The sequence below is a fragment of the Gastrolobium bilobum genome, unplaced genomic scaffold, assembly GCF_033153095.1.
Source record: "Gastrolobium bilobum isolate Gb01-03AN ecotype WA unplaced genomic scaffold, APGP_CSIRO_Gbil_v1 utg16926, whole genome shotgun sequence".
Classification (NCBI taxonomy): Eukaryota; Viridiplantae; Streptophyta; class Magnoliopsida; order Fabales; family Fabaceae; genus Gastrolobium; species Gastrolobium bilobum.
In genome coordinates, this window is record NW_026896421.1 from 1 (window position 1) to 68156 (window position 68156).

At 36.4% G+C, this 68156-nt stretch overlaps 3 protein-coding genes and 1 pseudogene across 3 annotated transcripts; 2 read left to right on the top strand and 2 right to left on the bottom strand.

The window, feature by feature from the left end:
* Positions 1-7527: 7527 nt before the first annotated feature.
* LOC133299660 (cyclic dof factor 2-like) lies at positions 7528-10879 on the bottom strand. Its single transcript, XM_061499142.1, has 2 exons — positions 10679-10879; positions 7528-9224 (listed from the first exon to the last, which is right to left on the bottom strand). The coding sequence occupies exons 1-2, from the start codon at positions 10877-10879 to the stop codon at positions 7905-7907; spliced, it is 1521 nt and encodes a 506-aa protein (XP_061355126.1). The 3' UTR covers positions 7528-7904.
* Positions 10880-12502: 1623 nt separating this feature from the next.
* LOC133299654 (uncharacterized) lies at positions 12503-14789 on the top strand. Its single transcript, XM_061499136.1, has 3 exons — positions 12503-12599; positions 13226-13897; positions 13984-14789. Exons 1-3 carry the CDS (start codon positions 12503-12505, stop codon positions 14787-14789), a joined length of 1575 nt encoding a protein of 524 aa, XP_061355120.1.
* Positions 14790-31712: 16923 nt separating this feature from the next.
* On the bottom strand, positions 31713-41329 carry LOC133299655 (serine/threonine-protein kinase PBL34-like; annotated as a pseudogene).
* Positions 41330-51600: 10271 nt separating this feature from the next.
* Positions 51601-55648, top strand: LOC133299662 (protein mago nashi homolog). The gene is made up of 3 exons (XM_061499144.1): positions 51601-51914; positions 54490-54666; positions 55412-55648. The coding sequence occupies exons 1-3, from the start codon at positions 51696-51698 to the stop codon at positions 55469-55471; spliced, it is 456 nt and encodes a 151-aa protein (XP_061355128.1). The 5' UTR covers positions 51601-51695; the 3' UTR covers positions 55472-55648.
* Positions 55649-68156: the final 12508 nt, after the last annotated feature.

Here is a 68156-nt window from a genome sequence, read left to right on the forward strand (position 1 = left end):
GAGGGAGGGGATACTTGTTATTGATGGTAACCTTATTCAACTGACGGTAATCAGTGCACAATCTCATGCTACCGTCCTTCTTCTTAAAAAATATGACTGGTGCTCCCTACGGGGACACACTTGGCCGGATAAACTGCTTAGCCGAAAGCTCTTCAATATGCTTCTTTAACTCGGCTAATTCCGGTGGTGACATCCTATACGGAGCCAGAGAGATAGGCCCCACACCAGGCAATAGATCAATCGTGAACTCAATCTCTCTATGAGGCGGAAGTTGTGGAATTTCATCTGGAAACACATCCACAAACTCCCTCACCACGGAAATAGTGCCAATCTCCTCATGACTTCCTCCTACTAATCCCCCCACAAAGACATATCCCAATGCCCCGGCCCTCAAAGCCTTTCTAACCTGCAACACAGATAGATATGGGGAAGAACTAGTAGCAGAATCATCAGCATCAAGCACAACCCTTTTACCACAGCAGTTTATCATAGCACAGTTCTTTGACAACCAGTACATACCCAAGATAACTTGAAGGCTGATCATAGGTAAACAAATAAAATCCAGCACGTAATCTCGGCCTTCATATTTGAACTCAACATCTTTACACAACACGGATGTATAACACTCCTCTCCAGTAGCAGTAACCACTTTCATTAGAGGGCGAATGTCGTACATTTGCAGATTTAGCCCAACGGCCATAAAATCAAACATACAGGAGGGTGTAGCTCCTGAATCAAACAACACTTCAACATCCATACCATCAATATAAATTGTACCTTTCACTAGATTCGGAGCCTTCTCCGATTATTGACGGTCCATGGTATATACTCTACCAACCGTCTGAGACTCTAGCATAGGTGGAACAACAGAGACAGGAACAGCAGTAGCTTGAACTGCCATAGTCCTCGCTTCGTTCTGAGGACACTGCCTGGAATAGTGACCGGATCTTCCACATTTAAAACAGATCAATTCACCGGTAGCACATGGACCTCTATGCTCCTTGCCACATCCCTTGCACTTGGGAGGAGGTCCCCTATCAACAAAATTCTTCTGAGTCCCGGGTTTTTTGAACAAGTCAAAGGGCTTATTCGCATTCAGCTTCTTGCCTTGCACATTCTTGTTCTTCCAATAACCTGAGCCCGTTGCTTTATTGGAACTAGGTGTCTGGGCCTCAGAAGGCTTCTTGGTTTGGGATACACTTCTTCCACCTTCCTACACTGGTTTACAAACCGACTGAACTCTCGGATGTCACAATTTGACATCTTCCGAGACATCTTCTCATTAAGACCCCATTGGAACTTGGAGGTCATTTCAGCCGGAGTGGGTAAGGCACGCCCATAGTTGGCGTATTTCACCAACTCATTGAATTTTGAGAAGTATTGGTCAATAGACATCGACCCTTGCTTGAGATCGTTGTACTCATTCTGCTTTTGTTCCCTAGCCTCTCTAGGGAAGTAGTTATCCAAGAACAATGTCTCGAACAACCGCCATGTGATCTCCCGACCTTCAGCTTCTAGGGGCTGTACAGTATTAGTCCACCAATCCTCCGCTTCTTCTTCCAGCATGTACACGGAGTAGGCAACTTCATTGCATCCGGGCATCTCATCACCCTGAATATTTTCTCCATCGCTTGGAGCCATTTTGCAGTCGTCATTGGCTCATAACCTCCCTTAAAAGAAGGAGGTTTGTGTTTTCGGAAAGCCATCAATCTCCTTTCTTCCATTTCATGATCACCGACATTTTCAACTCGAGGTTGACGAACCTCAGTGTGATGACTCCGACTTCCGGAGTGGTGACTACCCTCACCCTCATTGTTACCCACTCCACCCTCTTCCTGTGAAGGAGGTGGAGAAGGCATCGCTGTGTGAGGAGGAGGAGTGGGTTGCCGGTTCACGGGCCTAGGACCCCTCAACGTCCTCAACTCGGTCATCATTGCGGCCATAGCAGTCCGCGAGTCTTCATTTGTTTTCATCAGATTCTCATTGGCTTGCCTGCTAGCAGCCAACTCCCTCTGAACAGCTGCAAGAGCTTCAGCCACGGGATCAGGCTGTACGCCCGTTGCCCCACGGCCACTTCTAGGCCTCACAAGAGCAGCCAAAACAGGTTCTGGCTGAGCATTGGTGTTTGATGGTCTGGGGTTGTTTCGGTGCCTCGTCATGTCACTACACATGTTACACAAAGAAGTGAGTTGATCAGGCCCACACTTAGTGATCACAAATGCAATAATCATACAGAGTACTAAAACAACTATAAAGCATCAAACACTAAGCATACTCAACAATAGCTAACAGTTCTTCCCGACGAAACTGCTCTGATACCATAAAATGTAACACCCCGTTCTAGAACCGGATTGTTATCATTGCGTACGGCATTAAGCGCAGTTACAATCACATTGGATCAATTAGAAAACCGGATAAATTTTTCCTTTTTATACAAGCCGGATTCAAATAACCAAGTGCGTGATCATAACTATATATACTTCGCGGAATAGTGGGACAAAACTAAAGGTTATATTCCCATTATACTTGACAATACGTCGTGAAATGTTTTCATCACTTTAATTATCAAATTAATTCTAAACTCCTTTTATGATTCCCATCTTCTACTATGTTATATTATTTTTCATTAGCTACGCATGGGTTCAAACCGCGCTCAAATCGGAGCACCGTAGCCAAAGTTATGCATTTTCTAAGAAAAGGGTGCGAAACCTCCAGAACCCCCGCGCCCGCAGCGTGAGATCCACGCTCAGAGCGTTGGAAAACAGAAAGTTGGCACCCCAAGCGTGGATCTGGCGCCCCAAGCGTGGATGCTACTGTCTGATCTCATAATTTGGCGCCCCAAGCGTGAATTTGGCGCCCCAGGCGCCATCCACAGGGCTGGGTGACCCAAAACAAGGTCATTTAACCTACCTATGGTTTTTCACTCATAATTTAGCTATACTCTCTCAAATTACACCATTTTAGTCTCTATGGAAAGCTAAGAGGAATGTCTACCACTTCCATAGAGACATCAAAGTCCAATTCCATCACATTGGGTGTGAAAATTGGTCAAACGGACATGATGTATTTGTTTTCTCAACATTTCCCGATTTAGCACTAGGTACCTAATTTATTCTCAGCCCAACCAATTCAATAACTCAATACATAACAAGCATGCATATATTGAATTTCAAGTAGGCATCATTTACATTACATAGCCATTACAAATCATGGAACTTAGCTTACAAAACACTATGATCATTTCCTTGGCTCCCATTAACAAAAGAGATGACCAAAGGCATGAGCATAGGCTAAGTCCATTCCAATATACAAATTATAAATCTAGCATTGCCTATTCATTTAATTCTATACATGTGAGCTACAAAACAACATGTACAATCTCAAAAGAAATGCCACATTTCATGCATAATCCAGATATGGCCACTTTCCACTAGAGGCTCCTGCAGCATCCTTACCTGAAAGGGGGTCCCCACAACACGGGGTGAGATATACGAATATATCCAGTAAACCAGGGGTCCTTGGAGCATCTCTCCACCCACAGTTCCATATCAGTGTAATAGCAATAACAATAATAATGCAGTAAATACATATCTATGCAAAGTGCAATACATCTCCAGGAGAAATCCCTCGAGCTCTCAAGCCGTCCTAAGCAAAACTCAGATGCAAATAGTCCTACTGGCCAGCTAACTACCAAGTATGATTTACGCATCGTCATGCAACATACCAACATAGGGAAACACCATCCTATGCCACACCAAATGCATACACATACGTATAACAAAGCATTACACTATTTTATTGCATTTATATACACAATCACAACCTCTACCCTTTCAGGGCTTGGTAGAACAGTCAAGGGAATTACACCCAAGGTCCGAAGGCTTACCTCAATGCTTCAGTCGACCTTTGTTCTTCACCAACAGTTTCAGCGATCAACTTTTACAAATATACACCTATACAAGGGTAATGAAATTAACATATTGCATTCAAGGATAACTCATCATCATCAATCCAAACTATCCTATTCATACCACAACACAAGGATGAACTTACCTATTTCAAGGACTAATCCATCTCCATTGCTTGCTCCAAAGGTTGGTCAATTAATGTTGATCCAATTGCCTCAATCCTAGACAACACAAGGATACAATCAATGACCAACCAAACAATGGTTCAACAATGCAAGAAAACTCATAACCAAGTGTCATATTCTTGCAATCTTCCAAATATAAGCATTTAGCTCTCTAAGCTCATTATCACCGATTAAATGTCGTTCCTAGCATTTTTCACAACATGCTCAAGCTCCATTCTTCCTAGAACATAGCTAATTTAACAACATTTCATCAAAATCCCTAAAACACTATTCATAAACCCTAACTCATGCAAATTTCAAGGAATCATGAGGTTCAAGGGTTAGAATCTTACCACCAATGGTCACTCAACCAAGGATTGATGGCTCCTCAAGCTTCAATGGAGGTATAAACTCTCAAAACCCCAATTTTCACCAAAGGGCCGAATTTTTGAGAGCCAATATCTCACCACACAAAGCTCCCCACTTAAAACTAAGCTTGGATTATGAAAGAGGGCGAGATTCTAAGCGATTTAGGCTTTTGAATCACCCAAAACCGTTGGGATTTGCTCCCTCCTCCTCTCTCTTCTTCTCTCTCCCTTTCTCCTCCTTCTCTTTCTTCTTCCTTTCTTCTCTGTTTCTGTCGACGGGAAAGTGGGGGGTTTGGGGCTCATTTTGGCTTTTAGTCACTTAACATAGGTTAAGTGGCTTTAAGCGGGTATTGGTTCGTCTATCTATTCAACTCCAATAATTACCAAACTTTACCCAAAAGTCGGGAATATTATTCTAGGAATATTACTATTTTTATTTTTAATTTTTGGTACTTTTGCCAGTACCCATTTATACCCCTTAATTTTCACTGAGTACACTTTTAACTCCAAAGTGACTCAGATTCTTTTAGTTAAGCATTATACTTAATTTTACCCAGTAAAACCTGCTTAATTAATTAATTACACTAGATTTACTAATTAATTAAGATGGGCTATTATAATGCATGAACCTGGATATTACTCCAATAGAATAAGAGATGTCAGGCGTAGTGTGAGTTAAATAAATAAGGTTACTGCCAAGCTTCTGTATTGTTTGTACGTTAGCTTCTTCAGTACCATCATTCATCGGCAATTTCTCATTTGTATTCATTGACGTTGAAGCGTGCTACCGGGCGAAAAATGTGTTCGAAGAGCGCGCTGCCAGTTTTCAGCACAAATATAGTTTAGTAAAATTGGCATAACTCGAGCTACAGAGCTCCAAATTGAGTGATGTTTGAACCAATGTGAAGCTAACAAATAGGGCTATAACATGTAAAATATAGAGCCATTGGATGAGTATATCAATTCCAGGTTAGGATTGAAGTTGATGCTACAATTCCGAAAGTTCGATTTCGTCAGCTACATTGCGAGTTTAATAACTCCGGCTATACTTAGCCAAATGATTATTGTAATATTTTTCGAGAAAGCCCTCGACGTCTAGTTTGTCCTAATGAAAAGGTTAAAGTTAATGGTTAAGTGTAGTGGTCTCAATTTAGATAATGTTACATGGTTACAATTAGGATTATGGTTATATTAAATACGGTTTTGTTTTAAAAAGTAAATGAACAATGTTTTGTGAAAAATTTATCCATATTCTTAATTGAACCAATGTGATTGTAACTGCGCTTAATATCATAAAGCAATGATAACAAACTGGTTTTAGAACGGGGTGTTACAGAATCCAAGCAAAAAAAGAATTAGAACAAGTTCAAATTACGAAATCTAACAATTCCCTGAGGCATCAGACCCTAAAAAACTAGTGATTTATGTAGGAGGGCTTTGATAAACATCGAGGCCCCATTTTGGTGCTAGCATCATTTGTAAGCCAGTCAGCGTACTCAATCCCTTTGTGATGGACATGATTGTAGCAATGGTTAATCTTTAGTGATCACATGACTACTTCATGGGCATCAAAGCTTTTCCTACCAAGTTTTAATAGTGTTGTTTCCATGAACTCGAAGTCAAGACACTGGTTAAGTTGAAATAGTCCCTTACCATTTGATCCACGTGCTTTGACAATCCTCCTATGATAAAGTTTCCTTATGTCAAGAGACCATCTAACCACTAGTATTGGGCAAGTGATTTCTTGTAAAGGAGGTTTAACGAACACTTCGAGAGGAAGGGGATTAATAGGTGTTCCAACTATTTTTCAAAACTTTGGGGAGAGAATCTTAAAGTTGGAACAACAATTCAGGTTCATGTATGATGTTATTATGCTTCCAAGTCCTGTGTCTTCAATTTGAGATAGTCTTCAAACTCTGACAATAATCAAAATATTGTACACACTTAATTCATAAGAGGTCCTTCATATAGTAGGAGTATACATGCATCCATTGGCCATGATCATTCCTGATGAGTCCTCCATATCTTGTGTCAGCTTGGTGCTCCCCTTTACATTGCCATCAAAGTTCAGTTTTGACCACTCATCCTCTGAAGTGTTATGTATAGTCGACGTCCCCATCTCAGGATTCCATGCAGCTCAGATTTCCAGCGTTAAATTAGCGATAATACTAAGATCCATAAACTTTTTATTTGTTCACTTTTGAAGCAATCTCAGTTTAAAGGAACCTTTTCTATATTTCTAATCTCAACCTCTATAAACTTAGTTTCAGAGATAAATACATTTTTTGTTTCAAGAAAGTTATCCTCATCTACCTAAAATGGTAAAACCTTGTCATTATCTGATTTGTCATAACTTTTTCTCATTGTTGCTTTTTCCTTGAGCTTATTAAGGATTTGTTATTGCTGCAATTATGAACAGTGTTTAACTCAGAAAAGAGAAGTGAGTGAAACTTGAATATATATTCCTTGACCAAATGAAAGCAACCAAGTGTATGCGTGAATGCAACCATTCTGAGTCTTATTTTAGGATTCTAACTACGCAAAATCTTTGTGGTTTCATCATGGACCACTTCCTTCTATTCTGAACTTTTTGATACCCTTGGATAAGGGAAGAAGAGTGGAGATTACAATGATTAAGGAATGAGTATGGTTATTTTTCATGTGTGTGTGTACCATCTACTTCTTCCACCCCTTGAATTGGCATAAGGTCGAGAATAGAGACGAACTAGACCGAGTAAATGTTCTCCTTTAGAGTTCATTTTTTATCAAAAGCAAATAGGACCAAGGTTATTAGATATTAAGTATAAGGGTAGTTTAGCATTTCAATGATATTCTAACAAAGGAGCCTAATTTTTGACAAACTAATTACTCTTATTAATGGAATCAATATTTTCCATTTTCTCTCTTATACCTTTTAATAAAGGTTTTGTGCTTATATGACGGATTGTATGTCACTAGATTCTTATATTCGGTAGTATGTCTCTAAATCTTTACAACCCTCACCCAATGCATTAAAAATGATTCAATAAGAAATATATAATGGCATTCAGAAAGAAATATAGCAGAACAAAAGTTCACTTTGAACTGTTATTCTTATTTACATAAAAGTGGGATCTTGCAAGACAAATACAGAGTGTCTCACTATGCACATAAACTTACCTATGTACATGAACTAAGAAAAGCATCTGAACGAAAGGAAAGAGTGTAAAATTGCCTAGCCGCCATCTAAGGAGGTATACTCTGCATATAGAAGGCTTGCTTCTCCTTAAAGCTAATGCAGGAAGAACCATCTTCATAATTTTTTTTGTTGGCCAACAAGAAGAACTAACTTTTACGTAAAAAAGGCTAGTGAACCTATGCGTCTTTACACTTTATAACTTCCTCAAGAACAGAGGAACACTGCCATGTCAGTCTGCTAATCTGCTGCATCCAAGAAACAATTACAAAATTTATAAGCTACAGGATTATGAGGTCTCATGAAAGTTAATTGACCTAGACAATGCTGCTGGATTGGCCTGCAAGACTGGTGAGTTTTGCATTATGTGATTTTTTTCATCACCCTTTGATGGAAATGCTTTAAAGAGTTCTCCCCCATGAATTGAGTCTGCCTTATTATTTGTGATTCCGAGAGTTGTCCATATAGAGCTTTTTGCTGCTTCTCCTAGGTCATCAATCCTCAATGTTTTCGGAACCCAAAGGCACTTTTCTTTACTATTTCCTTTGCTATGTTCACCCCTCCCTACTGTGTCATTTGATTTGAGCATATTTTCTTCCCTTGAATGTTTTCCCAAGGTAGGGGAGTTAGGACCGGAGTTAGGACCAGAGTTAGGGATTATACTATTTGGTGATGAAGGTTGTGCTAGCCATGGGATGTTCCATGCACCCGGCACAGTAAAACCCCAACAAGCTGCTGCAGGATAGAGTGGCATGGTAAATCCTTGAGGGAGAAAAGCAGGTGGTGGTACTGGAGAGCTCCAATGTGCTGGATTCCATGGGAAAGGCCAAGGGGCACCCGGAAAGTAGGGAACTTGAGGTGGGAAGCTTTGACAATTCGGTATAACTTGTTCTTGGGACCCATTGATGGTTGCACCTTCTATTGACTTTGTTGATGTGACAGAAGATTTATTGGAATGATCATTTCCTTTTTCTCCGCCATCACAGGGAACAGGAATTCTTAGTTCTTCTAGTCTATTAAGTTCATTCCTTGTGCAATCGTTCGCTGCTTTATCAGCGAGGTTCAAAACAGATGTCATTGATTCACACAACGGTGCATCAGATCCAAATGCAAGCACTGTGGTATTACAATTCAAGGAATGATGATGGACTCCATTTGGCAAGTCTGACTGAGAATTCTGGATTGCTGCTTCAGGGACAGTTATCTGATGATAGTGAGGAGCAGAGTTCTTATTCTTCCTGCGACCAGCACCAACAGGCACATTCCTCATTGCCCCACCAGCAGTCCAATATCTCTGACAATTCTTACAAAAATGACGTGGTTGGTTGACATTGTAATTATTGTAATAGCAGAACTTGGTGTCCATGCTATTACAGCGGGGGCAAGGCAGTATTTTGTCTGGTTTTTTCAGGGTCTTATCTTGTGAATTCTCACCATGTTCTTCTTCAGACTTTGAAGTTTTCAAAGTAATAGCTTCCTCCTTAGTGGAGGGGTTGATACATTCTTCCCCTGATCTTGAGGCTGTATCAATATTGGTGACCTCTTCAGACAATTGGATGGGGGATCCGTCTTCCTTCTTACTCTCAGCTGGTTCCTCTCCCATTGTGTCCTGAATTCATAAAAATTCATGCTGATTATGTTTCTCTAAACTAAAAAAATTGATATAAGCAATGTATTTATATTATGAAAAGGATGGCTCAAACAAAAATTCACTGTGTTGAATTTCTGCCTTCAACAATTACAAATATGTGCGAAGTCAAACAAAATAACTATAGAAGTAATACTTATGCCACAGGTTCTCTAATTGAAAATAAACTTTGAGGCATATAAAATTAAATAAGAAAGTTGAGAACGCCGCAAGGAAAGCCACTTCATTAGAAGAAAACAAATTCAGTACCACAGCATATAACTAAAAATAAAATAAAAATTCATCACTTATTTAACATCCACATTGCACTGCCAAGTGCCAACTGTCAAAATCCCAAATTTGATATGTTTCATCTGCAAACTTATTTATCCAATATTTCCTCAGAGGTTGAAAATTTTACCATCCAACTCTAGTACACAGGCAAGCTAAAACTCAGGAAAACGAGCATAAATGAAAGGCAATCAAAGAGAAATCTTGAGCAGAAAAATTGAATAGTATTGAATTTCTTGATGAACCATGAGTTGCATAGCTGTAGCTCATAAAACTTCTCTTACAAGATAGAACATCAATTATAAATCCAAAAGAAGGCAAGGCTAACTGTGGTTGTAGAAAAAGTTCAAGGAACAACCAAGGTTGAAAGTAAAGCAAATTGAGCTCAAAACTGTAAGATGAAAATTCTATGTTGTTATCTTTCCAGACTTTAAATAACTAATATAAAACTCAGAAGTCAAATAGAAAAAGCATTTTTCACAAGCATACTACCACAACCCAAGAAAATGAGCCAGAAGAATCTTGAACAATGAACAATTTGTCATTTGTTTTCGGGAAGAATAGAGAAAATTAGAAAAGAAAGGAAAAATTAGATTCATGTTTATAGTTGTCAATGTTAAACACACTAACAACGTTTTGAAAGCTGAACTGCAAGCATACAAAGAGATTTCAACAAAAGGAGCTAGTGTCCAAGAAACCAGCAAGTATAGAAACTACATAGACAAGCATGCTCAGAAACTAATTCCTCAAATAATGCTAAATCCATTCTCCAAATTCAGAACCTGACAGACTTACAAAGTAGCTGAAGAACTATTCCAAATGCTTATGCAATTAGATTGGTACAAATGTTTTAAATTAAGCCATCAGAAACTCCAGCAGCAGCAACTCAAAGATAGCATGAAAACACTTGAACAACTGAATAATAATTGTAAATTTGAAATAAACTCATCAATTAAAACCCCAGATTGAACAAAATCCCAACTGAACATTGAACCCCTTCAGATAAAAATAAAAATAACACAAGGTACCACAGCAAGTCAACACAGAATTTCCAATGCCTATAAACGACGAAACTAACATCGACCCATTAAATCATTTCACATTTCCAATAATGGGTCACTCTCAAAAACAATAATTTTGAATACCTGGTCAATCTCATGCTCTTCACCTTCCTTGGCATTGAAAGAGTTGCTGGAAGAAGCATGATCCTGATCAACACCATCATCAACAACATCACCAGAAGATGAAGCTGGAGCTCCGGTGGAGTCTTTGGATCCGTCCGGGATCTCCGGCACCGGTATCGTCTTCCCAAAGAGCTTGATCGCCGGGTCTTTCGCTTCAGTCATTTCTGTTTCTATGTCTGTGCCTTTTTTTTATTTTTTTTTATAAGAAGGATAAAACTTAAAAAGTCTTTTTTTAGATAGGATATTATCATTGGGTTTGATTAATCTCGTGTTAGTCATAGAGATAGATTTGTGGGCTCTACCATCTAAAAAATCAAAAGAAAAGAAAAAAAGTGGCACACTTATCGAAGGATGTACAGGAGAGAAAGTTATCACATGTAGCACAAGGGTAGTTTTTCTCATTATTATTATTGATAATATTATTATTAATGTCACTACCAGTTTATTTTAGCGTTAGATCGATTATATTTATGGGAAAAGTGTTTGTCATTTTAAATGACACAACTTTGTGTCATTTTTAATGAAACTACGTTGTTTTGGTGTGTTTTATCATTATTTTTAATTTATAAAATTAGAAATAAAAAGAAAATGGAGGAGAGAGAATGTAAAAACTTATCAAAACGACGTAACTCTGTGTCATTTAAAATGGCAAACATTTTTCCCTTTTATTTATCCAATAGTTATATTTATTTTCACCTCTGTGTGATTATGATTCTCCATATTTATTGTTTTAACAATAAATATAAAAAATCATAACTATATAAAAATGAATATAAAGTATTAAATATAGGAAGAATACAGAAGGTTTTTAGAAGATTAAATTAGAATCATTGAATCAACGTAATCGATCTAACAGTAAAATAACCTGCAGTAACATTAATAGTCACGTTACTTGCTAATAATAATATCTATCTTTTATTATTATTATTTTCTTCCTGAAAAGCTCTAGATAGAGAAAGAGGAGAGAGAAAAGGAGCGACACATTGTTGCGGGCAAAAAAATTAAAATAATGTATTTAAATTAAATAATTACGCAATTAATGCTGTTTCGTAAAAAATTACACATCTACTGCACAATGTGACGCCAGTTTTGGGCGTCACATGTGTGCTCTATATATTTCCTCACCCCCTCCATTCAATTCACACCTCTTCTCTCACTCTTCATATCTCTCTTCTCCACCAACATTCCTTTATCTTTAATTTAGTATTTGAATTTTAGTTGTAATTCTATTTAAAAATGAGCTTAAATCCTGATTCTGTTCGTGTTGTGTTATATTACAATGGTAGGAAGGTAGAAGGTCGACGAGGTGTCATATTCGAAGGTGAAAAAAGGCCGACACGTATCCAACGCAACACAACCATTGGCGAACTGCATCAGAGAATTCGGCAGAAGTTAGGTCTTCAAGACAACCAATGTATCACTGAGATCACGTCAAGGGTGTGGCAAGGTGATAAATACATTAGTTTGAAAGTGCTTGACGATGAAGACTTGGAGATGACAATGGAAGAATTTTGCAACCAGTCAAGGACAGATTTTCTAGAGTTGTATGTCGACATCGTCGCAACGGAGAATGCTCACATACCGGTGAGGTCAGTTTATTTAAATTCTCCCCGTCTTCCAGCTTCTCCTGCCGCTCATGCGTCTCCAGTTGGTAACTTTTCTGAGGGAGATGAAAATGATCCGACTTGGGAAATGCACGACGAAGATGACGATGAAAATATGGCAATTGAAGAACATCTTCTGGCGGAGGATGCTAGTGCTTCAGAAGGAGATGAGTCTCGTGAGATGGGTGCGTCTGAAATTCCAATATTCCATCAACCAGTCGTCGCGCAAATGCCGCAGTTGAATGACGTTGCGTCTGCTCCGTTAGGTATTCCACAAGGTAATTGTTCCCATTTGTATACTGCGTGAATAAATAACTGATTTAATACCTGAATTAGTAAGTTCGTATTAAAAAATTATAATCCGCAATTGCAGGTGACACAGATGTTATTCCTTTTTGGGAAGGAATTCCGCATTATTCTTACATTGATTGGAGTTATCAGAGCGAACAAGAATCATGTACTGATGGTTTGGTGTCTGGATCGGCTTCAATACAAGGTCCGTGGCAACTGGGTGACATGTTATTTGTCAATCAAGAATTTGCGACAAAAAAAGATGTCCAAATGGCACTTAAGCACAACCTTATTAGGGAGCATCAAGAAGCCATTGTAATTGAGAGCACGCTTGCAAAGTTGTCCATGAAATGTTGTGCGTACGATCAAGGTTGTCCGTGGCGCGTAAGGGCGATCAAACCGGTGTTTCGTGAAAATTGGAAAATAACGAGATGGGGTGGAAAACACGAATGTGTGAATGAGCACATTTCCCAGGGTCATAGACAGCTCGATGCGGACGTTATTGCAAATCTCGTGATAGGTACCTTTTTGTATTTTAGATGTGTGAATGAACACGAATGTGTAATTAAATTCGTTCGATGTTATCGAGGCACTGATATCCTCTTCAATGCAGGGATGATAAAGTCTGAACCATCTGTGTCAATCTCTTTGGTGCAAGAAAGGATAACTGCTAAATATGACTTTCAAGTTTTCTACAGAAAGGCGTGGTATGTGAAGCAGAAAACGATGGCAATTATATACGGTGATTGGGAGGAATCATATGCTTTTTTACCAAGGTGGTGCGAATACATGCTTCGCTTTTCTCCAGGTTCATTTTATCATATACAAACTAATGATCTTTATGCCGAGCAGAGCTTAGTTTTTGGAAAAAAGGTTTTTCATCGCATTTTTTGGACGTTTAGACAGTGTTGTGAGGCGTTCAAATTTGCCAAATCCGGCATCCAAATTGATGGAACTCATTTATATGGAAAGTACAAAGGGAAATTGTTGGTGGCCACAGCCCAAGATGGTAATAATGAATGTTTACCGATCGCATTTGCCATCGTAGAAGGCGAAACTTTGGAAGCATGGGATTATTTTCTCGTTAATATTCGTGCTCATGTGACTACGATGTCAAACATATGTTTGATATCCGATCGGCATCGAAGCATAATATCTGCTGTGGAAAATAACCCTACTTGGCAGCCGCCAAATGCGTATCACGTATTCTGTATTCGTCATATTGCAAGCAACTTCAATCAAAAGTTTCGAAATGAAGATTTGAAGCGGATGTTAAAGAATTTAGGTATACTCATTGACTGAATGCATAATTATTTCTTTCCATTATGACTGTCAATTTATGTTTAATTCGTTCATGTCCAATTTGTGCAGGTTATACTCCAGCAATGGTTGATTTTGAAAGGAATCTTGCGAGTTTCCGTGAAAGTAGTCCTCAAATTGCTGAGTGGAATGATGCGATTCCTAAGGAAAAGTGGTCGCGTGCCTACGATATTGAAGGACGGAGGTACGGTCATATGACAACAAATTTGGCTGAATCTGTCAATAGGGTTTTGAAGGGGGCCAGAAATATGCCTATAACAACATTGGTTAAGCATACATATAGCAGATTGGTTGCATATTTTGTTGAGAGAGGAACAAATGCTCTTGCACAACTTCAATCAGCTCATCGTCACTCCAAACATGTTGTTGAATTGGTCAAGAAGAACCAGGTAGATGCAACAGGCCACCACGTTCGTGCATACAATGTTGAACATACTGTATTCGAGGTTGACGCAGGTTGGGAGCGTTCATATTCTGTCAACCTCCCACAGAGATACTGTCAGTGTGGAAAGTTTAAGGCCTTTAAGTATCCGTGTAGTCACGCCGTTGCTGCTGCGTTAAGTGTTAGGCAGAGTGCGTTCACTTACGTTGACGACATCTTCTTGATAACTAACTTGGTCGAGGCTTATTCTTTTCCGTGGGAGCCAATTGGAAACGAGGAAGCAATACCTGAAATTAGTGGTGCAAAGATTATTCCTGATTCTACTATGTTGCGTGCAAAAGGTCTTCCAAAGTCAACTCGCATCCGCAACGAGATGGATGAAGTTGAGACAAGCCAGAGCCGTATCAGGTGTGGACTTTGCAAGGAACGCGGCCATAATCGTCGGCGATGTCCAAGTCGTGGGAGAAACGACTGATTTGCATATTATGTAATTATTTTGCTGTTGGTTATTTATTGCATGAATTGTAATGTCCGTTATGTTGGACTTTTTACTTTCCGTTTATGTATGTTTTTAATCTTGTATTATTAATTAGCTGATGCTGTTAGTTACCGTAATATAAATGCGCAAAGAACGATAACCAAAACATAAATAATAACGCATAGTGAATAGTCCAAATAATATAATAATATAGCGTCCACAAAATAACAACATGCTACACTCATATGACATATACAAAAGAACAAAATAATAACAATATGAAACAGTCCACAACATAGTGAATACTCAAAATGTCAATGAAACTAGGACCACGGTGGCCATGGCCTATGTCGTGCATCCCTATGTGGCAGTATACGTCTGTCCCAGACTGGGTCACCCTGATGCTCCTGTGGAGGTGGAGTGTGGAAGTCATCCATCGCCGCACGGATGAAATCATCTGATGGTCCTGCACTGCTGCCCGACACATCAAAAGGGGTGTGTCCCTGACTGTGAGAATCCGTGGCTAGAGTCTCCCCACTGTCATGGCTCTCTGCAATAAGGCCTACAAAGCGATACAACTCCATCGTGTCCTCTGCAGACCAAAAGGGGTCATCGGCATCAAGTCCCTGTGAATAGGGCTGGAAATCAGGCTGTGAGGATGTCGGATCCGCTCCTGCCATAGCCATCGGACTAGCCTGGAAAACTGGCTCCTGCCCGCTCATGTAAGGGTGCTCAGACGCCGCCTGACTAGGACCTGCCGCATACTGCGATCCGTGATGATAAATCGGCTGTGACCCGTAAGTAGGACCAAATGCTGGAGGTCTAAACCATCCCTGAGTCTCGACCACTGGTCTAGGTGCCATAATCGGGACAGGCTCAGCAGCAACTCTCTCACGTGTACGTCCTAATCCGCGTCCCTCCCGTCTATTACGAGGAACATCCACGATCAACTGAGGATCAGGCTGAGTCTGCACGGGGGGTGCCTCAGGTCCAGGCTCATCAACTCGTGAACTCTCACAAAACATCCCAATAATCCGGCCTATCTCCTCGTGGATATACTGTAGTCCAAATCGAGGAACCTCCTCCGCCGTTGTTGCATGATAAAGCATTTCAAGACCGTCAATCTGCATATTACGAAAAAATGTTAGAAATGTGAAACAAATGTAAAATAAGTACAAAACTCACCATGCGCCCTATCTTTGCTGCCCTTCGAGATATGTAGCGCTTTCCCCTCTCTCTGTACCACTCCATGTACGCATGATTAGGTGACATCAAACCATATAATGGAGGTGGCAGTACAATATGTTGAATCTTGGTATTCCATCGATCAATGTGAGCCCTGAGCTTACGTCTCCAGTTCTCTTCAACCTTCCCCCGTAGAGTATGATCATGTATTCCTCTCAATTTTCTAGATTTTTCCGGGATGGGTTGATTAAGACCGAACTGTCGCATGCACCTATCCAGTTGACATGCCTCAATTGTGTGGAAGTAGATAATAGGTGTGGGAGCAAGCCACAGATACTGCTGCTCTGGAGTCACGTCTAGCCACTCATATTCTATATATGGCTGCCACACCACCTACAAACAAAATGTGAAACAATATATAGAGTTACAAAAAAAAATAAACCCATAGACAAATAACATCACCGTAAGTATCTAACACCAAACCTCATCTCTACAGAGTGTGTCCAATGTTGCCCGATAATGGGTGACCTCATGAGGTTTAAACTTTTGTACAACATTAAACCTATCAATCAGAAACATTATCAACCATACATAATCGTCCAAAGTCAAGAAGTATACAGTTAGTATATACATTATTAACCATACATTATCGAAATCAAATGAAGTAAATAAATCATACTGGCATCCATAATGTGTGCCCGGCTCTGGATGAGGAGGAAGGGGTGGAGCAATGGGTGGGAATCGTATCTATGCCCAAATTTGAAGGAGAATATAGCAACCACCCATGTCGCTTTGACGGGCATCTGTCACTTCACACAAATTCTTGAACAAGTGTGTCAAAACTGCAGATCCCTAGCTGAATCGACCAATGTCCTCAAATCCTCCACCTAGCAACGGGACAAGCCGGCAACCAAAATTGCTACCTCCAGACTTGTCCGCCAGCAACCAAGTCCCCAACATCCGGGCAATGCGGGCTTTTGTGAAGTAGATCTCGGCAGCATGATTCCCCTCATGATCAGTCCACTGGGTATAATGCCGATCCAAGAATGAGATGCGGAGGTCGCCGGAATGATGGAACTCACCGGCCTCTGGAACATGTCCAAAAACAGCAGCACAAGCAGCGTGCCAATCCTCAGAGGTCGATCCGATGACAACAGTACCGTCGGTCGGCAAGCCCAAGATGCCTGCCACATCTTGTAAGGTGATCGTCATCTCACCTTGGGTCATGTGAAAGGTATGTGTCTCTGGTCTCCACCTCTCGACCAGAGCACTAATTAAAAATGTATCTATCTGTGATAAATTACGCAGTTATCACGTGTTAACGAATTTTATTAAATAATTACATAAATACAAAACGACATAAATAACATACCTGGATATGTTGCATCCTGGCAACATGTATGAAACCCGCCTGTCTGAGGTACTCTTGCACAACTTGTGGAATAGCACCGGTAGGTGGGCCCCCTTGTGGCTTCCCACGCCTAGTCTTAATCTTTCTTACATGCTCAGTATTCCACACTCGCTGTGAAATATGACCTTTTTGCGTCCTCTGACGAAGGACCTCCCACCTGTAGGGTCTAGGTATGATCCACATGCTGGGATCGGTGAGCTCTACATCCGAATCAGATCTCGAAGAAGATGATGACTCAGCCATTATCCTCAACTAACTACAAAGTTATGCACTCCCGCATTAATAACATCATACATACGAAATTTACAAAGTCTCTAACACTATTTATAAATCACTAATTAATATGCTAAACCCTAATACATAATTAAAAATCGGTAATAATAATAACTACGTAATAATAATATTACTATATAATTACAACATTCATAGCATGACACAAAATTTCTAAGTGACTATCCTAATGTTCCAAGTCTCTAATATACAATCAATCCTAACATGTATTACTAACTAGCACTGTAATTTAAATGTATACATATGAGGTATTATGACCTTACCTACGTTGGCAGAGCTTCGCTACGAACCGCGGTTAGAGAGAGGTTGGAGAGAGGTTAGAGAGGTAAATGAGTAAGGAGTGAAAAAAGAAAAGTGGGGTATATATAGGTTGCACATGAGACGCCCTCTTTGGGCGTCATGTGACGCCCAAAGATGGCGTCTCATTGTGCAACAGATATGTAATTTTTAACAAAACAACATTAAATGCGTAATTATTTTAATTAATTACATTATTTTAATTTTTTTGCCCATTGTTGCGTGGAAAGAGTTTATTGATTGTGCTTTTTTCGATACGCTTATGTAGATGGGGGCTGGGCTGCTACCTGCTACATCAGATGCAAGGATGAATTTGAGCCACAAGCTCTGTTTGTGGCATTGAAAAGTTTTTTTCCCCCTCTTTTTCCCGGTTCATTCTCTGTTGGGATCTTGCAAAATACATGTCCCATTTTTTTTTATTACAAATAGCAATTTCACGGTCTCTCTCAATCCAAGTCAGAACTTTTCCAACAGAGTATTAGTTGGAACAATACCAATCCTATTTCTTTTTACTAAGAGAAATTTGAACATGGACCAAAAATTATATATAAGGTTAGTTAAAAAAGTGTGTTATTTACGTTAATATTAAACGATTCATAAAAACATTTGTTATAAACTTGAACTTTTCAAAAGGATGACGGAGAGGATATATCCCTTGTAGAGTCAAGTATATTAACGTAACAATGACAAAAGAAATAGAAATATGAACGGGAGCTCTAGGTGGTCACCGTTGAAGTCTCAAACAAGCTAAGAATAAGGGGAGATGTGATTGGACTCGTTATGGCTGGTGAATGGAGATTTCTGCTGAGTTTCATCAAGGTGAGTAATTGAGAAGAGAATGAGTATAGTGTAGATAAAATTCCCCTAACATGGGAAGAGCAAGGAACTAGATCTCTCATGTGAAAAAATGGTCATGTAGTCATGTTATTTGATCACAATTACTCATTTAAAAATTATACACTTTCCTTTCTCTTAACTCATCATCAATGAGTAATTGTGATTAAATAACATGACTACTTTTTCACATGAGAAGATCCATTCTCCCGAAAAGTGATGTTATAACTTTTATAGCTTTGTCCATATGAGTTTGTGTGACTCCTCACGTGTAAGGGTCAAATATATATGAAAGTGAGGGATAAGGAAGAGTAGAAATGACCATTTGTCCTTAGGTGAATGGATGACCCATTTTTATTGGTCTGTTAAAATTCCTACATAATTGTTGGAATAGAAGATTCTATATGTTGTTATGATTTGCTGTGATATGTATAACTGAGTCCTAAAGATAAATAACTACACCTAATTACAATAGGACTCAGTTATACATATCCTAACAAACTACAGGTTACAACATATCACAGCAAATCATAACAACATATAGAATCTATCAATATATTGAGTCCGTAGAGTGTTGTTAGGATATGTATAACTGAGTCCTAAAGATAAATAACTACACCTAATTACAATAGGACTCAGTTATACATATCCTAACAAACTACAGGTTACAACATATCACAGCAAATCATAACAACATATAGAATCTTCTATTCCAACAATAATATTTTAGGAAAAGGATTCTATCATGTGAGATTTCACATGACTTGGTTACTTGAAATAAATGAGAAGATCCACTCTCAACATTTTATAAATTTGTGGAGCCCACTGAGGTGTGGGTTTAAATGGTTTGATTTATTGTGAAAAGAGTTCGTTGGAAATTTGACGGTTTCTTTAACTTCTGCGTCGGTTTTTGTTATCAGGATTATGCGTCTCATATAGAAATTTAGCTGAGTTAATTAATTGTTATTTATACTGACCAAAATATGATTTTTTTTTTTTTTTTTTGATAGACGATTTTGTTTGCTTTATTATGATAGGTTGGAGTGTGCATTTTTTTTATTTAGTAGTCAATGTTTATTTAGCTATAATTTTTTTTTGAATGGAAAGAAAAACTGTAGAGGGAGATGCTTCAAGGAATAGTTCTATAGGTCCAATATTTTATAAGATAGTAAAGATCCTATGAATTGTTAAAACATTTGTTATATCGAGTAATAAAGAATTTAAAATCTTTGTAATTTTAGAGGAAAAAAATATTTACTATAAAACCTTAAATCCCCATATATGTGTTAACGGAAAAAGATAAGGGAAGATCAATGGTTATGAAAATTTATTGATGTTCATTTACTTTAAGAAAGCTGAAAACCTCGACAATTTAGCATTTAGTTTTAAAAATAATTAGATCAACAAGTGTAAATCCTATGTATAATCAATAGGGCTGAGGTATTTCTTTAAGCCATTTAGAAATTCTCTTTCAACATAGAAAAACATGACGATGCTATGAGTATTTGAGCAATTATTGTGTATTTTGAATTGTTTCTGTTTGTGATTGATATGTGAGAAAAATTGTATATATATTGATAGCCATATTTTATAGTTAGTTTCCCGTAGCTTCCTTTTGGTCTCCTAAGAATTAAAACTAACACTCTACGGAGTGTTTGATAGAGAAGAAATTTTTTAAAATCCGGGAAATAATTATTACCGGAATGCAGTGAGAAATATATGTTTTCGGGAATGTTAGTAAAATGTGTTTGGCATGGTAAAATTTTCTTGGGAATTTATGGTTAATTTTACTGAATGTGTGTTTGGTTGGTTGTGAGATATTAGTGGAAAAGTGAAGTTATTTTACGAAAATAACCTTAGCTTTACGTTTTGTTTGAAATATTATATTGTGGTGAAGAAAACGAAAAGGGTTTGCTGTGAGATACATTCATTAAGAAAGACATAGATTTGAAATAAGCTGGTCAACATCTCTGGTTTGATTGTGAACCTGTGGTTTCCCGAAGGCCGTATTTGTTGAGTCATTGTTGTGGTCTTCGTCGACGGACAAGCCAAACTTGTAAAGCAACTCATTAGGTATAGTCATCTGTTCCAGTTGTGTGCAAGCTGTGCTTCTTTCATGTTTTTGTTCGAATAATGTATGCTTCTTGTGGAATTAATTAGGGTGATATGAAGGAACCAAATTTTATTTTGATTTTACATCCTTCGAGCTTGATGGGTCAAGGTAGGTTGTGAGATTTGCATTTACTTTCCTCATCTCTGAGTCGACGAAATAATAGTATTTAAAAATCATAGGTCGAAGTTGAAATAATGAAAAAGAGGGTTAGGTTTGTTCACGGATGATATGTTATTCTACTGCTTATTGGAATTTAAATTAGGGTCAAATGTTACGCATTTATCGTTCCCTTCACACAAAAAAAAACGATTGAAGACTAAAATGTCTACTTGGGGTGGGGTAAAAATCACATGCAGCATAGGAACATTGTGTATGTCCTTACAATTTTATGCATGATTGTTATTGTAGGGTTGATTCCACTCTTTGTCTGTCTGTGATATCAACTGAAGCTTGAAGGTAGAATGGGTGGAGACGGTATTGGTAAAATGCGGGTACAAAAGTGTTTTTTCTGGGGATTCATCATGTTCATCCTCATCGAAGCTGACAATGTGTGGGTGTGGAATGAGGGCAGTTTTGCGGAAGTCTCGCACACCAAGAAATCTAGGAAGGAAGTTCCTTGGGTGCCCGAACTTCTCAACAAATGAGAAGTGTGATTTTTTTCAGTGGGTTGATGAACCCACTTGTGCTAATTGCATTAAGAAGGACACGTTGCTGAAGCTATTGGTTGTTTTTCTAATTACTCAGAGTGTAGAACTTAGGCTTGTGTTATATAACAAGTAGTTAAGTAGTTGACTTGTAATTATGTATTTACTTTGTTAACTTTTTTGTATGTCGTAATGATGTTAACAAACAAAGCTGTAACGGCATGAATAGTAGTAATCTTGTAGAACCTTAACATGATGTAGTGGGTTTTAGTGTTAGATATTTGTCTTTGTCGGCTGTGAAGTATGTTATATAATTGTCCCCTTAGTAGTCTTTGCTGTCAAGTTTCAACTGCAAATACTTATGTATATGACTTTTATTTTGTATTGACCTTGTTTCTCACCATTGTAATTGTTAGAAATATAATGTAATTAGGGTTTCCTTATTTTGTATTAGGTTTGGGTTTAGCCCATTAGTTTGTCTATATATATTGTACATCCTTCATCAGTTTAATACACACAGTATTATTTCAAATGTTCCTATCTTCTCTCTCGTTATTTAACATGGTATCAAGAGCCTAAGGAACTTTGAAATTTTTTTTCCGGTGAACCCACTGTTCATCGTCGTTTAATTTTTTTTTCCGGAACTGTCTCATTGTCAGTTTTCGGAGGCTTTTCTCTCCGTATATAGCCTCCAGAACTTCTGTCTCGTCCAGCACCACCGTCCGGTGACCTTTTCCGGCGATCCACATACCGCTGTGCTCGTCTCAGCAGCGCGGTTCCAACGGCACCGGTCGCGTCCCCAAACAAGGTCACACGCACCCTCACGCGTGCGTGACATTTCGGCCACTCTCTTCACACCGGCGGCGCGTGGAGGCTCCTCTCCGCTCGTGGCTGGTTGCGATCTTCTCGTCTCCTTGAGTAGGTTCCGGATCTGGTCTTGTTTTGGTGTTTGGACCTCTTTTTGCGTTGATGCACAGATCCCTCTTCTACCGGTTAGTTGTGTGATCTGACTTTCTGATTTTTTTTTTCTGATCTTGATTATGGACTCTCCTGTCTCCACTGTTTCTGGGACTCCAGCTGGACAAAAGTCGGAGTCTACTATTTTTTCAAATTATATCCTTGCCTCGTTGAGTGTGGATAAATTGGATGGGTCCAACTATGATACTTGGTCTTCCGATCTGCGACTTTGGTTGGATGGGCAGAATTATATATCTCATCTCACCACTAAGGCTGAATCTGTGGCGGACAATGAGCGCACACGATGGAAGATGATTGATGCTCAGTTGTGTAGTCTCATTGAAGCTACTCTTCATCCGTCTATTAAGCAGATTTTTTGACCTGCTAGTACTTGTGAAGCTATTTGGAGTTAGGCAAAAGCATTGTACACCAATGATACCCAGAGACTCTATGGTGTGTGTCAGAAATTGATGACTACCTTTGTTCCTCGGGACTTCAATTGTCCTATGACTGAATATTTGGGGAAAGCTCAGAGTCTACTTCATGATCTTAATGAACTTCTGCCTCTCACTGGTGATGTTACTAAGGAACGGGAACAACGTAATACACTTTTTATGTTGTTCATTTTATATGGTTTGCCTGACCATTTATCTGCCAATCGGGATCAAATTTTGGGATCTGCTATAGTTCCTACACTGGATTCCGTGATGTCTACCTTTCTTAGGATTCCGTCCAAGCCCTCTACGTCACCAGCACCTCCTATGATGCATACACCTCCGGTGGATTCTGTTGACTCTTCCGCTCTCGCTGCTCAAGGTTATGGTCGTGGACGTAAATTCTCTAAAGGAAAATTGTTATGCACTCATTGTCATCAGACCAATCATACTGTTGATCACTGTTGGAAGCTTCATGGCAGGCCACCTCCACCTCCTCGGAATCCTCATGTTGCTCAGGCCTTCTCTAGTACCTCTGCTCCAGGGTTACCTTCCGATGTACAACCTCCAGCTGCTCTTCTTAACGAATTTGTGATTTGGTGGTCTGAGAAGCAAACATCAAGTCCTACTGCATCTATTGCTCCCATTGGTAATTCTTTTGCTGGAATCTCTCAGTTGCATTCTATAGGCCCTTAGACTCTTGATTCTGGGGCTTCTGATCACATTTCTGGTAATAAGTCCTTATTCACTTCCCTTTGTACTACTGGTTCTTTTCCCACTATTACTATGGCCAATAGGTCTCTGGTCCAATCATGGGGGATTGGCACGGTTCTTCTTTTACCTAATTTATCTCTGGATCATGTTCTCTATGTTCCAGATTCTCCTTTTAACTTACTTTCTGTTAGTCGTTTGACAAAATCCATTGACTGTGTTGTTTCTTTTACTAAGACCTCTGTCATCTTTCAGGATCGGAGTTCGGGGAAGGAGATTACCAAAGGATGTGAGTCTCAGGGCCTCTATCAACTATTTCCCTCTTCTTCAGCTTGCTCCACTGTGGATTCTCCTCTTACTATACATGCTCGTCTGGGCCATCCTAGTCTTACAAAGCTTCAGAAGATGGTTCCATATTTATCATCTCTTTCCAATTTAAATTGTGAGTCTTGTCAGTTTGGGAAACATACTCGTAGTATGTTCCCGAGTCGTCTTAGTCGTCAAGCTGTTTCTCCTTTTTCTGTGGTCCACTCTGATATTTGGGAACCAAGTCGTCATTCTTCTACTTTAGGATTTAAGTATTTTGTTACTTTTATTGATGATTATTCCAAATGTACGTGGTTATTTTTAATGAAAAATTGGTCTGAGTTGTTTTCTATTTTTCAGTTATTCTATAATGAAATAAAAACTCAATTTGGTATTCCTATTCATACTTTTCGTAGTGATAATGCATGTGAGTACTTATCTCATCAATTTCAAAAATTCTTTTCATCTCATGGCATTCTTCATCAAACCTTTTTCCCTCATACACCCCAACAAAATGGTGTAGCTGAGCGCAAGAATCGCCATTTGGTTGAAGCCTAGGGAGGGAGGTGCAATGGGGCTTTTCAATTTTTAATCACATGTTGATGCTTACTTTACTCTATAACTTCCTAAACAACAACAAACCATCATAAATTTCAAATTCTAAAATCAATTATTTCCCACCCAAAACATGCTCATAATTATCATAACTTGAATCATCAAAATAAAACCATGGAAATAAAGGTTTATTACCTCCAATCCCTTGTACAAAGCCTAGAGAACCATCTTTAAGCAAAGCTCCTTAAAAAAATGCAATTTCCCCTCTTTGATGAATAGTGACACAAAAATGGGGGAGGAAGAACTCCTCACATAATCAACTATAGCTCAAATTGATCGGTGGAATGGATTCATTGGGTGGTTTGCAATCAATTTCATGTAGTGGACTTTGTGGTTTGGTTGAAGATTGAAGGAGAATCAAAGGAAACAAAATCAAACCCTAACCTTCCTTTCCATGAGTGCAGCTTGGGTTTTGAAGGGAGAGAAGAGAGAGAAGCTGATGTGAATAGTAAATTTTTAAGTGACTTGGTCTTTTAAGCACATGTGGCTTTCCAACCGGTTGTTTTTCTATCGCGTATTTTCACTTAAACTGACCCGGAACTAACTTAAAGCTACAAACATATTTTTATTTCTCTAAAGTCATTTTCATTAATTTTTATTTCTTAAGGAACAATATTCCTAATTCACAGTATGGTTTCTGCACCGTTTTTGACGAAATGCACTGTGAATCACTAACTGTACATGTTTGCTTACGAAACTTAAAACTTATAAACTTATCATTCTTAGGCTTATTTTGACTTGTTTGGCATATGTTGGACTTGCTTATTCTTATTTCATCAATTATTTATTTCCTGGACTCTACCGGTTGCTTAAACAGCAGTACAAAATACCCGGTAGAAAACACTATTCACGAGATTTTCACGGAAAGTGCCAGGCTATACAAATTTTTGTTCTGAACTCATATTTGGCGTCAGAATCATCAAGTTATGTTTCTAAAATTATTTAGCTTATTTAAGCTCTACGGGTTAATTCCCAAAACTGCAAATTATCCGGCAGAACGCACTGTTTATAACCTAGTCATGATTACAGCCAAAACACTCGAAATCAAGCTCTGAATCTAATTATGACATTTAAATCCTTAAATTAAACCTCAAATTAAGATTTACAAGTTAGGGTCATTATAACTAGATTTAGGTGAAGGAAGAGGATATTTCAAGTCACATGGGAGACTTGTAAGCAACTTGGTAGGTTCCTTGACGATCAACCAGTTCTTAGACCATATTTGTTAGCACCATGAGTGGAGTGGCCTACTTTGCATACCTTGAAATAAGGGTGAGGAACAAGCTATGTTTCAGTAATTAATCAGGCTAAGACTTCAACACTTGAACCACTTCACTCATTAGGGCTTTTACTTTTGGGTCACGGTAAAGGCATTGAGTAGCTACTTCATTTCCCTATAAGCACCTTTATATGAGAAATGACATTGAGGTATTGGATACATCAGTTTGAAGTAGCCTATGATGCATGGACACTGACACGGGACACGGGACACGACACGACACGACACGCCGATACGTTAATTCTAAAAAATGACATATTTCGACACGTTGGGACACGTTTTGATATTAAATAATATTTTTAATATATATAATATAATTTATATTTAATAGTTATAACGGTCCATAATAAGTCATATAACCAATCAAATATTCAAATTCCATAATATAAATATAAACAAAAATAATTTTTCGTACCTTGTTAATTTTTCATGTCAAATTTCATAACAGAAAAAAATTGATTTATAAATGATTTTTTTTTATTTTTAGTTAATAAAATAAAATTAAGACTAAAAAAAAAAGTGTCCCAGCGTTGACCACGTGTCCGAAAAAGTTGACTACGTGTCGAAAAAATATGTCGGAGAGTTGACCACGTGTCCCAAAATGTTGACTGCGTGTCGGATGAGTGTCAGAGGTGTCCAAGCGTGTCCGTGTTGGACACGTGTCCGACACGATATTTTTTTAAAAAAAGACGTGTCCGGGTTTGTGATGAGGTAAAGGAAACACATGATGGGATAAGGGAAGCACATCCAGTAGCGGTTGAGACAGCAAGACCATTAAGGCAGAGGAAGACCCCTGCATGGCTTAGAGACTTTGTGTGAAACATTCCCTGCAGTAGTGGATGCCACGTGTGGGAAGTTAGTTAGTCAGTTGCTGTAAAGAAGCAAGTTAGTTTGTTAGTTGTAATCGGTTGGTTGGGTATATAAAAACCCATTCATTGTACATGTAAAGGACTGATTAATTGAATACAATTTGGTTTCCTTTTGTTACTTTTCTCTTTCTCTTCGCATCTCCAACATCTGGTGCTTTCATCCCGATTTGAACTCAACCATGAGAATCCAAGAAGTTGCCGAAGAATTACGCACCGAATTTCGCCAAGAAGTGCAGTCTACACGTTCAGATCTGCAACAGCGTTTGGATCAACTTACAGAATCGGTTCTTCAAATGGACAATCGTCTTCGTGAGTTCATGGCTCACACCCAGAATCCGAATTACTCGAATATACCCCAACATACGCATAACATGGGTCCTTCACACCATTCTATTCCTAGCTCTCATGCTGGAAACGTTGAACCTATGGATCAACGATGTCTCAAAACTGTTAAGATGGAGATTCCCTCTTTCAATGGTGCTGACCCACATAGTTGGTTTTTCAAAACAGAATTGTATTTCCATTTGCGGAGTATTCCATCTCAGTTCAAAGTTCAACTTGCTGGGTTAAAAATGGATGAGTCTGCGGCACCATGGTTCCAGTGGTTGTATAGTACTAGTACGATAAATACATGGGAGAATTTGGTTCGTGCAATTCATCAGCGATTTGGAGCGTCTGCGTTCATCGATTTGAAAGGTGCCATTTCCAAACTGTCTCAATCTGGCACCCTCCTGGAGTATGTTCGCGAGTTTGAAGGTTTGCTTAATCAAGTTCCAGATTTTTCTGATGATGTTCTTATGAGTTTCTTCATATCTGGACTTCAACCAGAATTGCGTAGTGCAATTCAACTTCAATGGCCAACCTCATTGCACCATGCCATGCAACTTGCCTTTGCCTTTAATTCCCATCTTGAACAATTGTGTTCTTCCTTCTCTGCCAATTCCATGAAATCCTTTTCATCTTCTTCCACATACCAGAATACCACCAAACCCTCTTCCACCAATAATCAAACACTGACTACATCCTTCACCTCTTCCACTACCAACAATTCTGTTCTGTCCACATCCATTCTACCAAAATCCACATCCTTAACATCTTCTTTACCAATACGGAAGTTCCCTAATGATGAACTGCAATGTCGTCGTGACTTGAATCTTTGTTACCATTATGATGAGAAGTGGTCCAAAAGTCATCGATGCAAAACACGGGTTCTTCTTTTGATTGGAGATCCCAATGAGTCAGATGAGGAGGATGAACAGATACTTTGGCAAACTGATCCGAATCAGTCTCGTCCAGTTGATGCTGCTCTTCATGCCTTATCAGGTTACATCAATCCTCGTTCTATCTCCTTTACTGCCTTTATTGCTAATCATATGGTTAGAGTTTTGGTTGATTCTGGCAGCACACATAATTTTGTGCATCATGATATAGCTTCTTTGTTCGGTCTCACATTGACTAAAGTGAAAAAAATGAGAGTCTTTCTGGGCAGTGGTGATTTTCTGATTTGTGAAAAGAAGTGTCCTAGTGTATCATTACAATTGCAGGGACATTCCATTGTGGTGGATTTATGGGTCCTGGCTATACCGACTTTTGATGTGATACTTGGCATTGAATGGCTTAGCACACTTGGAAGGGTCACACATGATTATCAATCCATGTCTATGGAATTTCTGCATAACAATGAGTTGGTGGTTCTTAAAGGAGCTACTCCTACATTGGACCAGTCTTCTCCTATTACATCTTGCTTCACATTATCGGGTTTGGATTCCACCAGCTCTGACTTAGCTGCATTACAGGCGAATCTTGCTCCAGATTCATGGGATCTTCTCCTTCGGTTCTAGTCTATTTTTGCAGTTCCTCAAACTCTGCCACCATTCCGTAATTATGATCACTCCATCCACTTGGAACCAGGTTCTAAGCCAGTCAATGTTAGGCCCAATAGATATCCATATCATCAAAAGGAGGAAATTGAGAAACAGGTCAATGATCTCCTTACTAATGGGTTCATTCAGCCTAGTCACAATTCTCTTGGTTAGGAAACATGACAGTACATGGCGCATGTGTATCGACTATAGGGCACTCAATGCCATCACCATTAAAGATCGATTCCCCATTCCCACCATTGATGAGCTTCTTGATGAACTCTTGGGGGCTGGTTTTTATTCCAAGCTTGATCTTCGAGCAGGCTATCATCAAATAAGAGTACGACCAGAAGATGTTCATAAGACCGCTTATCGTACTCATGAGGGTCATTATGAATTCTTGGTGATGCTTTTCGAATTGACTAATACTCCTTCAACCTTTCAAGCCATGATGAATCAACTCCTCAAGCCTTATCTTCGCAAATTTGTCATTGTTTTTTTAGATGACATACTGGTCTATATTGTATCCTTCTTAAGATCATTTAACTCATTTACATGTTGTTCTTGTTTTGTTGCAGCAAAATCAGTTTTATGTCAAATTGAGTAAATGCAGCTTTGGGGTACAAGAGTTTGATTATTTGGGCCATATGGTTTCTGCTACTAGCGTTCGAGCAGATCCTAAAAAGATCTCTGCCATGCTTGACTGGCCACTTCCTTCCACAGTGAAGAACCTTCGAAGCTTCCTTGGTTTAACGGGGTATTATAGACGTTTCGTGCGCAATTATGCTTCGATTGCAGCACCACGGACTGACCTTCTCAAGACAGATCAGTTTTCATGGTCCTCTAATGCTACTGCTGCCTTCCTTGCTCTCAAACAAGCCATGGCCGACATCCCTGCATTGGCTTTACCTGATTTCTCTACTCATTTTATTGTGGAGACGGATGCATCCATGACTGGTGTGGGAGCTGTTCTGCTTCAAGGTGATAAACCCCTTGCCTTTTTTAGTAAAAAGCTTGGTCCTCGTATGAGTGTTGCTTCAGCCTATGTGAGGGAATTGCTCGTCATAACTGAGGCAGTAAAGCATTGGAGACAGTATCTACTTGGCAGTCAGTTTATTATCCGAACTGATCATCGTAGCATTAAGGAATTGCTCTCTCAGGTTATTCAAACACCTGATCAACACCGCTATGTTTGCAAATTACTTGGGTATAGTTTCTCAATTGAATTTAAATCGGGCAACAGTAATATTGTTGCTGATGCTTTATCTCGTCAATTTGAGGATACTGATGTTGCTGGGTTACTTGCATTTATATCTTCCCCTACATTTGATATTTTGCAACGCATTCGGGAGGAAAATGCTAATGATCAGGAGCTTTTGTCCATCCATGGACAGCTTTCTGTTGGCAATTGTCCTGATCCTGCTATCACTCTTAAGGATGGACTCCTTTTCCATCACCGTCGGCTTTTATTGCGACCACATTCTTCTCTCATATTGGAGCTTATTATTGAGGCTCATACCACTCCAATAGGAGGACATGCTGAAGCACTCCGCGCGTTCTTACGACTGTCAGCCTCTTTTTACTGGAAATCCATGCGTCGTGATGTCAAAGCTTTTGTCCGTGATTGTATCATCTATCAGCAAGTGAAGTCAGGCCCTATCCCTTCACAAGGATTATTGCAGCCTCTTCCAGTGCCTGAGGGAGCCTATGAAGATCTTACAATGGACTTCATCACCGGTTTACCAATTTCTCACGGTTTATCTACCATCCTGGTTGTTGTTGATCGTTTTACTAAGCATGCTCACTTTGGAGGTCTTCCCTCTTCGTATGATGCACCTATGGTTGCCTAATTGTTCTGTTCGATGGTTGTTAAGCATCTTGGTTTTCCCAAGACAATCATCTCGGATAGAGACAACATTTTTCTTAGCAATTTTTGGGTTCATTTGTTTCGACTCAGCGGTACTACATTGAAGACTAGTTCTTCCTGTCATCCTCAAACCGATGGACAATCGGAGGTCACTAATCGGTATCTGGAACAATATTTGCGGGCTTTTTGTAGTGAGAAAAATAATCAGTGGTCCACCTTTTTGTGTTGGGCTGAGCTACACTATAATACAGCTGTGCATTCATCTATTAAGATGTCTCCTTATCAAGCTTTATTTGGTAAGATTCCTACCATGATCCCTTCTTATTTACTAGCTGAAGCTTCGGTTGAAGCTGTTGATTTCAATTTAGGACAGCGTGCTGAATTAATTGCTAGCCTTAAACGCAATCTGGACCAGGCCAGGAACCGTATGAAAGCATATACTGATAAGCATCGTCATGAACGCATATTCTAGGAGGGTGATTTGGTGTTAGTGAAGTTGCAACCATACCGACAAATTTCTGTTGCTCGTCGTGGCAGTCACAAGCTCTCCAAACGGTATTTTGGACCTTTTCCCATACAACGTGCTATTAGTTCTGTAGCTTATCGAGTAGCACTTCCAGAAAACTCCCGTATACACCCCATCTTTCATGTTTCTGTTTTGAAAGCTTTCTCTGGTCAGCCTCCACCACATCTTCCTTCGCTTCCAGAAGCTAGTGTTGATAATCACCCAGTTCAGCAGCCCATTGCTTTTCTCATGTCTAGGGATCGTATGGTGGGTGACCAGTCACGTAAGGAATTTTTGGTCCAATGGTCCCATTCCCTTCCTGAAGATGCTTCTTGGGAACCAGCTTCAGAACTTGCTGCTGCTTATCCTCATTTAGACCTTGAGGACAAAGTCCCTTTGGCAGATGGGGCAGATGATAAGGTAAAGGAAACACATAATGGGATAAGGGAAGCACATCCAGTAGTGGTTGAGACAGCAAGACCATTAAGGCAGAGGAAGACCCCTGCATGGCTTAGAGACTTTGTGTGAACATTCCCTGCAGTAGTGGATGCCACGTGTGGGAAGTTAGTTAGTCAGTTGTTGTAAAGAAGCAAGTTAGTTTGTTAGTTGTAATCGGTTGGTTGGGTATATAAAAACCCATTCATTGTACATGTAAAGGACTGATTAATTGAATACAATTTGGTTTCCTTTTGTTACTTTTCTTTTTCGCTTCGCATCTCCAACAGTTTGCTAGGAAGTAGCTATATTTGTTTAGTTGCGGTTCGGACCCATTTCACCAAGTGATGCTCTCCCTGAGGCTACCTTTTATCCTTGTCTTTTCTACCTTTCAACATTTCAAGTAGAGCCATCCCAAAGCTATATAGACATCAATCTTGGAAGTAAGATGTCCTGCAACAAGACACATCACATTAGCAACTTCAACCTCTTAAATATCTCAAAAAACAGTAATGATGACATAAACTTATATAGGGTGCAATGCATTATAGGAAACTCTGATGAATAAGGGATGATATTATGTACAAGTAAACTATGGGCCAGGCATTCCTATAAGCTTGTGATTGTGTGCTACACATTGATAGAACATATAGTTGAGCAATCATGCTAGTGGTGATGAATTTTAACTTTGCATATGGCATCTAGGAGACTTGCATGTTAATATCATAAATGGAGATAGAAAATGGGAAAGGGAATATCTAACAGCGGGGATTTGATTTTCACAATGATTTTCACTTTTCTTTCATATTTCAAGAATAATTTAACCACAAGTGAGAGGCATATATAATATGGATATTAGAAATAAAAGAACAATTCTGTGAATTTGATGAATGAAACAGTAAAAATAATATTTATAGGTATTAAATGAACTAGAAGCAATTCAGATTCAAGGATCACAACATTTTGATAATAAAATATGATGGAAGAGAGGATGATCTATTATCTGACTATACTAACCTATCATCACATACTCAGGGGCTCCATAGCCGTAAGCCCAAAATCAGAAAGTTTTGCATTGTATTCCTGAAACAGAAAATTGTTAAGATGGAAGGAAAGTTGTGTGCTGAAAACTAGTATAGTGTATAACATTCCACTTACCACATACAATAGGATATTAGATGTTTTGAAGTCTTGAAAAATATCACTGGCATCTCAGCTTCCTCATGCAGAAATGCAATGCGCTTTGCAGCACCAACCATGATTTTCATTATGTGATTCCAAGGAAGAGGCACAGATCCTGCAAATATATATGACATTATTATCACTTATTCTCTAGTATATTTCTAGCATACAATCATTAACACGGTCCCTTTTTTTTTTCCTTTTTTTTTCTATGGAGCAGTATAAGGCAAGTTATTAATCTAAATAAATTCTAAAAAACTAGTAAAAAAAAAAACCAAAATGTTACATAAATTAAAAGAAAATAAATTGAAAGACATACTCTTAAACTGATGATTCTCCAAGCTTCGTCAAGGCATGAACTAATATACTAGTAGCCTTTTATCATCTTCAATGCAATAACCAACCAATTTAACTAGATTTGGATGACGGAGATCCTCAAGATAATTAACTTGAGCCTGCAATTATACATGAAATAGTAAACAGACATAAAGTGATGTAATTATAGAACTTTGCCAAAATTAAAAAAATAAATAAATAAAAAATAGTTTATACTTGTGTTAATTAGCATGGTAACTTACAAGTAATTTCTTATGGCCTTGAAGTCCATTCTTATGAGTCTTCACAGCAACAGGAAGTGGTCTTGGTGAAGAGCTCCCATTCTCTCTGATCCAGCCTTTGTAGACACAACCAAATCCACCCTCGCCAAGAAAATTTTGAGGTTTGAAATTGCTTGTTGCCACCTTGAGCTCATAGAAGGAGAATTTGTGAAGATTGGAATAAGCACTTAGCTCCTCGCTTAAGCTTGAAGAGGATGTAGCAATTCCTTTTAACTTGGGAGATGGTCTTGCTCTTCTTGGATTATTGTTTCTTGGGGATACATGAGAAACAACTGGTTTCTCTCTAGCATTGTGATTGGTTATTGTTGATCTACTTCCTTCTGATTTACAAGAATAAAAAAAAAAGATATCAGTTCAGAACATAGTTGTGACACTTGAGAATGAGATTAAGTATAAAGAGGCATGCCATCACAAAAAGTAATAATGGCTAAACAATTCTAATAAAAACAAATACTGCACCTATTATGAGTATGTATTAAGAGTGAATTATTAATTAAAATTAGAAAATTTAGGCTCTAACAACGATAGACATTGATATGAAAACTCCAAATGCATGCAAAAGCAAAATTAACAAAATTTCATAAAGGTTCACGATTGTAGAACCACTCCAGGACCGAGAGACATTCATCATGAGAACATAAACTGAACAACCCCCACGTGGGAAAATCGGGTTTGGAACATTTTGATACATGAAAAAAAAGGACATGCAAATGAAAACAAGAAAAGACATGGAATTGAAAGCAAGAAAAACATCACCAGAGAGAGAGGGTGTTTGGAACTAGAACAGAGAGAGAACTGGGACAATTGAAAACTATGGAAAGTAATGAGAAAAGGGGTGAGTCTAATGAAGGGCAGAAGTGCAGTTTATAATGAGCATTGCCTCTGTCACACTACAACACGTGAAACTCACACCCATAAGCAAGAGAAGATGTTGAATAGGCCAATGCACCATAAACAAACAAAACATGACCCTGGTTTTGGTGAAGAGAGAGAAAGAGAGGAAGGAATCAAGGGCAAGATTGTTAGAATCAAACTTTAACTTTGCCACTCATTTTTTGGTTCACCGCCAAACTACAACTGCATGGAAGATGATATATTAAACCAGAAATTTCTCACCGCATCTTAGTTCAAAGTCGGTTGGAAACTTGTGGCTACAAATCCAAATTGTCATAAGAAAGCCAAGCGGTTGGTGATGTGGCTGACATCAAATTCGATACAATGATCTTGCGGTTAAAAGAAAGCAAAAGCTAAATTGGATTAACATATTGGAAGAACAAGTCGGCAAGGACTGTATCAAGTCGGCAAGGACTCTATATATAAATATAGATTTATGTTGAGCAATATTATTAGATTTGTGTGAATTAGTATTAGAAAGAGAGAGAAGAGAAGGACGATAGAAAGAGAGAAAGTGCTGAAGCACTAAGGAAAAGAAACAAAGTGACCGTGCGTGTGTTGTATTTTTCCTTTATCCAAAATTCAAATACAAAGAGATTTCTTCATCTATTATTCTTTTATTTTCTCTAAATTTCCAACAAGTGGTATCAGAGCCACGTTCGATCAAAGATGGCGGAAATGATGCAACCACAGATTCCAAAATTGTCAAAGAGTAATTATGGGAATTGGAGCATTCAGATGAAGACGTTGCTAGGTTCCCAAGATATATGGGACCTTGTTGAGGATGGATACATAGAGCCCGCCAATGCAGCTGCAGAAGCAGTTTTATCAGATGCTCAGAGAAAGATGCTTAAAGACTCACGTAAGAAGGACAAAAAAGCTCTTTTCTTAATTTTTCAAGGTGTTGATGAATCAACCTTTGAGAAAATATCAGATGCAAAATCATCCAAGGAAGCATGGGAGATTTTACAGAAGTCTTGCCAGGGAGTTGACAAAGCTAAAAAGGTACGACTCCAATCACTAAGAGCTGAGTTTGAAAACTTAAAAATGCAGAGCCAGTTACAGATTATTTCTCACGAGTGCAAAAGGTGGCGAAAGAGATGAAAAGAAATGGAGAGACTTTAGATGATGTCAGAGTAATGGAGAAAATTCTACGGTCACTAACAAGAAAGTTTGATTATATAGTCACTGCCATTGAAGAAGCCAAAGACTTGTCAGTTATATCTATTGACGAGCTTGTGGGTTCTCTTCAAGCTCACGAGCAAAGAATGAATCTTAATGAAGGTTCTAGCAAATTGGAGCAAGCTTTGCAAAGCAAGTTATCCCTTGATGTAAATCAAGCCAGTAGCAGTAGCTATGGACGTGGCAGAGGAAATCATGGTGGATATAGAAGAGGTTTCAACACCCGAGGTGGATTCAACACTCGAGGCGGTCGTGGCATACGCGGTGGATATAGTCAAACAAATAGAAGATTTCAGACTAATGCTGTAGCATATGGACGTGATCAAGGAGGATATAATAATCATGGTCGAGGTCGTGGTTTCGTGACCCGAGGAGGAGGAAGATTTCAACAAAGAGGTGATAAATCTCACTTGCAGTGTTATAATTGCAACAGATATGGTCATCTCAGCTATGAGTGTAGAGATGCTGCTAGAGTCGCGGAGAGAAGTCATTATACAACAACTGAAGAGAAAGATGATGAACCGACCATGTTGTTCACTTACTAAGGCGAGGAAGATAGTGGGAAAGATGTTTGGTACCTTGATACCGGAGCTAGTAATCACATGTGTGGCAAAAAGGAGTTATTCACAGAATTGAATGAGGAAGTCCAAGGAGAACGTTTGGCGGTCTATCAAAGATTCCAGTTAAAGACAAAGGTAAGATTATGATATTCACAAAGAATGGAGATAAAAAATACATTTCAAATGTCTATTATATACCATCTTTGAAAAGCAATCTCCTCAGTCTTGGTCAGCTTTTAGAAAAAGGATATGATATTCATTTGAAGAATAATTCTCTCATTATGAGAAATCAGAAAGGAGAATTGATTGCAAAAGTTGATATGACAAGAAATCGTCTATTCAAACTAAACATCCAGACAAGTGCAATAAAGTGCATGAAGACTATCATAGAAGATAGTTTGTGGTTATGGCATCTTAGATTTGGTCATCTTGGATTCACTGGCCTGAAGCTGCTATCAAAAGCAAAGATGGTAAATGGATTACCAATGATAAATCAACCTGATCAGCTGTGTGAAGGATGCATGAGAGGAAAGCAACATAGACAAAGCTTTGAAGTTGGCAAATCATGGAGAGCAAAAAGACCACTGCAGCTAGTTCACTCAGATATAGCTGGTCCATTTGATATTCCATCTCTTGGAGGAAACAAGTATTATATTACTTTTATTGATGATTTCAGTAGAAAAGCTTGGGTATATATTCTTAAAGAAAAATCAGAAGCTCTTGAAAAGTTCAAAGAATTCAAAGCAATGACAGAAAAGCAAAGTGGTCAGTATCTGAAGACACTCAGAACAGATAGAGGGGGTGAATACACTTCCAAATTATTTGAAGAATTTTGTAGGCAACATGGAATAATTCATCAATTGACAGCAGGCTACACACCACAACAGAATGGTATAGCAGAAAGAAAGAATGTACAATTCTTATATGACAAGGAGCATGCTCAAAGAAAAGCATCTGCCAAGAACACTCTGGGCTGAAGCTGTCCAATGTGTTGCCTATCTATTGAATTGATGTCCAACAAAGAGTGTCAAGTTCAAAACACCAAATGAAGCATGGAGTGGTAGAAAGCCAGAGGTAAGCTATCTAAGAATTTTTGGTTGCATTGCATATGCCCATATTCCAGATCAGAAGAGAAAGAAGTTAGATGATAAAGGAGAAAAGTGTATCTTTACTGGCTACGAGCATAGGAGTAAAGCTTACAGACTATACAATCCCCTGACAAAAAGGGTAATCATCTCAAGAGATGTGGAGTTTGACGAAACAGATTACTGGAAATGGAATGATGAAGAAAAAAGAGTAGAAGGCTTATTCTTTAAGCAGGAAATGATCAGACACCTCCACCAAGTCCTAACCCAACAACTCCTGCATCTACACCATCAACCTCAGGAAGCAGTAGCAGTAACAACAATTCAGGGAGAGCAGCAACAAAGATGAGAAGCTTAAATGATATCTATGATGCTACAGATCTGGTACAAACTACCCTTGATTACTCATTATTTTGTTTAATAGCTGAATGTGATCCAGTGACATATAAGGAAGCTGTAGAAGATGAAAAATGGAAGAAAGCCATGAATGATGAAATTGCTGCAATCAAAAGAAATGACACGTGGGAGCTTACAACTATGCCTAAGAAACATAAGCCCATCGGAGTAAAGTGGGTGTACAAGACAAAGACTAATCAAGAGGGAAAAATGGAGAAATACAAGGCAATATTGGTAGCTAAAGGCTACAAGCAGAAATATGGAATATATTATGATGAGGTGTTTGCACCAGTTGCAAAGATTGATACCATCAGACTTCTTACAGCAGTTGCAGCACAAAAGCATAGGAAGATATACCAGATGGATGTGAAATCAGTCTTCCTCAATGGTTACCTAGAAGAAGAAGTCTATATCGAGCAACCACCAGGTTATGTTAAAAAAGGAGAAGAAGATAAAGTTTATCGGCTGAAAAAGGCGCTATATGGATTGAAGCAAGCTCCAAGAGGATGGAACACGAGGATAGATGAATACTTTCATAAGAATGGATTTGTGAAGAGTCCGTATGAACATGCTTTGTACACGAAGAAAAATGAAGATGGGGATATGATGATCGTGTGTCTTTATGTGGATGATATAATCTTCACAGGGAATAATCTAGGTATGTTTGTTGAATTTAAGAAAGCTATGACTAAAGAATTTGAAATGACAGATATTGGAGAAATGTCCTATTTTCTTGGAGTTGAAGTAAAGCAAACAGAAAAAGGAATTTATATGCTACAAAAGAAGTATGCAGAAGAAATACTGAGTAGGTTCAGAATGAAAGATTGCAAGCCTATTTCAACACCAATAGAAACAGGAACAAAGTTGAAAGCTGACTCAGATAGAGAACCAGTAAACCCAACACTATTCAAAAGCCTGGTCGGAAGCTTGAGGTATTTGACTTTCACTCGACCAGATATCATGTTTGCAGTTGGTCTAATTAGCAGATATATGGAGAATCCAAAGCAGGATCATTTCAGTGCAGCAAAGAGAATTTTAAGATATATCAAAGGAACCATCAGTCATGGATTATTCTATACACATTCCCAAGATTCAAGGTTAATTGGCTATGCAGATAGTGATTATAGTGGAGATGTAGATGATCGAAAAAGCACTTCAGGATATGCTTTTCATATTGGCTCAGCAATATTTTCATGGTCATCAAAGAAACAACAGACAGTTGCTCTATCATCATGCGAAGTTGAATACATAGCCGCAGCAGCGTGCACGTGTCAAGCGATTTGGTTAGAGAATATTTTGAATGAATTTCATTATGAGCAAGAAGGTCCAATTACTATATACATAGATAACAAGTCTGCTATATCACTTGCAAAGAATCCAGTCTCCCACAGCCGAAGCAAGCATTTTGACATGAAATATCATTTTATTCGGGAGCAAGTTAAAAACAAAGTTGTGGAATTAGTTTACTGCAGAACTGAAGAATAATTGGCAGATATTTTTACGAAGCCATTGAAGACTGATGTGTTCAACAAACTCAAACATATGATTGGTATGCAAAGTCAAATTTGAGGGGGAGTGTTAGAATCAAACTTTAACTTTGCCACTCATTTTTTGGTTCACTGCCAAACTACAACTGCAGGGAAGATGATATATTAAACCAGAAATTTCTCACCGCATCTTAGTTCAAAGTCGGTTGGAAACTTGTGGCTACAAATCCAAATTGTCATAAGAAAGCCAAGCGGTTGGTGATGTGGCTGGCATCAAATTCGATACAATGATCTTGCGGTTAAAAGAAAGCAAAAGCTAAATTGGATTAATATATTGGCAGAACAAGTCGGCAAGGACTGTATCAAGTCGACAAGGACTCTATATATAAATATAGATTTATGTTGAGCAATATTATTAGATTTGTGTGAATTAGTATTAGAAAGAAAGAGAAGAGAATGACGATAGAAAGAGAGAAAGTGTTGAAGCACTAAGGAAAAGAAACAGAGTGACCGTGCGTGTGTTGTATTTTTCCTTTATCCAAAATTCAAATACAAAGAGATTTCTTCATCTATTATTCTTTTATTTTCTCTAAATTTCCAACAAAGATGAGAGATAAACGTGTGTTATGCATGCAAATGAGGAGGGAAAGAAAGAATGGGAGAGGATAATCTCATTTTAAAATTTCATATGATATCTGGTTGTGTGATATTTTTGTGTCTATATCTCTTTTCATATGAATAAAGAAATATAGACATAAAAAATTGTGAAATTTTAATATGAAAGAATTCTTTCCCAAAAAGAATAAAATGAATGTTTTTAAATGGAGAGTGAGAGAGAATGAACTAACACTTCAAAAAACAAAAACAAAAACAATGAGTTGTGAGAGAGAAAAAAAAATGGAAAGATACAGAAAGAGAAATAAAATGTGACTAAGTAAAGGCAAGTTAATATAAATAAATTCTAAAATAATACTATAATAGATATCCAAATGTTACATAAATTGAAAGAAAATAAATTGAAAAACATACTTTTAAACAAATGATTTGGATAAACTGATATAGCAGCCTCTCATCACCTTCAACGCAATAACCAACCAATTTAACTAGATTTGGATGAAGGAGATCCCCAACATAATTAACTTCAGCCTACAATTATACATGAAACAGTGAACAGACATTCAGTGATAGAAATCATAGCACTTTACCAAAATAAAAATAAAAATTAGTAGTTTATATTTAAGGTTGGAATGGTAACTTACAAGCCATTCATTATGACCCTGAAGTTCATTTTGGTTATGAGTCTTCACAGCAACTAGAAGCCTCATTCTAGGTCTTGCTGAAGGGTTCCCATTCTCACTTATCCAACCTTTGTAACCGCAACCCAATCCATTATCACCAAGTAAATTCTGAGGTTTAAAATTTCTTGTTGCAAACTTGAGCTCATTGAAGGAGAACTTTTGAAGATGGGAATAAGCTTTTAGCTCCTGGCTTAAGCTTGGAGAAATTCTAGCAATTCCTTTTAACTTGGAAGAAGATCTTGTTCCTGAATTATTATTTCTTAAGGATACTTGAGCAGCAACTGATTGGTCTATAACATTGTCATTGGTTGATCTACTTCCTGCTTATGTACAAAGGCAAGGAAAAAAAGATATCAGTATAGAATCAAATTGTGACACTTGAGAACACGATTAAGTATAAAAGAGTCATACCCTCACAAATTGTAATTGCTAAACAATTTGTACCTCTCTTTGACTTATATATATATGATACTGGTCCAATGTATAAAACAATTTGATATACGTGTATATTAAAATTGAAAGTTTTTAAATAAAATTAAGTATGAAATGAATTTTTAACTAAACTTTAGATATAAACTTCAGCACATAGTGGAAAAAAAAGAAAGAAAGGAAGAAAGAATGGGAGAGTGTACCGAGTAACAGAAACAACGACAGACATAGATATGAAAACTCCAAATGCAAAAGCAAAAGCAAAATTAACAAAATTTGGTAAAGGCTTAGAATTGTAGAACCATCCCAGAACCGAGAGACATTCATCATGAAAACAGAAAAAGAACAAACTCCACATGGGAAAATCGTGTTTGGAACATTTTGATACATGAAATAAAAAAAAGGACATGAAATTGAAACCAAGAAAAGAATCACCAGAGAGAGCATAATTTCTTATCTACAGTAGTAGTGCACGGATGATGACATACACTTATATAAGGTAACTCTGAGAAATGAGGGGCAATTTGATGTACAAGTAAACTATGGGCCAAGCATTCCCACAAAACTTGTGATTGTGTGCTACACATTGATACAACATATAGTTGAGAAAACATCCTAGTAATGGCATCGAAGACACTTAGTTGTAAAGAATCAATTCAACCTAAAAACTTAAATTGATAAGTGAAGGCCCATAAATAGTTTTATACCATAACACATCCCCTCACGCAATAGGTCTTTGGGCTTAAAGCTTGGATTTTGAGGAGGTCCATGTTGAGATATATAGTCCCACATTGGTTGTATGTGCAACTAATGTGGAGTTTATAAGGCTTTGGGCACTCCCACCCCTTGAGCTAGCTTTTGGGGTGGTGTATCCCAAGGTTCTTTACAGTCCATTTTTTTGTTTTACCTTATGCTTACTTAATTCCACTAGAAAATGGGAAGCGATAAGGATCGAACTCATACACCGACCATATGAAGCAATCATCTCACTTAAAAGGTTAAGCTTGTAAGTGATGGGCCTTCAATGGTGTGTGTTCGTGCGTGTGTGTGTGTGTGTGGAGGAATATCTAACAACAGGGGTTTGATTTTCACAATTATTTTCATATTCCTCTTCATATTAATGCATCTATATTATATACAAGTACTAGAATGGAATCCAATGGGATATTAGATGTTATGAATTCTCCAAATATCGTTGGCCTTTCAGCTTTCTCGTGCAGAAATGCAAGGTCCTTTGCAATGCCAAAAACAATTTTCATTCTGATTGACCATTTAAGGGACACATATACTGTTAATATATGACAACATTATTCTATGGTATATGATCTCTAGCATACAATTATTAACTCATAGTAAAATAACGTATACAGTTTTTAATTTTAATTAAATTTATCATCACATATAATTATAAATTTCTAAATTATGAAAAAGACGTAAGATAAGCATAAATATTTAAAAAATAAAATATAAATTCTTTGTAAAAATAACAAATAATTATTAATAAGGAAAAAATGTTTGTCATTTTAAATGACAGAAATTTATGTCATTTTAAGAGAGATACAGACACAGAAAATTTGAATTTTAAATTAAAAAAACCACTCACTTTCTCTCTCCCATGATTTTCATTTTTCTGTGTCTATCTCTCTCATAAAATGATATAACGTATGTCATTTAAAATGACAAACACTAAACCCTATTAATAAATATATTAAAATAAAAACAAATTTAGGATGAAACTTTAGTGGATCCAGATTCTCCCTCTGTTAGACGAAACTATATATATCTATATCCTATGGATTGTATTCGGTGTGCCGCTAGAAAAAAGAAAAGGTAATAACGTGAGAAAACGGTAAGGAGAAGAGTATAAGTTAAGAGTTAAAATTGGAATTAAAAAATTAAAATGAGGATATAAGTGAATTTTTTTTTTACCTTATGAGTAAGGCTGATTATGCTTTTCAATTTTTAAAAAATTAAGAAATTAAAATAGCTTCTTATCATATTATTATTTTTTTAGGAAGATTAATAAAAATATTTGAGGAAAATAAAAGTAAAAGAGAGGTAGGAACAAAAAGAAACATAGTTGAATTTTGAAGTTAAGCTTCATAACTTAATTATCAAGTGAGACTTGAGTAGATTTAAATTCTTCCTATGTTGGAGGAAACTCGATCTCTAATATCTATATTATGAGTGCCGACGGAGAAAATGGGAAATAATGTGAGAGAAGTGTCAGGAGAAGGGTATTAGTTTAAGAGTTAAAGTTTGAACTGAAAATTGTAAATGAGGATATAAATAGAATCGAAAAGTTATGTTTTGATAAAATTGATTTTTTTAAAAAAAAATCAATAAAAGAATCTAGAATATGCTTATGATACGATGTTATTATTCTTTTTTAAGGAAAATAAAAAATTATTTGAGGTAAACCAAAGCATCAGAGAGGTGGAAATAAAAAGGAAGATTTGGGGTTTTCGGGTTAAGCTTTATAAACTTTGTTATCAAATGACACTTGAATAGATCCAAATTCTCTTTTTTGAAACTCAATTATATTCTCTTACTAGTATTCTTTGAGCCCTGGGAAAGAGAGAATAACATGTGATAGAAGTGTATGGAGAAAAGGGATATTAATGGAATGAAAAAGTTACTTTTTTTGATAAAGTTTGTCGATTTATTCTGAAAAGAGAGAGAAGCTAGAGCTTTTGGAAGATTTGAGAACAAGCTATTCTTCTATTTTGACAGAAAAAATATTTGCGAAAAAAAAAAGTTTGGGAGAAATGGGAATAAAAGGCAATACGTTCTGGTTTTGGGCCTAAGCTTTCTACATTAGTTATTAAATGAGGATATAAATGGAATAAGAAAATTATATTTTTGACAAAGTTGATTGTTTAAAAAAAAGAAGAAAGAGAAGCTAGAGTATGCTTTGATAAGATTCTATTATTGTTTATTTGAGAAAAACAAAAAAAAGCTTTTGAAGGAAACAAAAGTAAGAGAGAGATGGGAACCAAAAGAAACATAGTCGGGTTTTGGGGCTAAAGTTTATACCTTGAGTAGATCTGAAATACATTTACATTGGATGAAACTTGATCTCTATCTTTAGATGGTATTCCATGCGGCGCTAGGACAGGGGGAACAATCTGAGAGCAATGTCGGGAGAAGAGAATTAGGTTAAGAGTTTAAATTGAAATTAAAAAATTTACATAAAGATATAAATGGAACAAAAAAATACGTTTTTGATAAAGCTAAAGAGTTTTTTTTAAAGAGAGAGAGAGAGAAACTAGAAGATGCATGTTAACGCATTGAAAAAAATATTGAATTTGAGGAAAATAAAAAAAATACTTGAGGAAAACAAAAGTAACAAAGAGAAGCACACAAAAAGGAATACAATCACATTTTGGACCAAAGCTTCCTACCTTAATTAGTTATCAAATAAGACTTTAGTAAATCAAAATTCTTCCAATGATGGATGAAACTCAATCTCTAATCTCGGGATGGTATTTCATGTGCCGCTGGGAAAAAAGGTGAACAATGTCAGAGAAGGGTCAAGAGAAGGGTATTAGGTTAAGATCTATAATTGGAATGAAAAATTTTAAATGTGGATATAAATGAAAAACCAAAAATTAGGTTTTCGAATAAAGATGTAGTGTTTTTTTTTTTTTTTTTTTTACAAAAAAGAATTTAGGATATGCTTCAAACAAGATGCTATCATTATTTTTTCAGGAAAATGAAAAATATTCGAGACTTGAACAAAAAGGAATAATTGGATTTTCAAGCTAGGTTTCATTCCTTTATTATCAAATAATACTTAAGGAGATCCAAATTCTCATTATGGTTGATGGCATTTATTCTATTCTCTCGATGGTATTCTTTGCACCATAGGGGTAAAAGGGGAATAACTTGATTGAAATTAAAAATTTGTAACAGGAATATTAATGGAATGAAAAAGTTACTTTTTTGATAAAGTACGTCAATTTTTTTTTAAAGAGAGAAGCTAGAACATATGCTTTTTGTAAGATTTGACAAAAAGTTATTCTTCTTTTTTGAAGGAAAAAATAATTGTGGAAAGAAAAAAGTTACGGAGAAATGGGAATAAAGGGCAACATATTTTGGTTTGGGCCTAAGCTTCTTACATTAGTTATTAAATGAGGATATAAATGGAACTAGAAAATTATATATATATATTTTTTTGGTACATTGCCAGGAGGTATCCCCATTCAACCTTCTCCGGGCACCATGCCCTCGGGGTACGGCCCGTTTGGGCTAGCCCGTCATTGTAACAGTGGGTGCACTAAGCTTCGCAACTGGAGAAAGGACGAGACTAATCTCCCAACCGAAGATTTTTGGCTTATCCTCTGGCCCCCAAAGATTTTCCAAGAAACTGCTTGAGGCAGGGTTTGATCCCTGCACCAAGCAATCCCTTGGGAGCTCAGCTGCCAACTGAGCTACCCTTGGGGGTTGAAAATTATATTTTTAATAAAGGATTGTTTAAAAAAGAAGAATAAGAAAGAGATGCTAGAGTATGCTTTGATAAGATTCAATTATTCTTTATTTGAGGGGGAAAAATTATTTGAAGGAAACAAAAGTAAGAGAGAGATGGGAACCAAAAGAAACGTCGTTGGGTTTTGGAGCTAAGATTCATACCTTAATTATAAAATAAGATTTGAGCATATCTGGACTATACTTATGTTAGATGACACTCGATCTCTGTACTTTAGATGGTATTTTGTGTAGCGCTAGGAAATGGGGAACATTGTGAGAGCAATATCAGGAGAAGAGTATTAGGTTAATAGTTTATATTGAAATTATAAAATTTACATAAGGATATAAATGAAACAAAATTTACGTTTTTTATAAAGCTAATGAGTTTTTTTAATGAGAGGGGGAGGGGGAGAGAAACTAGAAGATGCATCTGGAAGCAATAAAAAGAGATTTTTAATTTGAGAAAAATAAAAAAGAAATATTTTAGGAAAACAAAAGTAACAAAGAGGAGCCCACAAAAAAGAATACAATCACGTCTTGGAGCAAAGCTTCCTACCTTAATTAGTTATCAAATAAGACTTGAGTAGATCAAAATTCTTCCAATAATGGATGAAACTCAATCTCTAATCTCGGGAAGGTATTCCGTGTGCTGCTGGGAAATGAGGTGAACAATGTCAGAGAAGGGTCAGGAGAAGGGTATTAGGTTAAGATTTATAATTGGAAAGAAAAATTTTAAATGTGGATATAAATGGAACAACAAAAATTAAGTTTTCGAATAAAGTTGATTTTTATTAAAGAATTTAGGATATGCTTCAAATAAGATGCTATCATTATTTTGTCAAGAAAATAAAAAATATTTGAGGCTTGAACAAAAAGGAATAATTAGATTTTCAAGCTAATTTTCATACCTTTATTTTCAAACGAGACTTAAGGAGATCCAAATTCTTCTTATGGTTGGTGGCATTTATTCTATTCTCTCGATGGTATTCTTTGCGCCATGGGGAAATGGGGAAATAGCGTGATTGAAATTAAAAATTTATAATAGAGATATTAAAGGAATTAAAACGTTACTTTTTCGATAAAGTTTGTCTATTTTTTCTGAAAAGAGAGAGAAGCTAGAATATATGCTTTGGGAAGATTTGAGAACAAGTTATTCTTCTTTTTTGAGGGAAAAAACATTTGTAGAAAGAAAAAAGTTACGGAGAAATGAGAATAAAATGCAACACATTCTGGTTTTGGGCCTAAGCTTCTTACATTAGTCATTAAATGAGGATATAAATGGAACTTGAAAATTATATTTTCGATAAAGTTGATTGTTTAAAAAAAAGAACAAGATAGAGAAGCTAGAATATGCATTGAAGAAATTCTATTATTGTTTATTTTAGGGAAAAAAAGCATTTGAAGGAAACAAAAGTAAGAGAGAGATGGGAACCAAAAGAAACATAGTCGGGTTTTGCGGCTAAGATTCATACCTTAATTATAAAATGAGATTTGTGTTGATCTGAACTATACTTATGTTGGATGAAACTCGATCTCTATTATTTAGTTGGTATTCTGTGCGGCGCTAGGAATGGGGCAATAATGTGAGAGTAATGTCAAGAGAAGAGTATTAGGTTAAGAGTTTATATTGAAATTAAAATTTTACATAAGGATATAAATGGAACAAAAATTTACGTTTTTGGTAAAGCTAATGAGTTTTTTTAAAGAGAGGGTGAGAGAGAGAGAGAGAGAGAGAGAGAAACTAGAAGATGCAAATGGAAGCATTGCAAAAAAGATTTTTAATTTGAGAAAAATAAAAAAAATCGAGGAAAACAAAAGTAACAAAGAGGAGCGCACAAAAAGGAATACAATCACGTTTTGGAGCAAAGATTCATACCTTAACTAGTTATCAAATAAGAGTTGAGTAAATAAAATTTTAGACTTTGATGGATGAAACTCGATCTCTAATCTCGGGAAGGTATTCTGTGTGTGGCTGGGGAAATAGGTGAACAATGTTAGAGAAGGGTCACGAGAATGGTATTAGGCTAAGATTTATAATTGGAATGAAAATTTTTAAATGTGGATATAAATAGAACAACAAAAACTAGATTTTCGAATAAAGTTGAAGTTTTTTTAAAAAAAAAGAAAATAGAATTTAGGATATACTTCAAAAAAGATGCTATCATTATTTTTTCATGAAAATAAAAAATATTTCAGACTTGAACAAAAAGGAATTATCAGGTTTTCAAGATAATTTTCATACCGTTATTATCAAATGAGACTTAAGGAGATCCAAATTCTCCTTATGGTTGATGTCACTTATTCTATTCTCGATGGAATTCTTTGCGTCGCGAGGAAAAGGGGTAATAGCGTGATTGAAGTTAAAAATTTATAATAGGAATATTAAAGGATTTAAAAAGTTACTTTTTCGATAAAGTTTTTCTATTTTTCTGAAAAGAGAGAGAAACTTGAATATATGCTTTTAGAAGATTTGAGAACAAGTTATTCTTCTTATTCGAGGGAAAAAAATATTTATGGAAAGAAAAAAGTTATAGAGAAATGGGAATTATAGGCAACGCATTCTGGTTTTGGGCCTAAGCTTCTTACATTAGTCATTAAATGAGGATATAAATGGAACTAGAAAATTCTAATTTCGATAAAGTTGATTGTTTAAAAAAAGAAGAAGAAACAGATGCTAGAATATGCTTTGACAAGATTCTATTATTGTTTATTTGAGGGGGAAAAAGCATTTGAAGGAAACAAAAGTAAGAGAGAGATGGGAACCGAAAGATACATAGTCTGGTTTTGCGGCTAAGATTCATACCTTAATTATAAAATGAGATTTTAGTAGATCTGAACTATACTTATGTTGGATGAAACTCGATCTCTATTCTTTAGTTGGTATTCTGTGCGGCGCTATGAATGGGGGAACAATGTGAGAGCAATGTCAGGAGAAGACTATTAGGTTAAGAGTTTATTTTGAAATTAAAAAATTAAATAAGGATAAAAATGGAACAAAAAATTACGTTTTTGATAAAGCTAATGAGTTTTTTTGAAGAGAGGGAGAGAGAGAAACTAGAAAATGCATATGGAAGCATTGAAAAAAAGATTTTTAATTTGAGGAAAATAAAAAAAATTGAGGAAAAAGAAAAGTAATAAAGAGGAGCCCACAAAAAAGAATACAATCACGTTTTGGAGTAAAGCTTCCTACCTCAATTAGTTATCAAATAAGACTTGAGTAGATCAAAATTCTTCTTATGATGGATGAAACTCGATCTCTAATCTCGGGAAGGTATTTCGTGTGCCGTTTAGGAAAGAGGTGAAAAATGTCAAAGATAGGTCAGGATAAGGGTATTAGGTTAAGATTTATAATTGGAATGAAAAATGTTAAATGTGGATATAAATTGAAAAAAAAATAGGTTTTCGAATAAAGTTGAAGTTTTTTTTTTTTTTTTTTACAAAAAAATAATTTAGGATATGCTTCAAAGAAGATGCTATCATTATTTTTTTTGGAAAATAAAAAATAATCGAGACTTGAACAAAAAAGAATAATTGAGTTTTCAAGCTAAGTTTCATACCTTTATCATCAAATGAGACTTAAGGAGATCCAAATTCTCCTTATGGCTGATGTCATTTATTCTATTCTCTGGATGGTATTCTTTACGCCATGGGGAAAATGGGTGATAGCGTGATTGAAATTAAAAATTTATAATAGGGATATTAAAGGAATTAAATAGTTACTTTTTTGATAAATTTTGTCTATTTTTTCTAAAAAGAGATAGAACCTAGAATATATGCTTTTGGAAGATTTGAGAACACATTATTCTTCTTTTTTGAGGGAAAAAATATTTGTGAAAAGAAAAAAGTTACGGAGATATAGGAATAAAAGGCAACCCATTATGGTTTTGGGCCTAAACTTCTTACATTAGTTATTAAATGAGGATATAAATGGAACTAGAAAATTATATTTTCGTTAAAGTTGATTGTTTTAAAAAAAGAACAAGAAAGAGAAGCTAGAATATGCTTTGAAGAGATTCTATTATTGTTTATTTGAGGGAAAAAAAGCATTTGAAGGTACAAAAGTAAGAGAGAGATGGGAACCGAAAGAAACATAGTCGGGTTTTGCGGCTAAGATTCATACCTTAATTATAAATTGAGATTTTAGTAGATCTGAACTATACTTATGTTGGATGAAACTCGATCTCTATACTTTAGTTGGTATTCTGTGCGGCGCTGGAAATGGGGGAACAACGTGAGAGAAATGTCAGGAAAAGAGTATTAGGTTAAGAATTTATATTGAAATTAAAAAATTTACATAAGGATATAAATGGAACAAAAATTTACGTTTTCAATAAAGCTAATGAGTTTTTTTAAAGAGAGAAAGAGAAAAACTAGAAGATGTATCTCGAAGCATTGAAAAAAAAAAATTAATTTGAGGAAAATAAAAAAATTGAGGAAAATAAAAGTAACAAAGAGGATCCCACAAAAAGGAATACAATCACGTTTTGGAGAAAAGCTTCCTACCTTAATTAGTTATCAAATAAGTAGTTATCAAATAAGACTTGAGTAAATCCAAAATTCTTCCTATGATGGATGAAACTCATCTCCAATCTCGGGAAGGTATTCCGTGTGCGGCAGGGGAAAGAGGTGAACAATGTCAGAGAAAGGTCAGGAGAAGGGTATTAGGTTAAGATTTATCATTGGAAGGAAAAATTTTAATTGTGGATATAAATGGAACAACAAAAATTAGGGTTTTGAATAAAGTTGAAATTAAAAAAAAAAAGAATTTAGGATATGCTTCAAACAAGATGCTCTCATTATTTTCTCAAGAAAATAAAAAATATTTGAGACTTGAACAAAAAGGAATAATCGGGTTTTCAAGCTAATTTTAATACCTTTATTATCAAATGAGACTTAAGGAGATCCAAATTCTCCTTATGGTTGATGGCACTTATTCTATTCTCTCGATGGTATTCTTTGCGCTGCGGGGAAATTGGTTAATAGCGTGATTGAAATTAAAAATTTATAATAAGGATATTAATGGAATTAAAAAGTTACTTTTTTGATATAGTTTGTCTACTTTTTCTGAAAAGAAAGAGAAGCTAGAATATATGCTTTTGGAAGATTTGAGAACAAGTTATTCTTCTTTTTTTTAGGGAAAAAATGTTTGTGAAAAGAAAAAAGTTTCGGAGAAATGGGAATAAAAGGCAATGCATTCTGGTTTTGGGCCTAAGCTTCTTACATTTGTTATTAAAGGAGGATATAAATGGAACTAGAAAATTATATTTTCGATAAAGTTGAATGTTTAAAAAAAGAAAAAAGAAAAAGAAACTAAAATATGCTTTGACAAGATTCTATTATTGTTTATTTGAGGGGGAAAAAGCATTTGAAGGAAACAAAAGTAAGAGAGAGATGGGAACCAAAAGAAACATAGTCGGTTATTGCTGCTAAGATTCATACCTTAATTATAAAATGAGATTTGAGTAGATCTGAACTATACTTATGTTGGATGAAACTCGATCTCTATTCTTTAGTTGGTATTCTGTGCGGCACTAGGAATGAGAGAACAATGTGAGAGCAATGTCAAGAGAAGAGTATTTGGTTAAGAGTTTAAATTAAAATTAAAAAAATTAAATAAGGATATAAGTGGAACAAAAAATTACGTTTTCGATAAAGCTAATGAGTTTTTTTAAAAGAGAGAGAGACTAGATGATGCGTCTGGAAGCTTTGGAAAAAACATTTTAATTTGAGGAAAATAAAAAAAAATATTTGAGGAAAACAAATGTAACAAAGAGGAGCCCATAAAAAAAGAATACAATCACGTTTTGGAGCTAAGCTTGCTAATAAAATTAGACTTGAGTAAATAGAAATTCTCAACACTGTTATCACAAAACATTCTCCCTCTATTATATTAAACTAAGTGCATTGCAGAGTAAACAGGGAATAATTTGACTGAAGTGTCGGGAGAAAAGTTTTAGATTAAGAGTTAAAATGAGAATTAAAAATTAAATTCAAAATAGAAATGAAATAAAATCAATAAAACTAACGTGTTTTTTTAAATGCAACAAAAAGAAACTAGAAGATCCTTGATAAATATCTGAAAAGAGACTTTAGGATAATAGGATTAGTGATATGGTGAAATATTTAATCTTATTATATCTATTTTTATCACACTTTACACTCAATTATTATGGGCTTTCATTGGTTATATTTTTTATGCAGCAACTCAAACTTAAGCCCACTAGAAAAAGTAAAAGGAAGGAATGGTTCAAGCCTAAAAAAGAAGGCTAAATCAACAGTGTAAATAAGGAGGATCAATGAATAACTGTCTGGTAGAAAAGAATTTTTTTTTATTTAAAAATCTTAATTTTCAGAAATATAATTTTTATATCCAGAGTTTATGATAATATTCAAAAATTTAAAATTTAAAAAAATTCAGTTTTTCGGAAATCCTCTAAAAATTCTTGTACCAAACGCAAGCAGAAAGTAAAAGAAAGGAATGGTTCTAATTGTTTAATATGCGGGCTTTGCTTTTGGCCCTATGGCTTAATAGGCCGAGCTGGCCCGTGTTGGCAAACGGCTCTATTTTTTCATCTTCGTTGTTGATTTTCATTTTTCGTTCATCTAATAATCGATCCTCATTTTCATTCTTCGTTGTTACATAACATTCACATTTCCAGAAAGAGAGAGAGAGAGAAGAAGAAGAAGAATGGGGAGCGAAGAGGAGAACGGGGAATTCTACTTGAGATACTATGTTGGGCACAAGGGGAAGTTCGGTCACGAGTTCTTGGAGTTCGAGTTCAGACCCGACGGTAAGCTTCGTTACGCTAACAACTCCAACTACAAAAACGACACTATCATTCGCAAGGAGGTTTACCTCACTCCTGCCGTTCTCCGCGAGTGTCGTCGTATCATTTCCGAAAGTGAAGTAAGTAACCCTAACTCAGTCAAGTAGTGTTATGATTTGATAACCAAAATAATAGATAAAATGTAACAAGCTTTTGCAATTGAAAGTAACAGTAGTCGTTTCTGGTACAGATTCTGTTATTCTGTTATGCCTACGTGTCATTTAGTTGTAAACAAAAACTGAGCAATGATTAGGTTAATTTCTGGTAGAGTTTTGCTCAGCAAGCTTAGTGTAACTCTGTAAAACTGTGTGTTGAATGATATCTATCACAAGGGTTTAAGATTTTTCTAGTCATTTGTTATCTCTTTATATCCCAACATTAGCACACATAAGGTTAGTGCAAACTTACACAACATGAAAACAGGGAGGACTTGAGTCCTATTACATTTCACACAGTACAATAGAGATGATGGAAATATAATCATCACAATTCAACATACATTCCAAATTCCAATCACAAGTTTAAGTTCAACAGCATTAAACTTGTCAAAATCCTTAACACAAGTCGGGGTGTATTCCATTCTCATTATTAGCTAAATACAATCTGGTTCCTAGACAGTAAGGGGGCGAACCAGAGTAGTGGTAAAGCTGTTCTTTCATGATTGAAAGGTCATGGGTTCGAATTCAGAAAACAGTCTCTTTGCAATTATGTAAGGGTAAGGCTGCATACAAAGATTACCTCCACCCCACACTCGCTAGTAGGGTTTAACGTGGAGTGGTTTGGTTTTTTTTTTTTTAGATAATTGAATTAATACTTAGCCATAAAAAGGTATTATTTCAGAATAGGTTCAAAGCAATAGTCAATTGAATGTTAAAACTGGGTTTTTAAGAATCAGTAATACAATTTAGTCAAAGTGGCATGTCAACAGTAAGGTTTGGCATTTACGAAAAAATATTTAGTAGAAGCTTGAACACATAAAATAGATTGTTGATTCCTTTAAATAAATCAGCATTTACTCATGTCTAACAGTCAGCAGCAAATAGGTGTGGGCCTTACAGTCATCAGGAAATTTGAATTCACTCGAGCAGTACTAAGAGCATTACTTGGGTAGTAGTTTGACAGATAGGAACTGGCCAAAATCTTCTCAAGGCCATACAATAGGTGTTGATTATTTAATATCTGTGTACAACTGTGTGTGATTGAGAGACTTAATATCTGTGTACAACTGTGTGTGATTGAGAGACTTAATATCTGTGTACAGATAGGTACTAGTTTGACAACACGACTTAATGATTGAGAGACTGTTTTACAACTCTCTGTGACCTTAGATTTAAATTGAAGTATCCAGTATCATATAAGGCTTAATTGACAGGGCTATCTTGAAGGAATCTTGACTTCTAGATATTTGAGTAAACTATAACCCAAGTACCTATGCTTTTTATATTGTGGTGATATGACTGAATTGAGGGAAATAAAACTGCAGTGATTTGGATGCCCCATTACTTATTGAATTTCCATATTACTGCTCAATTGACTCTGAGTTAATTGGTTGAGAAGCTGCCAAGTATTCATACTGCGTAAAATCCAACTTGTGGCTATTAAATAAGTATTGTCAAAATTAAGTTGCTAAAAGTTCGGTTACGAAAATTTTAGGTGGATGTTGTATCATCTGAGTGTGTTAACTCTTTTACTTTCATGTTAATCACGTGTGTGAATCAGCCCACACTGTTTGAGAAATTGATAGTATATTTTATCTGATATTTCTCCCTGCCAAATACATTATGTTTGGCACTGGTGAATGAAACCTTTTTACCTTGTTTTGTAATTCAAACTTAAACGATTAAAAGTGGGTTTGTTAAGTCTGTTTATTATACTGCTTTGAACTGAGATTTAGTTTTATGCTTGTGTTATCCTTCTCCTTCCTCTGCTTTAATTAGAATTCAAGTCGTGGTGATGAAACTTTTTAAAATATTAATGATTTTGTGAGTAAATATCAGCTTTAATTCAGTTTGATTTGAATATCCGAACCTACGTTGAAATCTAATGTAGAAACCACATTGCTATTCTGTCTTAGTTTTGGCACTTATTGATATACCGTAGCGGACTATTCTCAATTTTTTTTTTTTTTTTAGCAATTACATTCCTAGCTTGACATTACATAGCTGATTTGTTAAACTAATATTTTGAGGGAATGATTCATGGTTTTATACAAAGATAAATAAGGCTGTACCGTGTATATGTCTGTGCCTAGTCCAGTAAGTTAATGATTGTTTGTATGATCTGAAATGTGCAAGAAGTGAATCACCAATGTTCCTGCACCTCCCATTAGTAGGTGTCATGAAGTAATTATATTTGGTGAACTGGCGTAACTGTTTCGGCATGACAAAATACGCCTATATGGCCGTTGTATCTCATGAATTGAGCCCATGAATTGTATATACTTGATATATATATATATATATATATGTATATATATATATATATATATATATATATATTTATTCTTATTTATTTACTGATGCTTTATTTATTCATAAAGTGATGATTTGAATAGTTCCTTTTGCCGAGTATTTTTACCTATTCTTTAGCCGTTGAGTTCTTGGGGGTTGTTATTTGCATTTCTCTGCTTTCTCATTAGTTGGTGTCTTTGTTCAGATCATGAAGGAAGACGATAACAACTGGCCGGAACCTGATCGAGTTGGACGGCAGGAGCTCGAGATTGTGATGGGGAATGAACACATCTCCTTCACAACATCAAAGATTGGATCTCTTGTGGATGTTCAGAGCAGTGCAGATCCGGAAGGTCTTCGCATCTTTTACTATCTTGTTCAGGTGATCTGAATGATTGATGATTTTGATGGATTTCTTTTGTGAGTATTAACCATGGGATGAAATTGTGTGGAATGCAGATCAAGAGAGAGGATTGCCACCCACTGTGTAACCCACACACATTAATCAAATAAAAGATTGAAGTATTCCCAATTTCCCATTATTTAGGGGAAATTCTTCTATTTACTTGGTCTGTAGCAAAAGTCTATAGAAGAATTTCTTGGCAATTTGGGTAGAGTTAGGACTACCATCAACTCAAAAAGACTTTCCTAGTTCAGTAATGGGTATCAAAACAAGCAAAGACCAAATGAGAACAAAAACAACATTAAAACTGAACAGAAAATACCAGCCTTGATTAGGGACTATGAACATTAGTAAAACAGTACATAACTCAGAATAAAGATAACTAAAATTAAACTGTCTTAGTAACTTACATAAACCGATACCATACTTTCACCTAAATATCACCAATATTTTTAATGTAAGAATTTCAATTTCTTCATTCTAATGTCAAATTAACTGATATTTAAAAATTACTGTTTTGTGTTTTCTTGACTGTATTTGATCATGTTTTAGATATAGTGATTCGTCTTTCCTCCTTGATATATTATTATTTTGTTTTACTTATATTTGTTAGCCTTGTGGACCCTAGTAAGTATTAGAACCCGCCCTTTGCTTGCTGAATGCCAGATTTGCTTTATGTCAGCTAATGCGTTTTGTTTATTCTTATTATAATTACTTTTTTCAGGATTTGAAGTGCTTCGTCTTCTCTCTTATTTCACTTCACTTCAAGATCAAGCCTATATAAGATGTTTTATAATGTTTAGTGCTCGTTCATACTCTCTCGGAATGTGTACTTGTTAAGCAACTATCCCTCTGTTTGCTAGTAGAATTTGACATCTGACAGAGTAGCTTTATTTATAATTTGTTACCTGAATTGGAATTTTTTGATTTGAATGGATGGCCCTTGTACCAAAAAAGTTGAGCGGATTGCTTTCTTATGCATGGTTTATCTATTCTTTCTCTTTCTCTTGCTTTCACGTTTGGAGCATCTAATTGTTACATAGGGAGTATACAATTTTAAACATAGGGAAGCTGTTTTAAAAGATATCATATCAACACTACTTGCTGCGGAGTTTTGATCATAGGGAAGCTGTGAATGATGCCAGAACAAACATGTGTAGAGAAGAGATTTATGGATCTGTGATTAAAGCTATAGTTTGTTCATGGCTGAAAGTGACTTATAATCATCCACACAAGGTATATATGATTTTCTTAATCCTAATTTTAATTTTTCTGTCCATTAATGACTGATTTTACATTTTAACGAAAGCAGATGGAACACAAAGAACATTATTTACAAGATATATATACATGGATCAAGATATTTTACACATAAATTATACTCACAATCTTTGGCGTTAATATCACTCTCAGCGATTAAGATTTAATGTAAGATTTATTATTCATTATTATATTGAAGAGGTAGTTATCTACATTATCCCGGGTGGAACACTCACTTGGAACATGTAATTTCTTAACAATTTATAGTCATATCAATAAATGATTCAGTTACTTTAAATAATTTTATCTAATATTTACCGAAACGATATTGTTTTAGGGCGAAAATCATGATGTGTCTGTAATTTTAATTTATTTCAGGGTTATAATAGTCTTTATCATTTTAATTTTTTAATTTTTCAATTTCAAGACGACATCGTTTCGGTAAACATTAGATAAAGTTGTCTAAAATAATATTAGATATTTTTTTCTCATAAATAAAAGGAAAAAATGGATCTCCTTTGAAAAGACACATACTTAGGTCATTTTAGGAGATAGACACAAGAAGGTGGAACCCACTTTTTTATTTTTGTTTTTGTTTTTTTCAATGGAACCCACACCTCTTTATATCTACCTCTCTCCTAAAATGACCTAATAAAAGAAGGCACATTTTCCCCTAAATAAAATGATAGTTGTACCGTTTGAGAACTATAAGCCCGCTATGTTCCCGGTAGAGATTGAGTCACTCTATGGATTATGCTCCAAGCGTTGGTAGAGACCAAGCTCAAGGCACTGTTCCAATTATACATGCAGTTGATAATGGGGTCAGGTGTGCGTAGTGTAACTCAATATTAATGGACAGAATAACGATACATAAGATACCCTTTGTGTGTGGAAAGGGGGGATATTTATAGAGGATGGAAACGCTTACCTCCTGAGGGTTGGTGAGAGGGGGTTAACCCTCCTTGGGATTAGGCAAGGGTTACTGACACTGCTACAATAGCAGTGATGCGGCTCCTGCACCTGGCAGTGTCAACGTATGGCAAAGGAGAAGTTACTTATTATAGCGTTTGGGGCGGGCTCCCAAGGGGTTAAGGTTCTCAGGTGAGACATTTTGGTGTTCCACCTTGGGATGAGAGCCGCCTTGAGAGTAGAGAGGCTGAGGAGTTGGTAGGGTTGACATGGACATGGTGAAATGACTTGGGCTCATGCGAGTGGGCCTTATGGTCGTTGAGCCATCCAGAACAATAGTTGACGTTAAAATGCAACCAGCTTCTAACATTGAAAAGAAGTTTAAAATTGCAATTGAATCACTTGATAATTTACAAACGTCTTTTTCACCTAAAATTTCTATGCAACTCCATCAAGACACTAAATTCAAATTCCCATCTTTTTATTTCTTATGCTTTTAACATTAAAGACAAACAAGATCACACGGAAAAAGAATATAGTATTTTTCATAATTTATTATTGTACCTTCTTTCATAAGGGACAAAATTTATATATTTTATTGTTCAGTTAAGAATGTTAAGTTGATTCTCTACTATCCTTCTGTTCGCAAACTTAGGGGTTGGCATAGTAATAACTAGAATGCTCCTTGTCCTGACTACTCCTTCAACAAAATCTTGGTTGAAAATGAGGGAAATTGTTGTAATTCGGGAAATCCGTTTCACAAACAGTAACGCAAGAAACATAACAAGAAAGAATAAAGAAAGCATAAAGAGACGAGACACCAGTATTTTACAGGTTCAGAAACTCAGTATGAGTGAGTTTCCTACGTCCTGGGGCCTAAAGAGGGTTAAACGCCCTCTGATATGCAGTTTATTCAAGATCAGAAAGAAAAACAAGAGTTCATAGTATACAGAAAAAGCTATACAGAAACGAGCAAATGAGGAACCTAATTTCTCAAGCTATTAACAACAAGACAAACAGATCTTGAATAAACACTCAAGATTAAGAACGGTAAACAACAGATATTATAAAGATGAAGAAGACTTCCCAATCTTCACAAGCTAGCATAGGAAACGTGGTTCCTATCTCTGGACCTCCAAGCCGAACACACGAGCTTCACAGGACCACCTTGCAGATTATCTTCTCCAGCATTTGAATACCAATCAGAGAAATTCACCGATCAAAGGAACCGTCTTGTTGAGATGAACAAGATTCATCAAAGCATCATAGCCAAAGTCACAGTGTTTCACTGAGTGTTTGTACAAAAAAACACTCAAAACTGAAAACCCTAGCAGAGCCTATTCTTTCAAGAGATTATATCAGAATACCCAAAAGAAGATCTCACGCACGCACAGCACAAAGGGGAGCTCATATACCATTAAGCCATCACACCTTAAAACGCTGACGTTTTGAGGTGTGTTGCTTATTGCACAAAGACCCAACTTCAGCTGAATAGGGGAAATCACAATGGGCCTTGAGTTAACACTTGGACCACAAACATTTAATAATCTCAACACAAAAATAAGAATCAGCCCACCAGAGACATAGTAAAGTGAAGCAAGATATTTACACATATATTTTGTTTAGGAAATATATATATATATATATATATATATATATATATATATATATATATATATATATACACTACAAAACTCCACCTATTTTCTAAACATGCAACAGAATAAAAAGAAGCAAACCAGATTTGATGTAGGCATTTAACCCATAGGCCCATATGCAATGCATGATCATGGTGATTCAATTTTTAGCAAACCTAGAGCATCTCTAAATTTGCTAACAGGTACAGATTTTGTAAAAATATCAGCAGGGTTAATAATGCCAGAAATTTTATCAACAATTACTTGTTCACTAGCAATTATCTCCCTAATGAAATGAAGCCTAACATCTATATGTTTTGTTCTTTCATGAAATGCAGAATTTTTTGAAAGATGGATAGCACTTTGTGAGTCACAATTTACCTTTGGTGGGTTCTTACCTAAACCCAACTCACACACTATACCTTTTAACCATATGGCTTCCTTGACAGCTTCAGTCAATGCCATATATTCAGCTTCTGTTGTTGACAATGCAACTATGTGCTGGAGATTGCATTTCCAGCTCACCACTTTACCTCCCACGGTAAACACAAAACCAGTTAGTGATCTACGTTTATCAAGGTCAGCAGCATAATCAGAATCACAATATCTAATAATATTAAAATCATTAGAATCAAATGCAGAGAAATTTAAACAGCAATTAATAGATCCATTTAAGTATCTAAGTAACCATTTAACTGCACTCCAGTGCTCTTTGCAAGGTTTACTCATAAACCTGCTTATCATGCTGACTCCACATGCTATATCTGGCCTTGTGCCAATCATAGCATACATTAAACAACCAACAACATTAGAATAGGGAACAGAGGACATATACTGAGACTCTTTAGGAGATAATTCTCCTGAAACAGCTTTCAGCCTAAAATGAGCACCTAATGGAGTGCTAACAGGCTTGGACTAATGCATCTCAAAGATTCTTAGAACCTTTTTCACATACTCAGACTGGGATAGAGACAGATGTCTATCTTCCCTTGTCCTTGTAATTTCCATGCCAAGAATCCTCTTGGCTGGTCCAAGGAATTTCATTTCAAATTCCTTTTTCAGCATATTCTTAACAGAATTTATTTCACTTAAATTTTTAGATGCAATCAACATATCATCTACATATATCAACAAATAAATGTAACAATCATCATGTAAATTTTTAAAATAGACACAGTGATCAAAATTACTTCTAACAAAACCTTTTGATAAAACAAAATCATCAAAACGTTTATACCATTGTCTGGGTGCCTGTTTGAGACCGTATAAAGATCTCTTCAGCAGGCACACCATGTTTTCTGTCCCCCTCTTTACAAAACCTTCAGGCTGTTCCATATAGATTTGCTCATCAATATTGCCATGGAGGAAGGCAGTCTTGACATCAAGCTGCTCCAGCTTTAAATCATAGATAGCAACAGCAGACAGTATCAATCTTATTGATACATGCTTGACCACAGGTGAGAAAATCTCATTGTAGTCAATTCCTTCAACCTGGGAGTAGCCTTTAGCCACTACCCGAGCCTTGAACCTAGCTGGTTCCACTCCTGGTATTTCTGGTTTTCTTTTAAAAATCCATTTACAGCCAATTACTTTCTTTTTCTTTGGTCTCTCCACCAAAACCCAGGTATTATTTCTCTTTAAAGAGTCCATTTCCTCATCCATGGCTTTTACCCAACTACCCTTGGATTCCAGCCTCATAGCCTCTTTAAAAGTAGCAGGTTCATCTAATTCAAGCACATCCCCAACTTGTAAGGCATATGCAACCACATCAGCATGTGCAAACCTACTTGGAGGTCTAATATTCCTCCTAACTCTGTCTCGTGACAGCAAGTAGTCATCAAGACCACCATTTCCCTCTTCAACCTGTCCACCTTCATCAAGGGGACCAGTTTCCAGCTCTGGCTGACCAGGAACAGCAGGCTGTTCCATCAATTCTTCCCTATCAGCATGCTGCACAGGTATGTCAGCTAGCTCCACCTGAAACTGCAATGTTTCAGATGGTTGGGAAGAACTGGACTCACTTGTTATGTCCTTATAAAAAGTATTTTCTTTGAAAATGACATCCCTACTGACCACACACTTCCTTTCAGCTACAAGCCAGAGCTTGTAACCCTTTACACCAAGGGGATACCCTATAAAGACAGACTTTAAGGCTCTAGGACTCAATTTATCTTGCCTAATGTGCATATAGGAAAGACACCCAAAAGGCTTCAGGTGATTTAGATTGGGTGGCTTATTGGACCAAAGTTCCATTGGAGTCTTAAAGTCTATGGTGGAGGAAGGGCACCTATTTATAACATAGGTGGCTGTAGCAACAGCCTCTGCCCAAAATACCTTGCCAAGACCAGATTCAGCAAGCATGCACCTTACTTTATTTAAAATTGTCCTATTCATCCTCTCAGCCACCCCATTTTGCTGGGGTGTCTCAGCACAGGTCCTATGCCTTTGGATCCCATGCTCTGTGCAAAAATCAGCAAACTGATTGTTACAAAACTCTAAGCCATTATCAGTCCTAAGAACTTTAACCCTTTTTCCAGTTTTATTCTCAACCAGGATTTTCCAATCCTTAAAACTAACAAAAGCTTGATCCTTATGTTTTAGGAAGTAGGTCCAGACCCTTCTAGAATATGAGTCAACTATTGAAATGAAATAGTGACATCCAGATAAAGAACTGGGGATATTAGGAGATCCCCACAGGTCTGAATGGACATATTCAAGCACTGCCTTAGAGGTATTGTTAGCTGCAGCAAAGGGGAGCTTGTGAGTTTTTCCCAAAATACAGTTTTCACAAAACTCCACACAAGTTACCCCTTTTGAGCTAATAATACCTTGCTTATACAACTCAGACAGCCCCTGGTTGCTGATGTGTCCAAGTCTCCTATGCCAGAGAATGGATTCATCATCTTTTGCAGCTGCCACACAGGCTTCTTGTGTGACAGCTTGGCCTTCTAATATATAGAGGCCATTCACAAGTTTTCCTCTCATGAGGACTTGTGATCCCTTGACAATATCAAGCAGTCCTAGCTTACTTCTAAACTCAAGACCACTAGAGTCAAGCATCCCTAAGGAGATCAAGTTTCTCCTTAATGCAGGAACAAATCTAACTTCTTTTAGAATTTTACAGCTCCCATCACTCATCTTGAACATCACAGACCCCACACCCTTTATTTCACACACTTGGTCATTCCCCATTAAGACTTTGCCACCCCTTTGAGACTCCAGCCCACTAAGCCACTCTCTTCTGGGTGTCATATGATATGTACACCCAGAATCCATCACCCATTCAGCTTCAAAGGTTTTATCAGACAAAACCAGTGCTTCAAAACTGTTAAAGTCAGTGAGTACATTTGCATACTCAGTTTTACCTTGCTGTTTGGGGACACTCCTTAGGTTTTCAGGGCAATTCCTTTTCAGGTGGCCCTCTTTATGACAGTGCCAGCACACAAGCTTGCCTTGTGATTGGCTTTTACTCTTATCTTGGTTTCCTTGGACACTTTGATTACCTTGGGGAACATAATTGTTGTTCCCCTTCTTCTTACTGTTTGACTTCCCCTTTTTATTCCCCTTTCCTTTAACATAGAGGCCTTCAGCAGTGGGCCTTTTGTGAGAAATCATCTCAACTTCTCTAGCCCTCAAGGCCTTAGTAATCTCATCAATGGTCATATTCCCCTTACTATATTTTATAGCATCCTTAACCCCTCTATAGGAGTCAGGAAGAGAATTCAAGAGGATCAAAATTTGATCCTCTTCAGAGACAACAACCCCTGCATTCTCCAGCTGTAGAGTTAACCTATTAAACTCATCAAGGTTATCCTCTAGACACTTACTAGGATCCATCTTGAAGGAGAAAAATCTTTCCTTCAAGAACATTTTGTTGGGGGCTGACTTGGTTTGATACAGGCTCTCTAACTTTAGCCAGAGCTCATGAGGGTCAGTGATCTTGCTAACCCTACGCAGTACACTATCAGAGATATTGATAACTATAAGACTATGAGCTAAAGATAGAAGGTCCTTCCTTTCTTTTGGTGTCAGGGTTTCAGGCAGGTCCTTTCCAGGTCCAATAACATCCTCACATTTTTGCTGGACCAACACAGCCTTCATTTTAATTTTCCACATGTTGAAATCACTTCTCCCATCAAATTTCTCCACCTCCAGCTTAGTGATGCCCATCTTGCCGAACCTCCACAGCCGAGCAAGCAAACCGAATGGAAGAGGGGGGGAAAGGTATGACAGACAAAAGAAAATGACAGAAAGATAAATGGAACCTAAGCTCCTGATACCACTTGTTGTAATTTGGGAAATCCGTTTAACAAACAGTAACGCAAGAAACATAACAAGAAAGAATAAAGAAAGCATAAAGAGACGAGACACCAGTATTTTACAGGTTCAGAAACTCAGTATGAGTGAGTTTCCTACGTCCTGGGGCCTAAAGAGGGTTAAACGCCCTCTGATATGCAGTTTATTCAAGATCAGAAAGAAAAACAAGAGTTCATAGTATACAGAAAAAGCTATACAGAAACGAGCAAATGAGGAACCTAATTTCTCAAGCTATTAACAACAAGACAAACAGATCTTGAATAAACACTCAAGATTAAGAACGGTAAACAACAGATATTATAAAGATGAAGAAGACTTCCCAATCTTCACAAGCTAGCATAGGAAACGTGGTTCCTATCTCTGGACCTCCAAGCCGAACACACGAGCTTCACAGGACCACCTTGCAGATTATCTTCTCCAGCATTTGAATACCAATCAGAGAAATTCACCGATCAAAGGAACAGTCTTGTTGAGATGAACAAGATTCATCAAAGCATCATAGCCAAAGTCACAGTGTTTCACTCAGTGTTTGTACAAAAAACACTCAAAACTGAAAACCCTAGCAGAGCCTATTCTTTCAAGAGATTATATTAGAATACCTAAAAGAATATCTCACGCACGCACAGCACAAAGGGGAGCTCATATACCATTAAGCCATCACACCTTAAAACGCTGACGTTTTGAGGTGTGTTGCTTATTGCACAAAGACCCAACTTCAGCTGAATAGGGGAAATCACAATGGGCCTTGAGTTAACACTTGGCCCACAGACATTTAATAATCTCAACACAAAAATAAGAATCAGCCCACCAGAGACATAGTAAAGTGAAGCAAGATATTTACACATATATTTTGTTTAGGAAATATATATATATAACTATATACTACAGAAATTTATTCCATTTCCTTCACAAAAATATGCTCTTAGACAATTGATAATATTATTAAGGGTTTTATAAGAGTTATGTTGTAGGAAAAGTGATTGTGTAGTGTTATAGAGATTCGTTTTGTGTGCCATAGTTTTATTTTTTTTTGCTTTAAAAAGTGTGGGCTCCACAAAATGTTGTGTGTGTAGGAAAGTTTTTCTGGTCATGTTAAAGGACAAACTAAAACCCCTATTATTAAATCAATGGTAAACAAGTGAAAGCTGAAGATTAATATCATAAAATTCCAGTCTCATGCAAGCCAAAAAGACACTAAAGACTATAATTATAAGAATTTTGCTTAAAGGATTACAACAGTAGCATGACTATAATGTTACAAAAATTACTCTTTTCACACCATAGATTGGAAAGGCCATTCCCTATGACCCTGAAGTCCATTCAGGTTATGAGTCTTCACCAAGCAAATTTTGAGGTTTGAAATTGCTTGTTGCCACCTTGAGCTCATTGAAGGAGAAGTTGTGAAGATTGGAATAAGCACTTAGCTCCTCGCTTAAGCTTGAAGAAGATGTAGCAATTCCTTTTAACTTGGGAGATGATCTTGCTCTTCTTGGATTATTGTTTCTTGGGGATACATGAGCAGCAACTGGTTTCTCACTAGCATTGTGATTGGTTGTTGATCTACTTTCTTCTGATTTACCAGGATAAAAATATATATATATCTGCTCAGAACATAATTGTGACACTTGAGAATGAGATTAACTATAAAGAGTCATGCCATCACAAAAATTAATATTGGCTAAACAATTGCAATAAAAACAAATACTGCACCTATATATTATCAGTATATATAAAAAATGAATTATTAATTAAAATTAGAAAATGATGTAAACTCTAACAAGAATGGTGAAACAAGGTATATGTAGAATACCATCTTTTTTGTTATTGCCACTAGAGGAGCCTCCTTCTTCAGCTTTAAACTGCAGAGCCATGCAACCTAACAAAAACCTGAGTTTCCACCAAAACCGTAAAGTATTTCTAACAATGAGAGAGAGAGAGAGAGAGAGAGAGAGAGAGAGATAAAGAAAGAGAGATAAAATGTGACTAAGTAAAAGCAAGTTAATCTAAATAAATTCTAAAATAATACTATAATAAATATCCAAATGTCACATAAATTGAAAAACATACTTTTAAGCAGATGACTCTCCAAGCTTCCTGGGAGGCATAAACTCATATAGCAACCTCTCATCACCTTCAATGCAATAACCAACCAATATAACTAGATTTGGATGAAGGATTTCCCAAAGATAATTAACTTCAGCCTGCAATCATACATGAAACAATGAACAAACATTCAGTGATGGAAATCACAGCACTTTGCCAAAATTAAAAAAAATAGTAGTTTATAATAAGGGTTAGCATGATAACATACAAGCCATTTCCTATAGCCCTGAAGTCCATTCTGTTTATGAGTCTTCATAGCAAAGGAAAGCTCCATTCCAGGTCTTGCTGAAGAGCTCTCATTCTCACTGATCCAACCTTTGTAAACACATCCACTTCCACACTCACCAAGTAAATTCTGAGGTTTAAAATTGCTTGTTGCCAACTTGAACTCAATGAAGGAGAACTTCCGAAGGTGGGAATAAGCTTTTAGCTCATCGCTTAAGCTTGGAGAAGATCTACCAATTCCTTTTAACTTGGGAAAAGATCTTGTTCCTGAATTTTAACAAAAGCAAAATTAACAAAATTTGGTAAAGGCTCAGAATTGTAGAACCATCCCAGAAAAGAGAGATATTCATCATGTAAACACAAAAGAACAAACCCCACCATGGGACGATATAATGTACAAATAAACTATGGGCCAAGCATTCCCATAAAGCTTCTGTTTGTGTGCTACACATTGATACAAAACATCATAGTGGTGATGAATTTTAACTTTGCATATTAATGGCATTAAAGAGACTTAGTAACATCATATATAGAGGAATATCTATCTAACAGCAGGGTCTTTGATTTTCACAATTTTTTTCACTTCCCTTTTCATATTAATGCATCCTTTCCAGCTAGCTAGTTTAACCGCAAGTCAAAGGCATACTTGGATATCATAAATTAAAGAACAGCAATTCTGTGGATTTGAAGAAGGAATCAACAAAAAAAAATATTTACATGTATATTGGATGCAATAGAAGAAATTTAGATTCAAGGAACATAGCATTCTGATAACATAATGAGATGGAAGAGAGAATTATCTACAATATAATTAAACTAACCCGCCATCACATAATCAAGGGCTGCATAGCCATATGTTCCCATCACTCGAGTTGAAACATGAGTCAAGTCTCCCTCTTGAGCATCTTTTGTAAGTCCAAAATCAGAAAATTTTGCAATGTATTCCTGAAAAAGAAAATTGTTAAGATTGAAGGAAAGTTGTGTGTTCAGAACTAGTAGAGTATGCAACATTCCACTAACGAAATCCAATGGGATATTAGATGTTTTGAAGTCTCCAAATATCACTGGCCTTTCAGCTTTCTCGTGCAGAAATGCAAGGTTCTTTGCAGCACCAAACACAATTTTCATTCTGATTGACCATTGAAGGGACACATATCCTGATAATATATGACATTATTACTCGTTCTATGGTATATCTCTAGCATACAATTATTGAATCATAGTAAAATAACGTACGTATACAATATTTAATTCTAATTAAATTTATCATCATATTTAATTATATATGAAGTAACTTAAATCTTAGTTGACAATTTGTTAGGCTATCAGCTGACTTCAACCAATATTTCATTCTAATGAAGTCACTCATTTCTATATTCCATTAATGCAATTGCTATTCGAATTGCTAACTCTATCCAAAGAACCATTAATTATCTGTTTCTCTTCTATGAAAATAGGAACTCAAAACAAGAGCAAGTTTAGAGAAGAGGAATCACATTAAAGAGCTACGATCAAAGAAGAAATATAGAACAATGTCAATAGGGCTACTATGCTAAAAAATCTCAACACATGAATGGTGTTGTGTGCACCGTTGGGATAAGGGGATAATAATGCGAGAGAAGTGAGAGAGAAGAATTTTAAGTTAAGAGTCAAGATTGGAATTAAAAGTTTAAAATAAATATACAAATGGAATAAAATAATTTATATTTTAAATAATGCTAACATTTCTTTATAAAAATAAAAAGAGAAGTTAAAAAGATGCTTCTAGAAGATACTGATAAGAAGCCATTATTATATTTTAAGGAAAATTAAAAAAACACTTGAGGAAAATAAAAATAATTAAGTTGGGTTTGGGGCTAAGCATCTAACCATAGTTATCCAAGAGAGAGAGAGCGAAACTAGAAGATGCATATGCAAGCTTTGAATAGAATCAAATGAGACTTGAGTAGATTGAAAATCTTCCTATGTTGGATGAAAATCGAAATCTAATCTCTAGATGGTGTTCTGTGTGCAGTTGGAAAAAGAGGGGAACAATGCGACATAAATGCCGTGAGAAGTGTATTAGGTAGAGAGTTGAAATTTTTTTAATAACGATATAAATGAAGCTGAAAATAACATTTTTGTTAAAGTTGATGTGATTTTTTTTAAAGAGAGAGAGAAGATAGCATGTGTTCTACAGACTTTGATGAGAATGTTTCTTTTTAGAAAAACACAAAAAACAAAAATAACATTTCAGGAAAGCAAATCAGCCTTTGAGCCAAAGCTTCCTACCTTAGCTATCAAATGAGACATGAGTAGATCAAAATTATTACTACCTTGGATGAAACTCAATCTCTAATCTCTGAATGGTATAGTGTGTTTCGCTAAAGAAAAAGCAAAATAATGTGAGAGAAATGTCACAAGAAGGTATTAAGTTAAGAGTTAAAATTGGAATTAAAAATTAAAATTGATTTTTTAAAAAAATAGAGAAAATCTAGAATATGCTTCTCATAAGATATTATTATTATTTTCTGAGGAAAATAAAAAAATAGTTGTGGAAAAGCAAAGCGATAGAGAGATTGGAATAAAAAAGAACATAATCTGGTTTTCAGGCTAAGCTTAATACCTTTGTTATCAAATGAGACTTGCTCAGATCCAAATTCTCCCTATGTTGTTTGAAACTCAATTATATTCTCTGGATAGTATTCTTAGAGCCTTGGGAAAAGAGAGAATATTGATATAAAAGAGTCAGGAGAAAGCTATTAATCGGAATTGAAATTAAAAATTTATAATGATATTAATAAAATAAAAAGTTACTTTTTCAATAAAGTTGGTCTGTATTTTTCACACACAAAAAAGAGAGAGAAGCTAGAATATGCTTTTGGATGATTTGAGTACAAGTTATTCTTCCTTCTAACGAAAACAAAACAAAAAAATATTTGTGAAAAATAAAAGTAACGCAATGCCTTCGGGTTTTGGGTCTAAGGTTCCTACCTTAGTTATCAAATGAGGCCTTGACTTGATCCAAATTTTTCCTAT

What these genes read in the sequence shown, in the direction of transcription:
- LOC133299660 (XM_061499142.1), bottom strand. Translation starts at nt 10,879, where the DNA reads ATGACTGAAGCGAAAGACCCGGCGATCAAGCTCTTTGGGAAGACGATA. An exon ending in AAGAGCATGAGATTGACCAG is followed by an intron (nt 9,225 to 10,678) that starts GTATTCAAAATT and finishes TTATGAATTCAG; the next exon opens with GACACAATGGGAGAGGAACC.
- LOC133299654 (XM_061499136.1), top strand. Translation starts at nt 12,503, where the DNA reads ATGGGTGCGTCTGAAATTCCAATATTCCATCAACCAGTCGTCGCGCAA. An exon ending in TCCGTTAGGTATTCCACAAG is followed by an intron (nt 12,600 to 13,225) that starts GTAATTGTTCCC and finishes TCTTCAATGCAG; the next exon opens with GGATGATAAAGTCTGAACCA. An exon ending in GCGGATGTTAAAGAATTTAG is followed by an intron (nt 13,898 to 13,983) that starts GTATACTCATTG and finishes CAATTTGTGCAG; the next exon opens with GTTATACTCCAGCAATGGTT.
- LOC133299662 (XM_061499144.1), top strand. Translation starts at nt 51,696, where the DNA reads ATGGGGAGCGAAGAGGAGAACGGGGAATTCTACTTGAGATACTATGTT. An exon ending in GTATCATTTCCGAAAGTGAA is followed by an intron (nt 51,915 to 54,489) that starts GTAAGTAACCCT and finishes GTCTTTGTTCAG; the next exon opens with ATCATGAAGGAAGACGATAA. An exon ending in TCTTTTACTATCTTGTTCAG is followed by an intron (nt 54,667 to 55,411) that starts GTGATCTGAATG and finishes TACTTTTTTCAG; the next exon opens with GATTTGAAGTGCTTCGTCTT.